Source organism: Molossus molossus, unplaced genomic scaffold, assembly GCF_014108415.1.
Source record: "Molossus molossus isolate mMolMol1 unplaced genomic scaffold, mMolMol1.p scaffold_m16_p_10, whole genome shotgun sequence".
In the NCBI taxonomy this organism is placed as follows: domain Eukaryota; kingdom Metazoa; phylum Chordata; class Mammalia; order Chiroptera; family Molossidae; genus Molossus; species Molossus molossus.
The window spans coordinates 100,445,561-100,517,343 of NW_023425345.1; the positions used below are offsets into that span (position 1 = coordinate 100,445,561).

The 71,783-nt window shown below is 42.8% G+C and overlaps 2 protein-coding genes across 3 annotated transcripts; one reads left to right on the forward strand and one right to left on the reverse strand.

Moving 5' to 3' along the window:
* The first annotated feature begins 14,206 nt into the window (after positions 1 to 14,206).
* On the forward strand, positions 14,207 to 31,112 carry SLC46A3 (solute carrier family 46 member 3). Of its 2 annotated transcripts, XM_036251967.1 has the most exons (6): positions 14,208 to 14,478; positions 14,939 to 15,154; positions 21,261 to 22,131; positions 24,107 to 24,190; positions 27,318 to 27,474; positions 30,057 to 31,110. In XM_036251967.1, exons 2-6 carry the CDS (start codon positions 14,963 to 14,965, stop codon positions 30,139 to 30,141), a joined length of 1,389 nt encoding a protein of 462 aa, XP_036107860.1. In that variant the 5' UTR covers positions 14,208 to 14,478; positions 14,939 to 14,962; the 3' UTR covers positions 30,142 to 31,110. The 2 variants fall into 2 exon arrangements, with proteins under 2 accessions (XP_036107861.1, XP_036107860.1); XM_036251968.1 differs by lacking the exon at positions 24,107 to 24,190 and having other exon boundaries at positions 14,207 to 14,478; positions 30,057 to 31,112.
* Positions 31,113 to 38,953: 7,841 nt separating this feature from the next.
* LOC118624665 (proteasome maturation protein) lies at positions 38,954 to 56,154 on the reverse strand. Its single transcript, XM_036253082.1, has 6 exons — positions 55,976 to 56,154; positions 52,969 to 53,066; positions 51,196 to 51,256; positions 46,186 to 46,287; positions 42,580 to 42,673; positions 38,954 to 39,833 (listed from the first exon to the last, which is right to left on the reverse strand). Exons 1-6 carry the CDS (start codon positions 55,976 to 55,978, stop codon positions 39,766 to 39,768), a joined length of 426 nt encoding a protein of 141 aa, XP_036108975.1. The 5' UTR covers positions 55,979 to 56,154; the 3' UTR covers positions 38,954 to 39,765.
* Positions 56,155 to 71,783: the final 15,629 nt, after the last annotated feature.

Consider the following 71,783-nt stretch of genomic DNA (forward strand, 5'->3'; position numbering starts at 1 on the left):
TTGTGGATGTATTTTTCACTCTACAGCAGTTATTTATAACTGTCAAGCAAAGTTCACTATCACCAGTGTAATGCCAACATATGTTCCCAACCTGGGGTTCGGAAAAAGGAGAGACTATTCAGAGAAACAGCTTGCAAACCAGGGAAACGCAGACTCGAGTGGAAAATGAAATGCCCTCCCCCAAGACAAAGGGGTGGTCTACTCTTATAAAGAAAAATGCCCATCCTGGCCCCTGATTGATCCATTTTATGCAAATGAGATCCAAATTTACATAGTCTGATTGGTCCAAATAGCACTGTCCTGATTGTTCAGAATTATGTATTCTAATTAGTCATTATGAAGCCTCTCTGATTGGCCAGTAAATATGCAAATGAGGATAAAGCTAGCTGTGCTGTTCCAATTGAACAGTGCAGGTTTCAATTCATTGGTTACAAAAAATGACACCAGGAGCTTCTTTGTAAAGAACACAGTGCCAGAGGCTTGGCAGCTCAGTCTGTGGCTTTTCTCTGAAATACTGTGTGCAGGAGAGGTCTATGTCAGCAATGGCTGCTAGACTTTGGTTAGGAACTTGGGCCCAATTAACCACGGGAAGTTCTTGGCAGATAGATTCCTTCTCAAGTTCCACAGAATCAATATACAGATTTTTCGGGGAAGAAGTATTTTATCATTGATGTTGTTTAGAACTGCTGGTTCTAAACAAGTTGATGATAAAAAAAACAATTATCTTTGTCATTTTTTCCATGTCTCTTTATGCTTCACAGACAATGTGCTCATGTTATCTGCACATGAGGTGTACCATGAAATAGAAGAGAAACGTATACAGAAAGATGCAGGGTGTTATGAATTGAATTCTGTCTCCCAGAAAGGTATGTTGAAGTCCTAACCTGGTGTACGAAGACATGGCCCCCACCTTTAGAGAACCCACAGCCTAGTGCAGGGCACAGTGGTCAAGAACACAGATGATTATGAGACAGAGTGGTAATTGCTCTGATAGACAGAGAAGGCATAACTGACGTGCTGGGAGAGAAGGGAAGGCTTCCTATGGCCACTGACCCCCGAATGGAGGATGAATTAGACGGCTGGGCAAGGCCAGGAAGGGAAGAGGGGGGACATTTCATTAAGAGGAGGGGACTTAAATCAGAACATTAAGTTTCCAAACCAGAGTCCAGCATGTCTGTGCATAAAAGTCCAGGTAGAGCTTCAGGTATACAAGTAGGTAGAGACCAATGCTGCATGTCTTGCTTAGGAATTGAAATTTATCCCAACGGCAACATGTACTCACTAAAGCAGAAAGAAAGCAGCCAGTTTCATTTTGAGGTTGATTTTATTTTATTTATTTTTTACAGCAATGCAAAGAATCTATTGGCATGGGGCAGGACTGAAAGGTAAGAAAACGCGATGTGAACACATAGAGTGAGCAGGAGATTTCACAAAGGGCAAGGCCAAGACTGGGATGGTGGTGGACAGGACAGAGGCCGACTTGAGATACTGATGGAGTGAGGCAGCTCTGGGAGGACACAGGCCAGCCTGTCGTGTTCACTAGTGCCCAACGCGGTGTCTGGCACACAGAGGCACTCCATATACTCAATACATTTTGGTCGCCTTTCAAGCTAACTGGTTCTTTTCTTGGCTTTGTCCAGTCTTCTGTGGAGCTGACATTCTTCATTTCTGTTGCAGTGTTTCTGTGTCTAGCATTTCCTTTTGATGCTTTCTTAGCACTTCCATCTCCTCACTTACATTACCCATCCATGCTTGTATGCTGTCTGCTTCTTCCAAAAGAGGTCTTAAAGCATTAACCATAGCCCAGGCAGTGTGGCTCAGTGGTTGAGCGTCAACCCATGTACCAAGAGGTTGCTGGTTTGATTCCTGGTCAGGACACATGCCCAGGTTGTGAGCCAGATCCCCGGTGGGAGGCATGCAGGAGACGGCCAATCAATGTTCTCTCTCATCTATGTTTCTCTCTCTCCCTCTCCCTTCCTCTCTCTCTCAAATCAATAAAAGAAAAAAAAATATTAACCAGCCCTAATATAATGAACATAACAGTCTGAGGAATGGGGTAGTCCCAGAGACGTGGAAGTGGGGTACAGATTGACAATCCCCAGAAGAGGGGGTGGTGGGGAGAGATAAAACACAGAACTTATATGCATGTGTGCATGAACAACGGACATGGACAACAAAGCTGGGGATAGGGTGGGGTGGGAGGGGGAGGGTGGTATCAGTGGGGGGAAAAGGAGAAACATCTGTAACAAAAATAAATAAATTAGTTAATTAAAAAATAAATAAATAAATAAATAAATATTAACCAGCCCTGGCCAATTTTGCTCAGCGGTTAGAGCACTGGCCCGCAGACCAGAGAGTCCAGGATTCAGTTCGGTTGCAGTTTGTCCCCGGCCCTGGATGGGGTCATGTGGGTGGCAACCAGTCAATGTGTCTCTCTCTCATTGATATTTCTCTCTTTCTCTTCCTCCCTCTCTTTCTCCCACTCTATATGAAAAAAATAAAAAATACAAAAAAAAAAAAAAAACTAACCATAGCTATTTTATTTATTTATTCATTAATCCTTACTGAGGATATTTTTCCATTGATTTTTAGATAGAGTGGAAAGGAGGAAAGGAGAGAGAGAAAGAGAAACATTGATGTGAGAGAGACACATCGATTGATTGCCTCCCAAATGACCCCCACTGGGGCCGGGGATCAAACCTGCAACTGAGGTAGGTGTCTTTGGGAATCAAACCTTCACCTCTTCGGCCCTGAGGCCGATGCTCTGATGGCTGAGCCGAACCGGCCAGGGCACCACAGCTATTTTAAATGGCCTACCTGGTAATTCCAAAACCTCTGCCACACTTGTGTATGGTCCTGATGCTCTTCGATTGTGTCACCTGCCTGCTAACACACTTGGCAGTTTTTTGTTAGAAGGCAGACAGGACGTGTGAGGTCGTAGGAGCCGCGGTCAGCGGGCCTCTAGGGTAAGCGTGCATGTCGATCCGGCGAGGGTGGCAGGCTGTGTTTATCTTGTCGGAGCTGCAGGTACCAGAGGCTCCAGGTGCACGGAGCCCGTGCCTCCCAGCCTCCCTCGTACGATCCCGTCATCTCCCTGGAGTTCTGCCGGGGTCAGGTGCGGAGCACCGGACTCATTCTTACATAATCTTTTTATTATTATTATTTTTTCTTTATTGATTTGAGAGAGAAAGAGGAAGTAAGAGAGAGAGAGAGAAACATTGATGAGAGAGAACATCGACTGGCCAGCCCCTGCACGCCCCCCACTGGGGATCGGGCCCACAACCCAGGCATGTGTCCTGACCGGGCATTGAACCGGCCACCTCTTGGTGCATGGGTTGATGCTCAACCACTGAGCCACACCGGCCGGACTTTTCTTATATAATCTTATAATTAAATACCGGTCTTTCAGTGGACCTGTGTCACTGGGCTGTGACCTTCACAAGTATTTATTAACCTTTCTTTCTCCCGCAGGTGAGACAGGAAGGCGAGGCGGGGGTTGCCTCAGAGAGCAGGCCTTTGTCACGAGCACGCTCCAGGCCAATTTCAAAACAGGGAACATTCCTCCCTGCCGGAGCCCAGAGAGGATTATTCTTGGCTCTTCTCGTGAGAACCTAGTGAGGTTTCTGCAGACAAAACCAGTGACAGTATGGGGCCCCCCGAGGCAGCGGACCCCAGGATTTCTCGTGCGCAGGCCAGTCCACACTCCAGCAATCCATCAAAAGTGCCATCTCTCTGCCCCTGCCAGCAAGTGGCTCTATTCCTCCTGTGCAAGTCAGAGACCTTGGCTGTGCCTGTCTCCGGATCACGGGGCAGAGCTGTGTCCTGTGACCTCAGTCTCTGATGGCTACCAGATAAGGCGCTGATCTCCAGCTCGGTCAGCTGTTTTTGCTCTGAGGATGGGAGTTCTGACTGCCACGCTCTTTACTCCTCGGGGCTGAAAGCAGAAGTCCCTCAGTACATTCTGCTGAGTGAGGGAATCACAAGAAACGGGTCTGGTGAACACTCGCGGGAATGCACCAGACGGAGGAGTCATGGATCAAGCCGGGTCTGGCTGGGCGAGACTTGGAACACGAGACAGGGAATACGGTGAGACAGCAGATATTTGGGGGAGGAAAAACACTTTAAATCCCATTAGTAGAGCTCTGTGTGATACCACCCCGAGTACTTGCAGACGGTGTTCCGATTACATGCAGCCTTTGTGCACGTTCCCAGAGGGGCGGGGTAGACACAAAGGAAACCTGTCCAGTGGGTCGGGACCAGTGTGGGGCCAACAACACAGGATCTCCCCCCACCCCCACATGGCTCCCCCTTGCGACAGATCCGAGGTGGCATGACTGCGCTGTTTCTGTAACCTTAGGAACTACAGTGGCCTGGAGGACACAGTAGTAAAACCTGAGTAATAGAGGGAGAATGTAGGAGTGCAGAGATAAGAGAGTACATTTTATCTTCCTGGGGCATGAGCACAGATCGAGCTTCTCCCCCTTGAAAACCCCTTCTTAAACTTCTTAACTGCCTGCTAAACTCCTCCTGCGGGAAATGAAGGGAGTCAAGCGAGGTGGCGCAGGGCCTGGATTCCAAGGAGGCTCCTTCCGTGTCTCTGGGACCACAGAACTGGAACGTGGCAAACACGTTCTGAGAAGAAAAACAGTTATTCAGTTTGGTTTCAGTTTTCTTGTGGGTCCAGTTAGGGGATTGGACTAGACAATTTCCATGGTCCATGAGCCTCCATTATTTTGTGAGTCTGGTTTTACATAGTTTGGTCCCAGCAGCCCTAAGTGCACCCTGGTTTCTTCTTTTATTTCAGAACAGCAATATCCCACTCTTCAGTACCTTTTCTAGATAAGGGGCTCTGAGCACATGTCAGTAGCTGGCCTCCATCCTGTTTATCTCGCGCCACCTGTGACCGTTCAAGAACATCGATTTGCCGTGTGGTTGCTGATTCAACATTAAGGCTTATGGAACCACTTGGAAAAAATCAACCCTTGAGGGTCCTGAGGAGTTTTTCCCCGAATGCGTGTAACAAATATGAATGATTCTGTGTATAATTGTTCGATCATTTTCCTCCCTCATTTATTTCTAAATAAACTTTTTTCTGATTAAAAATAAATACATGTTCATTTTTGAAAATGTGGAGAATACAGAAAATGATCCTGTGGTGTTTAATACACAAATAAAACTTGTTCAGAGCTTATTGCTATGAACATTTCCTATATTACTCTATGGGCTTTTTTCTATGCATTAATACGTACACTTATTTGTTTAATGAAGTTGGGATATATCATGTACTTTTCACTTTCTTTTCTCCACTGAATATCATAGTGTGGAAACTTTCTTATGTAATTAAATATTCTGTGAAAATATATAGTACAGTGGCCTTTCTAGGCACACCATTATGAATATGCATTGCCCTCTGTTGTTTATACATGCATTTATATAGTTACATAGTGTTGCATATTCAGTGTTACATATTCAAATTATAAACAACCTTATGTAAATTCAAGTAGCTAAATTTCTGTATCAATTCACTATTTCATTAGTGTGACTTGCTGGACATACAATATGTGCCCAAACTGTTAAAGACCTTAGGCGTGTTAAATTATCACTCTGAAAATGTCTTTACCAATGGACTTTTTACTAGCAGGGTACGACAGTTTGTTCATTTTGCCTCAAGTTGGCCAAATGGATTTTATCTTAATAAAAAAATCTTGGGCTCAGCCGGTGTGGTTCAGTGGATTGAGTGTCGTCTCATGGACTGAAAGGTCCCGTTTGATTCCCGGTCAGGACACATGCCCAGGTTGTGATCCCCAGTGGGGGGCGTGTGGGAAGTGGCCAATCGATATTCTCACTCATTGATGTTTCTGTCTCTCTCCCCCTCTCCTTTCCTCTCTCTCTCTAAAAATCAATAAATAAAAAATATATATATATATATATATATATATATATATATAAAACAACTTTTCAGGGGGTGGGAAGAGATAAACCAAAGAATTTGTGTGATATATGCACAACCAATGGACACAGACAATGAAGGCAGAGGGGGCGCAGAGGCAGGGAGGGGGATCAATGGGGGAGAAAAAAGGGGACATCTGTATTACTTTTAACAATAAAGATAAAAATTTAAAAACAGCTTTTCATTTCTGTCATTATAGATTATATTTAAACATTATTTGTGACCATAAGTTGCTGAATATTCTGGGACATGTTTGTTTTAAGTGATACAGCATGACAAAGCATGTAGTCATAAACTCAGTCCCTTAGAAAAACCCGTCAGCTAACTATTCTGTCACTCCCAAGGGCAGATTTAGTGCACAGGTCCATAATTTAGGGGCACTGAACAAAAACACCTCATTTTATTCCTCTGACAAAGATGAACTGTTCCACCCACTGCCAGGGATGTGGACACAGTCCCGAATGAATCAGCCACGGCCTGTGTGCATGGGGCTGACGATTCTAGCCCAGGGAATAGATGATTAAAACAAGTAAGCAGCCCTGTCTGATTTGGCTCAGCGGTTAGAGCGTCGGCCTGCGGTCCTGAGAGACCCGGGTTCGGTTCCCGCTAAGGGCACGTACCTCGGTTGCAGTTTGTCCCCGGCCCTGGTCGGTTGTGCGGGTGGCAACCACTCGATGTGTTCCTTTCACATTGATGTTTCTCTCTCTCTCTCTGTTCCTCTCTCTCCCTCCCACTCTACCTGAACAAAAAATGGAAAAATGTCCTCGGGTGAGGATAAAAAAAAAACAAAAAACAAGTAAGCAGCCCTGGCCAGTTTGGCTCAGCGGTTAGAGCATCGACCTGTAAACCAAAGAATCATGGGTTTGATTCCAGTTAATGACATGTATCTTGGTTGTGGTTTGGTCCCCAGACCTGGTCAGGCTGGTGCAGGAGGCAGCCAGTCAATGTGTCTCTCTCATATCAATGTTTCTCTCTCTCTCCCCTTCCCACTCTATCTAAAGATAAATGGAAAAATATCCTCGGGTGAGGATTAGAAAAAAACAAACCCACTGTACTCCATGAAGCACAGTAGCACCTTCCTGCTGGTGGCTGTCACCTGGCTCTGCACCTGTGGGCTGGCCACAGGGGAGGATGACAATGAGCTTTCCATGGATTTCCTACAAACACTGCTGGTGGGGTCCCCAGAGGGGCTCTGTGAGGGGCCCCTGAGCAAGTACAGCGTCAATGCAGATGCCAAGGCGGCGCTGACCGAGCCCAAGTCCTGCACAGACGGCCTGCAGCACACGCACAAGGCGGAGCTGGTCAGCTGCTGGTACGAGTTCTGGGCAGTGATGACAGGGCCTCGCGGACCCCAGGTGTAGCTACAAGTAGCCACAGGACCAGCTACACAAGCAGCCATGGCCAACCCACTCCCACTTCCCCATGCGTGAACCTATCTTCAACTGTTCAATGAATAAAGCCTCCTGCCGTTCTATTTAAGAAAAAAAAAGTAAACATATAAGTATATAAAATCATATAGAATGTGAAGTGTTAACCGAAATCAAACAAAAAGCTGTTGAGCTGGCGAGTAGCAGAAGAGAACCCACTTTCCCAGTTTGGTAAGATGCTCAGGAAACGCTTCTCTGAGGTGACAGTTAAGTTAACGCCGGAAGTGCGGTGACCCTGACAGTGAGGGAGTTCAGGGGCGCAGAGACAGGTAGTGGCCAGATCGCTGGGGCCTTTCCGGCCGTGGCAAGAAGGTTGCATTTTATTCAGAATTCAGTGGGGAAGCCATTGAAGCGATTCAGGGGGGAGAAGGATGTGACCCTATGTCTGTGTAAAGACCATCGCTTCGTTGCCCCATAAGAAGCTGCCGCAGCAGCACTGACGAGGGACAACGGTGGCTGGGGTAAGAAGCTGGATGGAAGGAGGGCCAACCCTCTACACATGGTCCATATAGTAGAGTCACATGCGCACGAATTTCACTTACTCTGCTGACTTCAAAGCCCTCCCTACTCACACACCCAACCCCGTTAAAAATGGGACTGACTCCTTTTAAGAGAGTAAAATGATAGTTGCCCTTCAGGGTCGCACAAGAAGTGCCTTTTGGAAGCAGTGGCCAGGCTCTTTGCAATTTCTCCAGCACTGTAGTGTGTGTCTGGCTGAGCAAGACTGAGATCCCAGCATGACAGGACCCCCGCCAGCATCAGAGCCTGTGCCAGGGGCTCCACTACCATCCCGCGGCTCTTGCTGTGGTAGAAAGTAAAGCCGTGTTTCAGTTATTACACAACCAAGTCAAACCCGACCTTTCCTTCTGATCCTAAGAAGTCCTTTGTCATCCTCTGACCTCTCCTTTCCTTGAAAAGTAGTCCCCTTGGGTGCTTACTTCGTCCAAATGTCAGTCCTGTTTACTTCTGCTGTGCTGAAAAGAGATGGAGAAGTCTGCTTTGAATGCCTGAGGTTCCAGCCTCTGCCCTGGTGGTGCAGAAAAGAGGAAGTTCAGCTCTCAGGCCAAAGAAGTGACGGCCTAACCACTACAGACAGCTGCACAGATTAGAGGGGGGTCAGTGAACCGGCGAGCCCCGGTTAACACTGGTCACTGCACACTGCAGGAGACTGGGTTCCCAGTTACAGCTCCCGTGACAGATCATCTCCATTTACAGTTAATCAACTTTTTCTCTGAAGGGATCTCATGGTGGTGGTCAGGACAGAGTGCAACATCACGGCTCTGTTCCCTGCTGGTCTTCCCCGAGGACAAGATCGGCCCTGGTCTGGGCCTGGCTTATCTGCCCCGCGCTTTCCCTCCCCCACCATCACCACCACCCTGCTGAATCTCTTCCTGAGGGTCATTTCTCATTCCTGACCATTAGTTAGGACCAGCCCGGCACAGCAGAAGAGTTATAATAACTTGAAACCCCAAAGGGAAGGAGTCAGGATTTCTGATTTACCAGGGAAATCCTTGGTCCCTTTGCAGAGCTGCCTACCTCCTCTCCAGCAACCTGCACCATTCCCATCTGCTGCCAGCGAGACCGAGACCGAGCCCCTGCCTTAACCGGCGGAAAAGCGTGGTTCAGCCCCGCTGCTCTGGATTCGGGGGCCCACGTGCCTTACCGCCACGCATCTAAAAGAGGTTTAGTAAGTACAATAAGTAACTCCAGTTATGTTTATGACATAACAGCTACAGCATTTGGTGATCAAAAAGCTAAGTCTGACTCCCAGATCTCTGGCTTTGCCAACTGGAAGGGTGGTGCCACTGACCGAAACAGGATTTCTGGAAAGAATCGGATTTACGAGGAAGACGGTATCTGTTTTGGACATTTAAAAGTATGTAGTGGTTTTGAAAAATAGTTATGTAGAAGTTCTTGATATCAAATTCAAGAAAAGCGTGTGAGCTGGAGCTTTGGGAGTGACTGGTCTATTTGTGGTAGCTGAGTCACAAGTGTGATGTGACTGACCGGGAGAAGGAGGGTGCTGAGACCAGCCTGAGGACCAGGACCATTTGAGAAGCAAGCCCTCCCAGGAAACGAAGAAGGAGCTCTCGGGGTAATAGACAGAGTTGTGCCACAGAACCCAAACAGTGAGGACATTTGAAGAAGGAGGAATTTGCCCTGGTCAGTTTTGCTCAATGGATAGAGCATTGTCCCGAGGACCAAGGGGTCGCAGGTTCAATTCCTGGTCAAGGGCATGTACCTGGATTGCATGTTTGATCCCCAGCCCCAGTCAGAATCGTGCAGGAGGCAATCAATTAACGTGTCTCTCTCACATCAATGCCCCCCCCCCCCCCCCCCGCCAACTGTCTCTAAAAGTCAATGAGAAAATATCCTCGGGTGAGAATTGACAAAAAAAAAAGGAGGAATTTGTTCAACAGTATTCAAGGCAACAGAGGTGAAGAAACACCAGGGTTGAAGCTAGGTTATAAATTTTTCAGCTAGATAAGATCTATTCTGGTCTGTTTGGCATATTTTTGACCAAGGTCATGTGAACAGATTATATTTCTTCCAACAATTGGTACTTGGAGCTGTATCATTACACTCGTATCAATACGGCATTGACAATGACCTACTAAGCAGTAATCGGTGTAACAGGTCTTTTCATCACATCTTATTTGTTAATTTTTATCAGAAGACAAAAAAAAGTCACTTTCTTCTTGATACAAACAAAATCTAGTAGCTACTATATTCTTTTTAAAAATGTTTCCATCACCATTTATCCCCCCATACCCTCTTCCACCTGCACCCCCCACCCCTGCCCCTGCAGTCACCACACTGTTGTCTGTGTCAACGAGTAGCTACTATACTCTGTTTTAGTTTTGCCACCTGACTGTGGCATTGCCCACTACAGCAGGGGTTCCCTCAAGTTCAGGACATCTACTCATGTGTCAGGTGACAGCTAGTTCTCCCACTCTCTTCTGTAATACTAGGAGAACTTATTTTGAAGAATGTGTTATGACAGCATTTGGTCTCACCTAGCTGGGCATATTGTTCATATATTTAGTCCACTTCTTTTCCCTTTTCTGACATTATTAAAATATTTCTACTTGGAGCCAGTGTGATCCCAGGCAGAAATGCAAATACAGGCAGTGAAATCAAGTATCAGTACCTGATTGAAAGGCAATTCAGAATGTGTGTTAACACTTCTAGGCCACTGAACTGAGAACATACGATGTCGCAGTCCTCCTGGAGAGCTTGTCCTGGAGAAGACACCTTCTTGACCCATGTATCAGAAACACTGCCAGGAAGAACTTTGCCAGTGAATGGCCATTCCTCCCGTCGTGCCTAGATTTTATTTTCCATTTCAGAGTCTTTGAGGGAAGAAGGCTTGAGCAGCGCCTTCAAGGGGCAACAGTAGTCAGTGGTAGTTACCGGTGTGATGATTTCCACAGGTTGGTTTTAGAATCATTTTTACTCCTTTCATATGGCCCCATCTCTTCTTACCATATAAATGGAAACTTCTTTGATAATTAACTATGGAGTGTTACTTTTTGCATCATCTTCAGTGCCCATTGCAGTGGCAGATTCCAACGGGTAATTGGTCAAGGCTACTTTTATTTAATACACACTCAAGCAGTTAATATGATTTGGGGGGAGGGCTTGCATAATGATAATCAACATGGAACTATGCATCGAAATAAATTACAGAGGCCTGGCTTTCTTCTTCATGAGGAAGAGTAGGGACAGCAAAGCCTGGAAGTATATCAGATACTAATTCTTACTGCCCATAAGCCCTTTTCTAAAGCCCTTTTCTTTCTATGGACTTTCATGAGAAGCCCTGGTCCAGGAACAAGGAGGTCATTAAAGCTATTTACCAGTATTTCCTTCTCCTGGACACCTGATAGGATTGAGCCTCTCCGCCTGGTCCTGTGACTTGCTGTGTGGCCAGTCATTGTGAGAAGTGGCAAATATCATTTCTAGGGAAAACCTTTTTTTTTAATTAATTAATTTATTTTTGTTACAGATGTTTTTCCTTTTTACCCCTCCCTCCTGTTCCCCCCTCTGATTCCCCTCTTCCCCTCTGTCCCCAGCTTTGTTGTTCATGTCCATTGTTCATGCATACATGCATACAACTTCTGTGGTTTCTCTCTCCCCTCCACCCCCTCTTCTGGGGACTGTCAGTCTGTACTCCACTTCCACATCTCTTGGACTACCCTGTTCCTCAGACTGTTATGTTCATTATATTCCACAAATAAGTGAGATCATATGAAACTTGTCTTTCTCTGTTTGGCTTGTTTCACTTAAGATGATACTTTCCAGGTCCCTCCATGTCGTCTCATAGGATGAGAGATCTTTCATTCTTACAGCTGCATAGTACTCCATTGTGTATATGTACCACTGCTTTTTTATCCATTCGTCTACTGATGGACACTTGGGCTGTTTCCAGATCTTAGCGATTGTAAATAGTGCTGCTACAAACATGGGGGTACATATATTCTTTCTGATTGGTGTTTTAGGCTTCCTAGGGTATATTCCTAGAAGTGGGATCACTGGGTCAAATGGAAGTTCAATTTTTAATTTTTTGAGGTAACACCATATTGTTTTCCATCTAGGGAAAACCTTTAAAAGTTGGTGTCAGATCCTCTTTCTGCTCCAATGCCAGCAATAATATTCAGATGATGGCTCCATTTTCTGTGTCCATGAGTGAAAGTAACAGGGAGTAAAGCCCCCCAGTGACCATAGATGGACAGGTAGCTCAAGAGATAAATAGACCTTTGCTGTTTTAAGGTATTGAGATTTGGGGTGTGATGTTGATCTTGATTTTACAGAGGTCAAGCACCCGAAGTGGTCATTGTACCCCTCAGAGTGAAGAGAGTTAACAAAAGGGTCTAAGCCAGTCAAAATATGTACAAAGTGGATTCAGCTAGCAAAAACCCAGGTTATTTTAGTGATAGTAATTAAGATGATACAGTGCCTTACAATTCTCAAAAGCATTTTTTTTGGGGGGGAGGGTACATGCTCTTAGCGGGAACTGAACCCAGAACTCTCTGGTCTGCAGGCCGTGGCTCCAACCTCTGAGCCAAACCTGACAGGGCTCAAAAGCATTTTTAAATAGATCATTTCATTTATTCTTCCTTGTGTTCTCAGGGGTCCTCTACCTCTTCCTTCCAGACCAACTCTTCCTGGTCAGAGTCAGATGCTCTCAATGTCCCATCCTACTTGGAATACGTAGGAAACTGTGTCTTGTTCATAAATGTATACCTTCCTCCAACATCCATGCTCCACGGTTTCAGACTCATGGTAAGTGCTTTATACATGCTCATTTGAAGAAGTTGAGAAGTGAGTTAAGTGTCAATTCCAAGGTTACAAGCTGACAAGTAGTAATTAGGATTCAAGTCAAAGACTTTTGACTCACTCTGTGACTTAACTGTCATTTACTGAGCACTGAGGAAGAGAAAGCAGCCCTGACATCCAGGTGCTGCTATGAACTAGCTCTTCTGGACTATGACCACGGTGTTCTGTGGAATAAAAAACAATTTCATCGAACACCAGCATCAAACAAGGCCATTCTGTGACCATGATCCAGGCAAAAACAAGACCACTGTATAATCCTGTCTGAATACAGACAGAACTTGAACATTATCTAGACCACAAAATGGCTACGACTGCTGCTTCTTATCAGTGATGGCTTTAGCCTCCAACTAGTCTTCACTCCTTCTAAATAACATTTATTAAGACACCCAGTCACAGAATCACCCACATCCTAATAGCATCCGATCCAATGCAGGCTTTGCTTTCTTGAACTCGCCTCAAAATCACAGAACATAAGCCCAAATCCCATAATACATTCTAAACATTTTGTGCTGCGATACTCCATAGTTCCCCATGAATGCATTCCTCCTGGCTACAAGCTACAAGACTTAATAAACCCAACTCAGTCAGTCAGGTGTGTTCCTGGTGGGTTTCAGGGCTATGCTGTATATACACATGGAGGTTTTCCTTTCAACAATCCTGTAAGGTTGTTACCCCCCATCTGACAGATAGAAAATGGAGGTTCAGCCCTGCGATGTGGCTCAGGGGTTGAGCATGGAGCCACGCACCAAGAGGTCACGGTTGGATTCCTGGTCGGGGCCCCTGCCCAGGTTGTGGGCCTGATCCCCAGTGGGGGGCATGCAGGAGGCAGCCAGTCAATGTTCTCTCTCATTGATGTTTCTATCTCTCTCTCCCTCTCTTCCTCTCTCTCTAAAATCAATTATATATATATATATATAAAAGAAAAATAGAGGGTCATACAGATGAATCATTTACCCAAGTTCACACCACCAAAAAGAGTGGGGGGGGGGGGGCACATTTCATACCAAGGCTGGCCGGGCCAGGAGCACTCACTCCCCTGCACCAGGTGCCCCCCAGCCCTCCGTCTCCTCCGCGTTTCTTCTTAGGACCCTTGCCCGGAGGCCGGAATGCTACAGGGAGGTGCAGGGCAAACAGGGTACTTTTGCAACAGTTCCCCTGTGTGCTTCTGTGAAAAACACCACCAGACCGCAGAACCCAGAGTCCGCCCTGGGCGCCCCCTAGCTCCAATCCGCGCCGGCCTGGCCTGGGGCCTCCAGGCGAGTGCGAGAGCGACGTGGAGGCGGACCAATCAAGGGGCCCAGCCGAGGGATCTGGGCGGGACCGTGGCCGCTGCGGTGGGGACCCGCACCGGCGGCCCCGCCTTCCTGGCGGGCGAGGGCTGAGTCAGCGCCGCTCAGCTGGGCCGCGGACCGTCGGCCGCCGGCTCCCGCGCAGGGTCCGCTGTGCGCGCCGCGCCTCCCGGGTTCGCCGGGCCGGGTCGCGGGGCCGCGGAGGAGCCGAGCCAGGGCCGCGCAGGGGACCGTCCCCGTGGTCACTCTGGACGCGGAAGTGCGCTTTCCTTGCTTTGCGTTCAAATAAGAGCTGCAGTCACCCTGGCAGGGGCTCTGGGTCGAATTCCGCGATTGCCCTTCGCATCCTGGGGGCGGGGACCCCGCGTCCGGGTGCACCGGCGGCTCGCGGGGCGCGGAGCGCAGAACGCCCCGGAGGGGAGGGCAGAGCGTTCGGACTCCGGGTCCTTAGCCTGGCAAGGAGACTGCCCGAGAGGTGAGTCATAAAAATAAGTCTCTTTAAGATTGGGGGCTGTTTTCTGAAAGTCTCCCGTCCCGTCCGCTGTCGGCCAGCAGCCGGATGACAAAAACAAACTGTGGCGCAACTGCTCGCGTCCCAGAACCACCTCACCGTTTCCCTTCGAAAACCCGCCGGCGGTGTACCGGACGGAACCTCCAGTGGCCACCGAGTCACCAGAATGGGTGACACCTTATTTTACAGAACTGTGTTCAAGTGGTGGGAGCCCTGCAGGGTCCCCCTCTTTAAAACGGGAAGTATGACAGCCTCCTGTTTACCCCTTTCAGAGTAAAAGCTACTCTTTGCAAGTGCTGGCTGCTTTCCGTCCCCTAGTTGGCTTGTTTACGCCACAAAACCCTCCTCACTTTCCTGTCAGTGAAAATCTAGCCTCCCGGAGAAAAATGCCTCCCATTGGCTCTGTCCTTTTTCTCCTCTGTAGAGCTCAGCAGCCTGCCCCAGCAACATGAAGAAGATTTTCCTTGTAGAACCTGCCATCTGCCTCAGTGCATTTGCCATGACTTTGATCACCCCACTGACCACACAGTACGTGTACCGGAGGATATGGCAAGAAACGGGCAACTACAGTATTGCACTGGACAGCAACATTTCTGAATGTGAAAAAAATAAAAGCAGCCCGATATTTGCATTCCAGGAGGTAAGAAATTAAAATACCCCTAAAACATGCTAAAAAGGAAAGAGTAATGGGATTGTAAATGAAAGGGTACCTGGCACTCATCCTACGTTGCTCTCTCAGGGTCACTGTGAAACTCCTAAACCCCAAACCAAGTGCCCGTCTTCAGTTCTCATCCAGTTTGAGGTTTCCTGACACCTCCACCTGCCTCTGCCACTTCTTTTGTGACACTGGCTCTTCTTCTTCCTCAGAAAACTTCAGAGCAGTCTCATCTCCTCTGTGACTCTCTCCTTCCTCCGTTCCCCTCCCCGACCCCCCAGAAGCCTGAGAGTTGCACTAAGGCCAGCAGGAACTAGAGTGCCCTGGACAGACAGGGCTGGGGTGAAATGGTGTCTCTGCCTCTCCCTTGCCCTCTTTCTCCCATGGCGCATGCATGACCCATCACTGAAAACTGTGGGGCCCGCTCTGCCATGGGGTGGGAGGTGGGACAGCACCAGTCATTCATCATCTGGTGATATCAAGTCATCTCTGACCCCCATGTGTCAGGACCCCTGGGGTGAAGAGCACTCACTTTTGCTCTAAGAACCCTGAAACTATTTAGCCAGACATTACAGAGCCTTCCTCACTCCCTGGGAAGCCTTCTTCCTCTCCCGCCCCCGCAATTGTTCATTCATTTAAAACAAGAGGTCCATCACCGGTCTCCTGTTCCTTCAGGCAGTTTTTAACAAAGTCTACGATGTCCAAATGCAAAGGAGAAAGCATCCAGATTTAGCATTTCCTACCCCCACAATGCCTCAAAAACAAACCTCATTTATAACCTTTGAACTGTTCCTCTTGGGAATATTTTGTGATGGCAAAAGTGTCGTGCTGCCTCCCAAGTCAAAAGATAGGAAGAGTTTACAGGAATTCAGGTCACCTGCCTGCAGGCTCCAAGATTGTCTTCTCAGAAAAAGAGAATTCACAGGTGTGACTGGGAACATCAGAGTGTGGGAGGAAATGGCGGAGTGCCCCAAGGAAGGCTCTGGCACTTCCTGAGGTGGTCCCCAGCTGTCAGGCATACCCTAGCTGGGGTGAGGACTGGGGGTTTGGCCCAGCCCCTACTGTTAACTCATTAACTCGTTTCCTCATTTCCATGGGCGAAATCTCCCTGGTCTAGAAGGGCCAGGCCTCACCTCATGGCTTTTTCTCTCCCTTCAAGAATGTGTCCCATGATCTATGTCATTCCCAGGGAGTAAGAAAGCTCAGTAGGTTGGGAGCAATGGAGAAAGGAGGAGAGGACTAGAGCTTTGGAAACGTCGGCTGCCCTTCCCCTGGTAGAGGGAGCGGAGACAGCCCTTGGTCCAGCCACCTCGGTGGCCTCTGACTGTGCAGGTGATGAATATTGGCTGAAAGCCCCTGCTGCCTAGAGCAGTGGTCTCATTTGGAGGATTTTTGCCAAATTTTTTAATTCATTGACTTGTTTCATTTATTGTTTTTCAATTGGATTAATATTTAAGAGCACATACTGCCCTAGGTCCCTTTCCTTAAAATTGGTGTCCTAGAGCCACAGGTGCTTGTTCTCAGATTGAGGAACTAGAAACCAGCCCCATGCCCACCCCCACTCACAACTGGGACAGGCCATGGCGGCCCTTTCACCTTTTGTTTCTTAGGACCGAGGAACAGTTTTGCTTCTTAGGAGCCACCGTCACTTTTAGCACTTCCTTCTAGACCCTTTTCTGGATACTGTTCCTGCTCAGCTTCTCAGAGAATATTTCCTATTTCTCATCCTTTCAAATCCAAATGAGTGGATTCTGTTCCCTGAGCTCTGTCTCAATTCCCAGCTCTGCTGGGTGGGCTCTGGCTACTTGCTCACTAAAAGAAGTATAGTGATTTGTTGACTGTTCCTGTAACTCTAAAAATAAGAGATGTCTTAGCACAGGGTCAGTCCATGAATGAATGAATGAATGAATGAATGAATGATTTGTCCAGCTCCTATTTTTCTTGCCACTCCCCCAAAAGGTCAATTGTGTATAAAAAGAGTTCATAATACAATAAAGTGTTGAACTTCTTACTGTTAGAGCATATTTCTTTATCCTTCCTACAAACACACATACATGTACATGTATTACAATAAAAAATACTGTGAATTTAAAGGTATAGCTTATAAGAGTAAACTGAGCTATTTCGCTTATATTAACATTTTAAAATCTGTATAGACGAGTCTTATTTTTCAACCCATTCGGAGTTGAGAGATATCTAACATATATCTATATCTATATCTCGTTTTCTGAGTCCTGTGACAGTGCGCTATACCTCCACACTTCTCTCTGGCGGTGCGGGTGATCTCTAAAGGAGCTCTGAACAAAATGAGGAGGCTGTGGGAAGGAAAGGCTTGGCTAAGGGTAGAGAGGTAGGAAATTCTAGGCATGTTTGTTGACTTTTGTGGAAGAATGAATTAATGTTTAGTCCCCTTACCACTCCCTCCTTCCATTGTTAAATGATTCATTTTGAAGTGTTCAGTCGGCCATTGGGTTCTGTTCCCTTCAGACAACTTTCAAGATAGGGACTTTGCTATTGGAGGGGACAACTTAGGGTTACCGACAGATCACAAAGTTGTTCTTGCTCAACAATTTATATATAAATCATTTTTTTAAAATATGCTTTTATTGATTTTAAAGATAGAGGAAGGGAGAGGGAGAGAGAGAGAGAAACATCTACGAGAGCAAAACATCCATCTGCTGCCTCCTGCATGCCCCCTACTGGAGGCATGTGCCCCGACTAGGAATCGAACCGGTGACCTCATGGTGCATGGGACGACATTCAACCAACTGAGCTACTTGGCCAGGGCTATACATATAAACCTTTTAATAACTAATACAGCCCCTTGTTATCAGCAGATAAGGAGTATTTTCTATTTAATTGGAATCAATACATACGTTTTGGCCTATGAAATTGTGACTGCTTTAAAATTGATATTGCTTTCCTTAATTTCTTCCTATCTCAGTACATTGTCATTCTGTCCAGTCTTGGATAGGAAACAGCACTTTTTTTTTTTTTTCTCTGATTTCCCTCATTTATCCTTTATATTATATCATTGTAATTCTCCAGAGTTTAAAAGGCACGCACACAACTTATGTCTTAACTTTGACTTATGATTGAAATATGCTTTGAGTTTGTCTTTGTTAAAATTTGTATTTTAAACATAGGCTAGACATGCGGAGTTTGGTCTTGAGTGAAAGACTGGGTTAGGAAACAGCAGCTAGAAAGGAGAAGACAGGACCCAGGGGGAGGGGGAGGGGAGGAGAAACCCCAAATCTGAACATCTTGTTTGAAAAGTTGATTAAAAGGTAACTTTCATTCATTTATTTATCCAATAAATATTTACCTGATGGCTACTATAGCTGTAGGAGATACAAGGTGTGCTCAGGAAGTCTGATCTGATAAAAATGAACTGGGTAAAACAGTAAACACTGGTCACAGACGAGGGCCTTGTGCCCAGCATGTCATATGTACTTAAAATTTAACCCTCACAGCAGCCTGCAAGGTAGGGGCTGTTGTTATCCCCTCTTGTCCGTTGAAGAAGCTATAGAAAGAAAGAATTTGATCAGGGTCCCACACAGCAAGTTCCAGAGGCATATTTTACTTGATTATTCAGTCAGTCAGTCAATGTTAAGTATCTGCCCTGTTCCGAGCACTGTTCTGGAAGCCAGCGCTGTGTGGTGAAAATAAGGCCTGGCCCTGCCGGAGTGTAGGTCAGAGTAGAGGAGACACACAGTGAGCGATCAATCACTCTGTCCTGTCAAGGAGCAGTATGTCTCCAAAGCAAGCGAGGTCAGGGTAAGGGGATAGAGCCCTTGCTGGGGTTCGTGGAACCATTTTGGATTAAGTGATCTGTCCTGGTAGGCCCTCTACGGAGCTGACATTTGAATTGAGGAAGTGAGCTGTGTGGCAGGTGGAGAGAACAGCAAGTGCAAAAGCAAATGAGCACGGAGTGTTTGAGGAATGAGGAACCGGAGGCCAAATCCAAGAAGTCGTGGTTTCTGGCCACCTACAGCACCACAGGGAGCTGGATTTATTCCAGTGTAAGGACAGCCAGTAGGGGATTTTGAACAAAGGGATGAGAGGAGCTGATGTGTGTTTGTAAAAATCATTCTAATTACTGTGACGATCATCTTAACTGGCTGGATTTGAGTCAGATTCACCCGACACCAGAACTCAATCTTTTTTTTTGAGAGAGAGAGAGTGCGAAACATCTATGTGAGAGCAAAACATCAATCGGTTGCCTCCTACACACCCCTACCAGGGATCAAGCTCACAGCCCAGGCATGTGCCCTGACTGGGAATTGAACCAGCAACCTTTCGGTGCACTGGACAGTGCCCAACCAACTGAGCCACGCCGGCCAGGGCCAGAGCGCAATCATTTTGCCAAAAAATACAACTGGGGAATGGTAACTGTTATGAGAGAAGGTTCGGAGGAAGGAGAGGTTACATCTGTTTGGGACTTGCAGGGAAATCCAAGTTGCACTGTGCCTGGGACTTAGAGAGCGTTTGGGGAGTGAGTGGGGACAGTGCTGAAGTGAAGGTGGACCACCTCTTGGCAACCTCAGTACCAGACTTTCTGCAGCAGGCAGTGGGGAGCTCCTGAAGCTTCCATGCAGGTGGAAGGCATGCTGATAGTGCCTGTGGTCTGCAGGGTGAGGAGACTGGCACTACTTACTGAACTGAATAGAGACCAGTCAGTTGCCAGCGTGGTCCACGTGAACACTAATGTGAGTTGTTGCTCCATTGACAACCGTGGGCTATAAAGAAAGAAAGGGGGCCCTGGCCGGTTTGGCTCAGCGGTTGGAGCTTCGGCCTGCGGTCCAGAGAGACCCGGGTTCCATTCTCGCTAAGGGCATGTACCTCGGATGAGGTTTGTCCCCGGCCCTGGTTGGGTCGTGTGGGTGGCAGCCACTCGATGTGTCCCTTTCACCTTGATGTTTCTCTCTCTCTCTCTCTCTCTTCCTCTCTCTCCCTCCCACTCTATCTGAACAACAACAACAACAACAACAACAAAAATGAAAAAATGTCCTCGGGTGAGGAAAAAAAAAAGAAGGCAAGAGGCCTGAGAACAGGGTGGGCAGAATAGACCGTGTCGGGGGGCACAGGTGAAGGGAAGGCCAGAGCTAAGAGGACTTAAATTTTGAGTCTGAGCGATGAGAACATTTCCTGGCCACATAAAATTGTTTGAATTACATGAGTGCGTAAAAATAGAAATAGACTCATTACTTAAAACAACACATGAATTCAGTATTTGATAGTTGTGGGGTTCATCCGTTTAGGGTGCTTCTAAATATTCCATGAATAAATCTTTTTTAATGAGTTTAGTATTTCCCATTATAAAAATGGCACATACCCTTTGTATAAAATTTGGAAAACAAGGAGAAGTGGCAGAAAATGCTTTTAAATCGCTCCAAATTCTCTCCGTCAAATAACTGGGGCAGCAGTTGTTACAGCTGCCAGTCTGTGTGTCCGCAGGCGGCTTGGTCCTGGGGCAGAGTTTATCTCGCTCCTCCGTTTACCGCCCGCTTCCCCTTGTAGTCAGGGCAAAGCTCCTCTTTGGGTTTTATCTTAATCTTTAGTAAATAAAGGAATGTTTCTCACTCATCTGTTTGTGGAGACACAGGTACAAAGGACATCCAAGCTCTTCCTAAACAAGGTCTGTCAAAGATGACACTTACAAATGACATTCATCCCCCCTGAGGAGGAGGGAGAAAGACGTGTGACGGGCAAGGACAGCGCTCTGGTTAGAACAGCGCTCTGATCTCTGTGCTAACTGTTCACACAAGAATAAGATCTCATCACACGGTCAGTCCCCGAGGCCTCAGGGTCTGTGGATCCCGTGTGAGACGGACACACATTAACACACACATTTCAATTTTCATGGGTCAAAGTCCCCACCATGGAATTCAAATATTATGACTGGGCAATGATGATGATATCACTTTTTGCCATTTGTTTTGTGGACTGGATGAAGATTTCAACTGTATAAACCCACACACCAGATTCCCCATCCCCGACCTGCTGGCAATGTGTAGTATACACCCCGCTATTTTTATGTTCATTGTACAAACCTCTGTAAACACATTGTCTTCTTTTTATTTCTTTGCAGGAAGTTCAGAAAAAAGTGTCTCTCTTTAATCTGCAGATGGACATAAGTGGGTTAATTCCCGGTCTAGTGTCCACCTTCATCCTTCTGTCCCACAGTGATCACCTTGGACGAAAATTCCCTCTGATTTTGACCTCCGCCAGTGCTCTTGTGACCAGCGCCTGGCTCTGTCTGCTTTCCTATTTTGCCTTTCCATTCCAGTTTTTGATTGTATCTACCTTCATTGGGGCCCTTTTTGGCAATTCAACCACATTTTTGGGTGCCTCTTTCGCCTACATAGTTGATCAATGTAAAGAAGAGAAACAAAGGACCATTCGAATAGCTATCACTGACTTCCTACTTGGAATTGTTACTGGGTTAACAGGGCTGTCTTCTGGCTATTTTATTAGAGAACTAGGTTTTGTGTGGTCCTTTTTCATCGTTACTATGGCTCTTACTGTTAACTTGATTTATATTTTATTTTTTCTTGGTGATTCAATGGAGGAGTCTTTGTCTCAGACTGTCTCCATATCATGCAGTGAAGGCTTTAAAAACCTATTTTACCGAACTTACATGCTTTTTAAAAATGCTGCAGGTGGGCAGCGGTCTTTGCTCTGTTTGTTACTTTTTACAATGATCACTTACTTTTTTGTGATACTTGGCATTTCCCCCATTTTTATCCTCTATGAATTGAATTCACCGCTCTGCTGGAATGAAGTTCTTATAGGTTACGGGTCAGCTTTGAGCAGTATCTCGTTTTTGAGTAGTTTCCTAGGAATATGGGGTTTTTCTTACTGTATGGAAGATATCTACATGGCCTTCATTGGGATTGTCACCACCATGGCAGGAATGGCCATGACCGCTTTTGCCAGGACAACGCTGATGATGCTTTTAGGTGAGTTACAGATGTTGCCTTAGAACTAACTTTGTATTTGGGGTGTATATCAAATGAAAGTCTGTTGGGTGAGAAACTTTCATGTAAAATTCCGTTTAATGCATTCCAATTCCATTAAAGTTAATTTGTTAGAAGCTAGTTTGCCAGAACTGAGCATCAGTTTGCTTTTAAAAAGTAATTCACAGCCCTGGGTGTTGTGGCTCAGGGGCTAGTGTGTCAGCCCTCGCACCGAAGGGTGGCAGGTTCGATTCTCAGTCAAAGACACGTACCTGGGTTGCAGGTTCGATCCCCAGCCCCAGTCAGGGCACATGTGGGAGACAACCTATTGATGTGTCTCTTTCACATTAATGTTTCTCTCTCTCTCTCTCCTCACCCTCCTTCTCTCCCTTCCACTCTCTAAAAAAAAAAATCAATGGAAAAAATATCCTGGGGTGAAGATTAACACACACACAAAAGTAATTCACATAATAACCAGTTTTCCAAATTTGCATATTTTTTTTAAAAAATTGTTCTGAGAAACATTCTTCTTATGAGTCATTTCTTCAATATAGCTTTCACCAAATTGAGTATTTCTTTTTCTTTTTATCCTCGCTGGAGGACTTTTTTCTTTTCATTTATCTTTAGGTAGAGTGGGAGGGAGAGAGGGAGGAAGAGAGAGAGAAACATCGATGTGCGAGAGACACATCAACTGGTCACCACCCACATGACCTCAACCGGGGCCGGGGACAAACTGCAACCGAGGTATGTGCCCTTAGTGGGAACCGAACCCAGGACTCTGGTCCACGGGCCGATGCTCTAACCGCTGAGCCAAACCGGCCAGGGCCAAATTGAGTATTTCTTAAAATGCTGCAAAGAAGGCTATTTTCTGTAAAAAAAAACATTTTAAGAATGATATAGTCTACAGATTTAGAAGAAAAATTCATATTCACTGAAATACATTCAAGAAAAAAATTCTTTATGCCAAGGGTTTGCATATTGATCTTTTGACAGATTGGTCATTTCATAAATTAGCTTTAGATGAATCACTTTTTGACAGATTGGACTGCTACCTTAACGACCTACTGCATAAGTGGTTTTTGTAGGGCTTGAGTAAGGTGCTGCGTCTGAACGGGCTCTGGGCCCGCGGGGAAGGCCAGTGTGGTCCCTGCAAAGGCAGCGTCAGCCTCTTGCTGGCTCCGGGGAAGCAGGGGACCAAACAGAATGGGGCTTAATTTTCATCTCCAGCGCTAGATGATCCTGAGCAGGTTAATTAAATACTCTGAGCCCTCGTTTTTTTCCATCTATAAAATGGACATAGTACTACCTAATTCAGAGGATTATAATGAATATTAGGAGAGATTAGCACAATGTCTCATATACAGTAAATGCTAGTTCTCCTTGAAGTTGCCAAGGCAAAGTAAGGTCCTCTATGTGGAAACATGTTTGAAAACTTTAAAGTGATCTGCAAATGTAATATATTACATTTTTATCATATTCCCCAAAATACTACTGACTATTAAAGGTCATAATTTATGGCCAGATGCAGTTTGTGTCCATGAAGTTTTTCAGCCACAATGATGAACAAGCAAGAAGATAAAGAACCAATTTATCAATAAAAGAAACAGTATAATAAAAGAATGCTAACACTAAAAATGCCAAGTCTCCAAAATCAAAAACAGAGAAAACTAATTAACGGTCTCAACGTGCTACACAAGAGGTTACTACAATAATTAGGGAAATGGAAGATCAGTCCCCGCTGGCGGGTCTGGCCCTCAGACTTCCGTGAACTCTTGCTCTTAGCACTGGAGTTAAGAATTTGAGGGTGAACTGGCCTTAGACTGGCCTGTCTATAGTCCGCCTTAACTCATTAAATAGAATTCTACAATTCATCCAGTCTTTAGATGCAGTGGCTTAGGATGCTTATAGAAATAAGATATTAGACAGAAGGTGTTTTGCGTGGGAACCGCGTGCTCTGACTGCCCCACTCCCCTCGCAGTCCGGCTGCTCTTCCTCTTCACCATCGTGCCGCTCTCAGTTCTACGGTCCATGATGTCAAAAGTGGTTCGTCCTACTGAACACGGTGAGTGTGATTTGCTTAAGGAATAGAAGAAATCTAACCTATACCAACTCAAATCTACGTACAATCAGTGTCTGCTTCTTCGGAGTGTTCTCCAGCCCCTTTTCTGCACGGACTCCTTTGGATCGAGTGGTGAGTTCTGTGTTAGGGAGGGGCTTCTACTCAGACGAGGGAGCCTCTGCCCGAGGTTTCATGCTTCGGAAGGCTTGCCCTGGCCAGCCCTGCCCCCGCAGGAGAGGAGACCTCAGGGCCAGGCTGATATGCCCTCTGGGAGCCCACACCACCTCTCTCCTTCTGCACTCTGGGTGCCTGGGTCCCCTTAATTCCCAGACAGACAGCTCTGGGCTCATCTCCAGCGATGCCTGCTCGAGCTTCTTCCTCAGACCCTTGCTCCCGAAGGAGGACTGTGACCCCGGCGTGCTCACCTCGCGACCAAAGGGGTAGCCAAGCAGTGACTCTTCATGGGAGACCTGGCCTGCCCTTGGAATGGCAGGGCCATGTGTAAAGGGCCCTTGCTGAGCCGGATGGGGCAGGAGATAGAACACACGGTGGGCTGAGCCCGCAGCGGGGGCCGCAGGGCCGAAGGCCCGCTCTCCCGCTGCTGTCGGCTGTCTCAGGGAATTCTGAAAAGTCTGAGGGTGGAAAGCTTATGTCTGCTCCTCCAAATCATTACACAGGCACATTTCTCAGAGTGGGAAGACAGAACATATCTCAGCTAACAGTATGTTAGCCAGAATTATAGCTTTTAAATACCTAGAATATAATATGAAGGCCTCTGATCGTATTGTTATGCTGGGCCTGAGTCAGAGCCCTGGAGCCAACAGGACCCCTCTCAGGTGGTTGCACAGAGACGCCGGAGGCACAGGAGAGAGAAGCGTGCGGTGTGGAGGCGCCCAGGCAGGCAGGGAGCAGAGAAGACACCGCAGCCTTTTTCTCCTCATTCGCCCCCCTGACCAAGTGCAGGAGGAGGTCCCGTGAAGGGAGTCCAGCTCAGGGAGTCCAGCTCACGGTTTGGGAGGTGAGCCCCCACGCACAGAGCAGGGCAAGAGGAGCAACGAGCTGAAGGGGCGACAGAATAACCAGTGCAAAAGAAAAACAAAAATTGAAGTTCTAGTTAGAACTCGTTACTGGTTGACTATCAGGCATATGGGGTTGTCCTCCTTCCCCTTTGTGTCCCCTGACTTATTTCAGGCCTTGCCCTGGTGACATGTTCATATTAACTGTTTATGAATAATTCACAGTTATGCTATTCTATTTATGGCCGTTCAGTCAAACACTGGGGAAGATGGCATAATTCAATAAATTAAAAAATATATTTCTTGATTCTTTTCCTCTCATAAGATGTAGTGGTATATTCACACCGCTGTTTATAGATTATGTGATGATAAGTGGAAAACCACTGAAGAATATACAAATTTGTACGTATAGTAAGTAAAAATCTACTTGCTTCCTTGAATTATGCAGCGGCTATGACACCAAAAGCACAACAGCAAAAGAAAAAAATGATAAATTAGACTTTATTCCAATTAAAACCTTTTGTCCACCATCAAGAAAGTGAAAAGATGACCCACAGAATGGGAGAATATATTTTCAAATCATATGTCTGACAAGGAACTTACATGCAGAATATATAAGACTTCATAAAACTCAATAGCAAAAGGACAACCCAATTGAAAAATGGACACATATTTGAATAGGACATGTCTCCAGAGAAGATATACAAATGGCCAATAAACACATGAAAAGATGGTTAGCATTATTGGGCATCGGGGACAAGCAGATCAAAACCACTAAATGGCTAAAATGAAAAAGACGGTGTTGGTGAGGATGTGGAGACACGGACCCTCATACACAGCTGGTGGGAGTGTGCAGTGATACAGCCATTTTGCAAACACAGTGTGGTAGCTCCTCAGAAAGTTAAATAGAGTTAGTGACCTGTGACTCTGCAATTCCATTCCTAGGTATGTACCCAAGAGAAATGAAAACACATGTTCACCCGAAATTGTGTACACAGATGTTCACAGCATCATTACTTATAATAGCCAAAAAAGTAAAGCAATGCAAATGTCCGTGAACTGATGAATGAATAAGCAAAATGTAGTATATCGGTCCAATGGAATATTATTTGGCAATAAAAAGAAATAAAGTACTGATCCATGCTACAACATGGATGAACCTTGAAATCATTATGCTAAGATTAATGATTCCTTTCTTGAAAGAAGCTAATCACAAAGGCCACATGTTATATAAATATGATTGCATTTATATGACATAGTCAGGAAAAGCAAATCCACAGAGACAGAAATTATATGAGTGCATTCCAGGGGCTGGGGAGAGGAGGAGTGATTGCTGATGGGTACAGGGCTTTTTGGGGGCGAGGAAAACATTCTAAAATTAGATGGTAGTGATGGTTGCAGGTGCCCAACTCTGTGAACACACTTAGAGCCACTGAACTGGGCAGTTAAAGGGGCGTTTACGGCATGTGAATTACATCTCAGGCTGTTCAGGGAAAAAACAAAAGTCCTACCTGCTTGACTTAGAGCCAACATAGACTGGTCAAGATGCATAGTCTATTTTTGTTTATATTTTGTTTCATTTACTTATAAAGGCTTTAAAAAAGTCATCTCATATTGTTAAATGTACTGACATTTTTAAATGTTTAGTTTACACTGAGGACTTTCCTATTCTGAATTGTGGTAACTTTTAGCTTTATCCTATTGTCTTTGGAGCTACTATGTATTGTATATAAGGGACTTGAGCATCCACGGATTTGGGTATCTGCGGGGGTCCTGGACCCAATGGTCCACAGACAGGGGACAACTGTAGTTAAGTTTTCGACCGTAGGGGGTGGGGGAGCAGCACCCTTAATCCCTGTCTTGTTCAAGATCAATGTATTGTGTTTTCAGCATCTCACACATGAAGTCGAAGGAGAACTCTTGACCTCAGTTTCTTCACCCACAAAATGGGTTACTGACTTCTCAGGGATTTTGAGGGACTAGTTTTCATTCACCAAGTAGTGCCCCCATGTTTGTTCTTTTCAATGAATACATTTGGTTTTTTTTCCATTCGTTTTTGTTTGTTGTGTAACTCAGCCTTTTTTTTCCTCCCCCTGAACCCCCACCCCAAACAGGGACCCTGTTTGCTTGCATTGCTTTCTTAGAGACACTTGGTGGAGTCACTGCAGTTTCGACATTTAATGGGATTTACTCAGCAACTGTTGCGTGGTACCCAGGCTTCACCTTTCTGCTGTCTGCTGGTCTGTTACTAATTCCAGTGATCAGTCTATGGTATGTACCTGTTTTTAATCATTTTATCAAAGGATGGCTGAATTAAATGAATCCCCTAACCTCACCAGTAAAAGTGCATAGATCTGTTGAAGTTTGGCCTCAGAATGTGCTTTTCTCAAAAAATTTACCCATGAAGCCCTGGCCATTTTGGCTAAGTGGTTAGAGCGTTGGCCTGCGGTCCAGAGAGACCCAGGTTCGGTTCCCGCTAAGGGTGCATACCTCGGTTGCAGTTTGTCCCCGACTCTGGCTGGTCGTGCGGGTGGCAGCCACTCGATGTGTCCCTTTCACGTCGATGTTTCTTTCTCTCTCTCTCTTCCTCTCTCTCCCTCCCACTCTATCTGAACAAAAAGTGGGAAAATGTCCTCAGGTGAGGATTAAAAAAAAAAAATTTACCCATGAAGACATCTGTCAATAATTTTGAAGACAGGAAAAAAGAGACAGCGACATGGCTGACCAGAACTAGGAAAAAGATAATTGGTCAGTTAGAGACTCTGAGAAGTTGACCCTGTCTCTTTAAATATGAGCAATTGATTAAATTAGCATCTAAGAGAAGATACATCTCTGTATATAGACAGAGAGAGATTTAAACTATGATTTCCTAGAGTGTAATGTCCCCTGATGGTCAAGGATTTGGATTCTTGGATACTGATAAGAGCAGAGAGCAGCACTCAATACTGGACATTCTTTTTCCAGACAGTTGGCTTATCTAGTGACTCCGTTTTTAATTGTCCTTATCCAATAAATACCAAGTACAAAATGCTGTTGATGAATAGTACATAGAATGAAGAGATTAGGCCAGAGGCATAAACATACGAGAGATAATTTATTTCTCGCTTCGCCTTTTAATTAGCAGAAAAGCTAATTAGGTAAGTGGTTGCTCAAGTGCCCAAAAACTTTTTATTTGACCCATTCTTGGGGCTAAACCTTGAGCTGAGAGCTCACTCACCTGCCTCCACTGGACTTGGCCGACTCCCCGTGGTGACAGCGTGGTCGTGATGCCGCAGGGGAGAAGGTGGGGCCCAGCCTTCGGGCACTGCTGTCCTCTCCAGCACTGTGGGAGGTGGCTGTGGGCACAGGAGGGCAGGACCTGTGTGCCCGGCCGCAGGCATTCCCCCAGGACTGTGACCTCCTTAGAGGGCTGGCCCTTGTCTCGTTCATGGTAGGACCTCAGTACATACTGTCTCAGGCGAGTTCTGGTACCGCGGTCTGTGTGAGACAGAGTGCAGTAGTGTTTACAGTTCCTCTGTAATTTTGATGAAAAGTGATTTTTACTAGGCATCTTTTTAAAAAAGAGATGATCAAATTGGCAAAATTGAAAGTACCTGGTCTGCTAGTGAGCACATGATGAGGCAGTCAACCTTCTACACTGCTGGGAGCAATGTTATTCAGCACTCATTTTCGGAAAACAGTTCAGAAACACATCATCAAAAGCCTTCTCAGAAGTCCATAGTGTTTGACCCAGTGATTCCTTTTAGAAAGCTATCCTAAGGAAATGATCAGTAAGGTCAAGATTTATATATAAAGAAGTTCATTATGGCAATAAAAGTCTTAAGTGACCAAAGTGTCCCACATGGTTAAATATAGTGCATCCATAGCATGAAAAGCGCTACAAGAAGTGCCTGCGTGGGGAGTAGAATCGTGGGTGCTCTTCATTTCCGTCTTCATACACTTACAGGTGTTCGGTTACAGACACGCCACTTCTGTAACTGGAGCAGGCGGCGCCGCTGGGTAAAAGGCAGTTATCCCTTTCATAATGCTTCCAAGAGCGTCAGTGCAGGTGGTCTTCTGAGAGGTTTTTACCCTGTACTGTTCAATATTTTTTAAATTAAAATTACACGCTGTTTTTATTTCCAGGTGGCCCGTTGCCCTAGGTTCGGTTACAGCTTTGGACATGGACTTCAGTCCCAGCTTTAGTCATAACTGTTTTTTGTGGACTACTCAGAGTAGACAGGGGGCCAAGTGCACATTTTAGGGCTCTGGAAGAAAAAGAACATGTAGTTTTATTTATTTATTTTTTTTGTGGTACGTGCCCCTTGCACCGAACCCGGGACTCTGTGGTCCGCAGGCTGACGCTCAATCGCTGAGCCAAACTGGCCAGGGCAAGTACATGTAGTTTTAGATTCTTTTCAGAATGCTATGGACAATGAGCCTGTTAGACTCAAAATACCAGTACAGTGATACCTCGGTTCTCGAACATAATTCGTTCCAGGAGGACGGTCGAGAACCGAATTGTTCGAGAACCGAAGCAATGAAACCCAATAGGAAAGCGGACTCCACAAAGCGTGACTCTCTCTCTGCACTCACACTGATGACGCCAGCAAGGCGCGCTGGGCCGAATGAACGCCATTCGGCTCAACTCGGAAGTTCGAGTTCCAAATATTTGTTCGGATTCCGAGACAAAAGTTTCTCGAATCCTGATTTGGTCGAAAACCGAGGCGTTCGAGAACCGAGGTATCACTGTATGTTCTTTCTATGTATAATCTGCATAATTTATCAGAAGCCATGTAACAGGGGAAAGTGGAGTACAGACTGTTTAGGTGTTGCCTTAGTCACAATTTAAAATGTCCTGTTTGCTTGTACAGTGTCGTCAAGTGCCGCAGCTGGAACAAGAGAAGCAACGCACTTCTTATCCAAGAAGAATCCAATGAAGACGCTTCGGACCAATGATGCATTGTGATTTCAAAACCATGCACATGCCATGTACTCTGGCTTCTGAGACACACAGCCCGGCTGCGTCATCAGTACTTCAGGAACAGTCAGTGTTACGTGTCCTTTCTTCTGAGAGGAGTACAGGCTCCAGCTCCCGCAGGTCCGAGCACTTAGAGCACTTTATGAACATGTGTGACGTATCTCCAGCACGGAGAACGCATCTCAAAGCGCTTCCCCTTTTTGGATTTACAAAAGGAACTGAAACTTAACAGTATCAGGAGGGATTAGGACCTTTGATATGATCAAATGCAATAATCAATACAAATACTCCAACTCTCATACTGAGACCAAGGAGAACGCATTACCTCAGTTTCTTCATCTGTAAAATGGGTTTCTGACCTGTCTCCAGGATTTTGAAGGACAACTGTCGAAAATTATGATGAGTCATTCATCGATAAGAAAATAATAATGGAAGTTTCAAATATTCATAATTTTACCTCTACATAGGTAATGTTTTGTTTTATAGAGCCCATCAAGGTGCTGTTGATAGTGAAGGCTTTTAATGGATGCAAAATCCTTGAAGAATACATATTTTCACTTCTCTTAATATGTTTCATCAGTGACAGGCATGATAATATTTCTGTATGTAACAAAGGAGTAATTGGAAAAAAAAATCAGGTTATAAATAAAATGGTTTCTAAAGAAATGTAAAATGGAGAAAACAGTCATTTGGGAAGTAAAGTAATATTATAGCACCAGTCTTTGTTCCTTATTTCTGTCAAAGGGTAGCCATTTCTTACTGCCTTACACCCATCCTGGGGTCTACCCTGGTCCCTGAAAACTCCGCATTGTTTCATCTTTTACACACTTGCCCTTCCTCCCTGGCGACAATGAAACTTCTATGTCTCAGCCAAACTGTTGCTTCCTCTGTGAAGCCTTGACATCTGTGCCCGCGCCTACCCCCTGCCCCGCCCAGCGTCCTGCAGAGCCCCGCAGCTCTGTCTCCTTCTGTCCTGGCATGTGTCGTGGCTCTGTGATGTGTGTTTCCCCCATGGGACAGGAGCACCTTGAGGAGAGGGACAATCTGATTCCTCATTGTATCCTCAATAAATGTTTGTTAAACCAAATGCAAAATTTTGTTTTCACTGGTAAAAATCATTTAAAGCTACAGATTTAATGCATCAGGAGAGTAACCGCTGATACTTATTAAGCCAGCCTTGCAAGTAAATGGGAAAATATGGTAGCCCGTGCGCTTTTTAAATTGGTTGATGGTACTTTTCACAGGTCCTTCGGTATCTCCCATCTTCTAAGTTACCACATGTAATAACACCAGTGCCTTGAAGCAGAACCAGCTGATTAACTGCTTTGTACTCTTGAAAGCAGATAGCCTTCTGTTTGATAGCATTGCTTGTGGCTTTTTCCTACAGGGAAATCAGCGATTGCCTAACCAGCAAATAGCACTCATCATTTAAAATACTAGACATTCTTGCCCGGGCTGGTGTGGCTCAGTGGGTTGGAGCGTCATTTCACGTGGGTTCCATTTCCAGTCTAGGTTTCGGGTTCGATCCCCAGTCAGGGCACGTGTGGGATGTGTCTCCTACTTCGATGTTTCTCTCTCTCTCTCCCCCACTTTCCTCTCTCTCTAAAATAATAATGATGATGATAATAATAATGATAATAAAACACCAGGAGTTCTTATTTCCAAGACCATTCCTCTCAGGTATTGGAGCCCATGTAAGAATTGAGTAATGCTCAGGTTTATTTTTGTTTTCCTTCCTGTGCAATGCTCATTCCAAACCCAAAGAACAAGTACTTTCCTGTTTACAAAGTGTGTTCTCATCACCTAAGTTCATCCTCTCAATAACCCTGTCTCACAGAGCTTCATTTCCGCACTTTGCAGACAAGCAGGATGAGTCCCACAGGGACGTGACTTGACCAGTAGGCAGCAGCCCTGCACAGGGACGGACTTGGTCCTGCTGAGGTTCTTCCCAATTAGGTGGACGCCTGGCAGGTTATAAATCCAATATCAAGAATTGTGTCAGCTAGAGTATGAGATGACCCCCCCCCAAAAAAAAACCCCACACTAGCACTATCTATACCCAACCACAGTGCCGGCAATATTGCCTCTTGAAGTTAGGCGAGATGGTCTGTGATAGCCTCCCCTCCTGCCCGGCCTGCCACGGTTTCGCACACTCCAGCCGAACTGAAGAGAGCACAGGTGATGCTGTTTAATACGCTGGAGGGTGGACAGATGACTCAGTTGAGCAAAAAGTACTTGAGATGTAGTGAAGTATATCAGGGGACTGGATTGAGGTGGCCCAGGGTAAAAATACGGCCTGAGTGAGCTTAGTGATCTCCAAAGTGACTATCCTAAGAGGTTAGTGAATGGGATGCTGAAGAGAGGGACGTGCCTGCTGAAGGAAGGGGGTACACAGCTAAGGCAGAACTGGGCAAAAAGCCACCATCTAATCTCCTGTAACGTAACCTGTTTGCCTGATTATCAGAAGAAAGTATACTAACGGAGTGACTTTTTCTTATGAAGTTCATACAAAGAGAAACAGAAAGGAAAAACGTGTTCCTTTTATGGAGCACTGTTACTAGGGGGGTTAGATATACCATATCTAATAGAAATGAATATTGTCATCACTAGAGAGGGTATGTTTCTTTAAGGCTGGACTCTTCAATAGGATTACTGCAGCCTGCATTGCACTGCCGCAAATATCCCTTTTCTCCACCCCTGTGGTCACTAAATAATCCTTTGGTTACTCAATCAATATCCAACACTCTTGCTAATAAGAATAGGTCCCCTAGGTTTAGTTCTCTTTTAAAGAAATGCCTGTATCTCAGAACCACCTGAGGAAATTACAGACGTGCCTGGAGATTCTAATCAGTCCGTCTGGAGGGGGGTCGTGGAAGCTACTTTGAAAACCTCCCCAGGTGACAGATGCACATCCAGATGTGGAAACCACTGCCCCAGATGAGTACTTGTCATCCCTAAATGCACAAGAGCATAACTAGAGTGGGGTGGAAAGTAAAACACACAAATACCAAGCCAGTGGTTCTTAGTCTCTGCTGCCAGGTGGAGTCGCCAGGGGGCCCTTTACCACCCCCACGCCCAGGTGCTAGTCCACGCTGAGGTCAGAATTTCTGGGAGGGGGAGGCAGACGTTCATTTTTCAAATGTTCTCCAGGTGATTCCAGTGTGCAGGCAGGGCTGAGAATCACTACTATAGATGAGAGGCCAGAGAGTAAATGTTTTAGGCTTTGTGGGTCAGGTCATCACAGCACAAAGCAACCTCAGACCATACAAAAAAAGACCGTGCTTGGCTGTGCTCCAACAGAGCAGCCAGCTGAATTGGGCCATGGGCAGTAGTTTGCCCAATACCTGCTCTACATGGAAGACACGTATTCTGGTTACTGGAGAGGTGTGTCCTTCTATGTAATTATTGACATTTTAGAGTATAGAATGCATAAAATAGTGTAAACATGAAACTCTTGGTACATACAGTACCCGGCTGAGTGGGGGCTTGAAAAATAAGTCTTATTTGATTAGCTTGAGGCTGAACCAGGTTGATTCTGGCTGCAGTGACAGAAGTTTCTGGACCTACATGGCTTCTGATCATTACTTAGGGATTGCTTTCTTAGGGATGATATGTTCTTAGGATATGATCAAGATGGGACCTAGCCCAAACAGTTTCATTGCCAAACAGTTAAGGAATAAACAAATCAATTCTACACAAGTGTTCCCAGAAAATAGAAGTGAGGAACACTTCTCAGCTCATCCTTTGAGGTCAGCGTTATCCTGACGCAAAACAAGACAAAGAAATTACAAGGAAAACAACTAAGTTTAGGGAACCAAAAAGAGTAATAACAATTCTCCAGCTTGGAGACCGTCCGTGAAGTGTTCAAATCTGTTTGCATCACCTACCTTGTCTTACAAGGAAGTAGGTAGAGTCCACAGCTTGCTTGGCACTTGGCGAGTGGCTGACTGCATAACTGTGTTTTTGGTCAAGAGGAGCATTTACAGGGACATGAAAGTTAGCTAAGTTTCCATATGATGTGGCAACTGGGCAGGGGAAACTCCATCTTGGGCCTAGAAAGTTATTTCAACACTACAGAGTAATAGTCCTCTTGAGGCTTCTGTAGGTTGGTTTGAGGATTTGAACTTGTTATTTACTTGCCTTCAGGCAGAAGCAGCCACCCCACCATTCAGGCGTCTCCACGTTCCGGTTGCTCAGACCTCGCTATGCATTGGCCGCGTGACTTTCGGTGCCTTGGGAGAGCTGCTTACAGCTGCCTGCCAACGAAGCCCCGCCCCCGCCCAGGTGCACTGCCTGCTGCCTCAGTCTGACAGCTGATCCCGGGTTCTCACAGCTCCGCGATGAAAGGTTTAAACAGAACACCGTGCCCCTCTTTGAGCCTTTTATGTTCCTTTTGTCTTCTGTTAGATTTTCGGAATACAGTGCCTGCTTGTAAGCCAGGTGAGGATGGAGCAAGGCTATGGCTGCCCTCGCTTGTCCTGATCTCTGACTTTCTCATGCCGTCGGGCAAAACATCAGTGGTGTTAAGGTCAGCAGTGTTTCTCCTGCGGCTAACACAGGATTTATTTGGTATGAACTTCCTTGGTAATCTATGAGTCCATAGGATACCTCAGGGAAAGAGAAATGGGGAAAACCTGGCTTCATAAACTTGTCAGCCAAAACATGTTCTTTGCTCATGGCCAATCTATTTCAGTTCTCTGGGGACGTGTTCCCTCCAACGCCAACTGTCAGATGCGTTACCCTATCACTCAGATAGCCTGACCACAAGAGCCGATTCGAGCAAAACAGCTAAAAGCAAGCCCTGGGCGGTTGCTCAGTGGTTAGAGCACCGGTCTGCGGAGAGTCCTGGGTTTGCTTCCCGCTAGGGGCATGTACCAAAAAAATAAATTAAAAAATAAAAGCAATGCCTTACTGGAAAGTGGCATCAGAAATCTGAATACTGATTGGACATCTAATTATAAGGAATTACTGTTAAGTTAGGTATGATAATAGTACTGTGGTAATGTTAGTTTTATACACTGAAATATTTACACATAGAAATGATGTCTGGAATTCCTTTCAAAATAATATTGTAGGGAAAGTAGGAGGAAATTCAAGGAGCTAGATGGTGGAAACATGAGATCATACTGTTTTTTTCTATCTACTTTTGGATGTTTGAAATTATGATAACTATAACTACAGTATCACGAGTATATTCAATATTCTGTGAAATACCATTAATCTTTAGAATTAATACCATTAATGCCAAAAGTTAAATTTAGCACTTTAACCCCAATGTAATTTTATTTTCAAATTGAAGGTCTAAGTATTCAATAAATGTAGAAATAATGGAATATCACATTTTTTCAGCCCTCTCCTATCCCCAACGACCATGTTATAAATGACTGAAGGGAAGATTTTTCATAGATGCTAAAACCTCTGGGTGAAAGGTTCTTGGAAACAAGACATACTCGGGTCTTCAATTTTTTACTCCACAGATTTACACATTACAGAAGAAACTGCGTTCACAGAGGAGCACTCTGGTGGCCACACCTGCTGACCAAGTGACCACACTTAGCGACTCCACTGAAGACACACCTGTGGCTCCTGTTGTGCCGCGGCAAGAAGTCCATGTCACCACCTTTGTAGATTCTTGCCAAAAATATGTATCTTGAGTCTACTCAGGAGGAAATTAGAAAAGATGTTGATAATTGGTGAGTCTATGTGAAGGTTATCTGGGGTGTTCATTGTATTGTTCTTTCAGTTTTTCTCTAAGTTAGAAATTGTTCACAATAAAAAGTTGCTGAAAATATAATGTAGCATATTGTTTTGCAAGATTTCTATGTAATACAGGAGAGAGAGAGGAAAAAAGGTGGCTTAAGTATTGCGTTAGAATCAAGCGATCTCTCCTAAGTTAAAGCAGAATTCCACCTGTCCTCCGGTGTCCCAACTCCGCCCCTCCGCTTTGCGGCTGTTCCCTCAGAGAGGAACACAGCTTCCTGTCTCCACAAGGCCAGACACCGAGCTGACAGAGGACAACTGACGAAGCACGTCTGCTGACTCCAGAAACAAATGGAAGATCTGGAAGCAAACTCCAAATTTTCAAAACTTGGTGTTTTTTTTTTTTAAGGAAAAAAGATGTTAAAGACTCTTCCATTTTTTTTCAATTAGAAAAAAAAAAAACCTGCTGAAATTCTATTAAACTAACAGTACATTCTCATTCTTTAATATGATTTAAGGGTCTATAATAAGTCAAACTAAAAGTACAGGTTCTTAATGAAGCATTGTTTTACGTGAAGGCACCGATTTCAATTTTGAAATCATGAGCTAAACACGTCCAATGAAGTCATGGCGTTTTTGGTTTTGCTTTATTGAAGGAGTCAAAATGTATGCTTAGATTTCAAGTGTTTGAAAAGAAAGTAACCAATTGTAGATTCCAGTGGAAGATTATATACAAGGTGTTTCCATTTTTCAAAGTCATCTACTTGTTCAGATCATCATTCACTTTCTTGCATCTGCATCAGAGAAATAAAATGCAGGAACACTGGATCGAACTGATGTGTACTCTTGGAACAGGGTAGCACCCCGCCAAGGGACAACTGCTGAGAAATGATACGGCTATCATTTATATTTTGCACAGAGGGTAAGAAGAGATGAGTTTAGTGGAAGAGCTCCATGGTGTGCTAAACAGTGCCAATTCTTTCTGCCACACCCAAACACTTCCAAACAATAAAACCCACACGTTCTTTTATTCTCATATAGACTGAAAGGCTTCATATAGAATTAGGTTGCACCCTCATTAGGTATGTTTCTCTCTTTTATTGTGAATTTTATCACTAGTGTTAAGAAAATAAATTTTAATCAGCCACCAACCTACAAAATTCCTCTTGAACTCAAAGATTAGTATTTTACAAGCAAAACAGAGACAATGAAAATACTAAACTAATTCTTCAATAAAACCAGAATCTAAAGGGAAAAAAAATGCCTAATTGAAGAATTGGCACGTAGGCAAGTAACTCGAGACTTACAACTGACTCTTTCCAAGGAACGTGAATAATTACCTGTAGATTAGAACATTTTCAAAATAAAAAGTCGGTGAAAATATGTGGTTTATGCTTTGCAAGGGTTCTATGTAACACAAAAAACAAATTATAAGGATAATTTAAGTCTTGAGTTAAAATCAATCCATCTCTCCAAAAGTAAGCCTTGCCAAAGTCAAAGCAGAAATCCACCTGGTTCCCCAATGACCCAAAACAAACACTACAGACTACAGACATTAAGAAACATTAGCTCTGGCCGGTTTGGTTCAGCGGTTAGAGCATAAGCCTGCGGACCTGAGAGACCCAGATTCAGTTCCCACTAAGGCACGTGCCTTGGTTGAACTTTGTCTCCCGCCTCAGTCGGGGTCGTGTGGGTGGCAACCACTCGATGTGTCTCTCTCATGTAGATGTTTCTCTCTCTCTTCTCCCCCTCTCCCTCTGGCTCTATCTGAAGATAAATGCAAAAATGTCCTTGGGTGAGGTTTAAAAAATAAAAAAAGTAAACTTTTCAACACTGAGTAATTAACTGATGCTCAAGAATGTCACTTCTTGAAAGCAAGCATATAATCAAAGCTTCTCAACCCTGGAGAGCTTTTCAAAAGTACACTTCCTGGGACCTACTTCAGAGTAGTCCTATTGGGATTTCTGAGATCTCAGATCATGACACCAAAATTTCTTCCCAAGACTCCCAGGTGATTTTACGTGCATCCAGGGATAAGGATTTCTGGTAAAAGTAGAAAGAAGATGAAAGACGAAAAGGAGAGAGAAGCAAAAAGACCTTCAGAAAGTAAACACTAATCATGATTCCTAATTTCTGTGTTTAAAAGTATCCGCTTTTCCTTTTAAACTGTCATAAATTTCATAGTGCCCTCTACTGGTCAGGAAGGGTACCTACTATTGCTAGAACTAGGACAAGACATCTGCAACTTTGCTTTTTGAAAGTGAATATATCTAGAAACAATCAGTAAACCTTCATTTTTTCCCTATATTTTCTCATAATTGTCAAATTGGTTGACAAATATTGTGGTGGCAAAGATGGTTTTAAACTTAGTAACAGGAACAATTAAAATGTGTCATTTCGTTTACATCAAGGTTTGTCAACTTTGACACTACTGACATTTGAACCAAATGCTTCTTGGCTGCAGGGGGCAAACCCTGGATGTAGACTGTTATGTAAAACTCAGTAGTAACTTTTTTTAAGACACAGAGGGCTATTGTTTCAATATAAACTTGGAGTATTTATTTTACATAGTCTTCCTTTAGTACTTTCAGTTCTTTACATGACCAGAAGTCTATATCCTACATGTTGAAGCATGTTTGGCAGCATCCCTGGCCCCTACCCACGAGCAGTCCCGTCTAAAACTGTGACAACCAAAATTCCCTTCTGAACATTTTCAAATGTCCCCAGCCCCTCGAGGGGAGGGGCAATGTTGCTTTCAGTTGCAAATCAACGACTTATTCAATAAAGATGTTTCTGGGGACGTGAGAATGCATAACGATGTGTGGTAGGTAGTACCTCATGGTGGTTTTGACTTACATTTCTCTAATAATTAGTTGATGTTGAACATCTTTTCATGTGCCTGTTGGCCATCTGTGTATCTTCCTTGGGAAAATGTCTATTCAGATCCTCTGCCCATTTTCCAATTGGGCTGTTTTTTATTGAGTTGTAAGAGTTATTTATATACTTTGAATATTAACCCCTCATCAAAAAAATATAAAAACTGATCATTAAAATGTATTTTTAATTAGTAAAAGATGGTCCATTCACTAATTAAATCTCAAAATCTTTAATTTCTGTATATCAGGTTCATAAAGAATAGCGTATAAGAACCACTGTAGTGAAGATTTATCTTTAAATAAATTTTAATGTAACTTGTTTATGGAAACATAGTATGTGTGCATACATGAATGTTCTGACCTGTTTTTAAGCATCTTGTGACATATAAATCTATGCAGTGCACTTTGACACCTGCTGGTTGCTTTAATTTCTCACTTTAAAAACAAGACTGAAATCAAAACCACTGAACTTACACTTTTCAACCTGAAAGAATCAAATAATAGCTATAATTCTAAAGTAGCTTCAACAAAGCCAACAGTATTCTTATAAGTACTAATGGACTATATTGAAACAAGGTAAATAAAAATATCTGATTTTGTACTTAATCTGAAGTGTTACCACTGAACTCCATTACAGATGTTTACTCTGACAGAGGCTACCATGAAGACTACAGTCAAATACTGATGATGGTTATTCAAATTTCAATTTATGGAATACCTTGAATAGGTATTCTAATAGGCTGAACTGGAACCTGCTGTCAGTTTTACAATATTCATTAGCAGCAATTTTTTAAAAGACATAAAAGGCTATTGTTTTAATATAAACCAGGACTTTTAAAATCATCTCTAGCACTTTCAGTTGTCACATGGTCATAAACCAAAGACCCAAATAATTTCAAATGCTGATAATACTTAGGCAACAATGCGCACGTGTCAGTACGTTTAATGTTGTATACATAAAACGATAATAAAAAGATGACTATAAACAAGATGCCGCCCCTCCATTTCCGTGGTCAGCACACTGCGTTACAGTAAACCAAGTTTATGTTCCACCATCAAGTGTGGTTCTCCCATTAGTTCACTTTGTGATGGGTCTGAAAATAAACAGAAACACATATTAAAGATCCCCAGAACAAGATAAATTCAATGATTCCACCACAAGAAAATCTAGAACAAGCAAAACTAATCTCAAGTGACAGAAAACAGACCAGTGGTTGCCTGGGGAAAGGGGGGGGGGGGGGGGGACTGACTGCAAAGAGACCAAGGAATATTCTCGGCTTCCCAGATGCCTCTAGGAACAAGCTCTAATTAAGCGATGAGGCAATCTCTTCATCTAAATTGCAAAACCATTTTCTCTCTATTGTTTTGTGCTCTGTTGCACACACAAACACACACACAAGCATAAATCAGAATTCTAGAGCCAGAAAGTATGAACAACCTTCACTCCTTTTATGGATGAGTCAGTCAAAGATTTTAACTGTAATAATATACCTAAAAGAGCTTTTAAAATTAGTACCAAGAGTAAGCTTCCTTGAGACAAATAAAGCCTATTTTCTTTTTTGCCTCATATTCAACAGAATGAAAACCCCAAAACTGTAAAATCAGTTTGTAAAAATAAATATCCACTCACATTAAAATAAAGATTACCAAGAGTTACTTACTGATCAACTTGGATGTCCCTCACTGGATCTCCCAAGAGACTGGAGGTTATGCTGACTGTATCAGTTCAGCATCTAATCTACCCTCCCCACACTTGCTACTCCACAAAGTAGTCTTAGCAACAACCGATACTGCTACAATTGCTAATAAACTGCCATGTATAATAACAGACATTCAAAATCTAACTTAAATGTCAGCACACAAGTAGAAAGAATAAGCAAAGATGCTTGCTGCAGCCCTGCTTTGTGCTAACGAGTGACAGAAATGCAGGCACCCACCAATAAATGTACCGATGTATCACACATCCTCCAAGATACACAGTACTATACCAGTGTGTTAAAAACTAAACACTAAACAATGCCAAATATCTTCAGACTGTAAGTTTGCTTGAGGACACACAGGAGGACACACGCTAACAGCAGCAGGCAACCAGAGAATGAGGGAGAGAAATGGGTCTGGGGGTAATCATGAACGACCTGAGTTTGGGCTATATTGTTTTAAATTTTTAAATGAACAACAAATTCACTTAGATAACAATTTCTTTTAAACCTGCTGTTTTAAGCTTTTGGCTTTAATAAAATATGTACCTGTTAACAAGTCCCTTGCCCCAGAAAACAGCACACACGTAAGAAAGGCCTGCCTGCGGCTCCAGCGCTGCTGTGCCATGAGCTCACACTGAGACTCGGGCAGGGCGGCGCCTCTGGCTCAGCCTGTTACTCATCTTCAAGTGAGGGACCGCAGTGAACGAAGGCCCTTTTCGGCATTAAGGGCGAATCTATTCCCGACTTTACTACTGCCCTCCTCACATGCCCTTCCCTTCCTTGTAACATGTAGAGATTGTCCTTGGCCAAGCTCTTTATAGATGAGGGAGCAACACCCTTACTGCTTCCGACACGGTACAAAATGTAAACTGGAGAAATATACAGATTTCCGTTGGGTTTAACAATCCTAAAATAAAGTTCAGATGAACAAACCACTCCCTCATTACATACATAAAAATTCCTTCTGGGTCAAAGATGATGTGATGAGCAAAAGCTTTTAAACTTACTAGGGATCAAGTACTTGATGAGGCACAGAGCTAAGAAGACAAATGCCCCAGCTCTCACAGGTTTGCACTTAAGTTAAAAAAAGAAAGAGCCCAGCCGGTGTGGCTCAGAGGCTGAGTGCCAACCCATGCACCAGAGGTTGTTCATTCAATTCCCAGTCAGGGCACATGGCCAGTTGGCAGGCTCGACCCCCAGTAGGGGGAATGCTGGAAGCAGCTGACAGATGCTGATGCTTCTCTCGCTCATCAATGTTTCTCTCTCTCCCTCTCCTTTCCTCTCTAAAAATCAATAAAGAAAAAAAAGTATAGACTTGAACTATCACCTTACTAATTTTAAATGAGGTCTAAGTTCAATAAGTTTAGGAATTCCAGATTTCCCAGCATTCAAAAAGCTCCTTCAGGGAAGATGCTCAAAGAGGAGGCTCACTAGATTTCTGCTCTGTCCACCGCATTCCCTTACTGGACATCAGCAGCCAAACAAAACTAATATAATTTAATCCGGTTGGGTTTTGTGTTTCTCCTGAATTGCTGAAGCATAATTAGCAGAGGCACTACTGGACAGAATTATATTTGTTTATTTTCCTCAGAACCAGAAAAAATAGATGCTATTATTATTAACAGAGAATGCATGTATTGTTCTTACTGAAAAGTTATGTAACTCATACATCATGCAATTATTCAGAAAACTTTGTTAGAGATGACAGATTCTTCTTTCCTATTCACCATCTACAGGAGCGTAAAAATTATCTGGGGGGGGGCAGACATTCTTAAAAGAAAATTTTAATTCTTTTAGTTGTTTTAAAAATTACTCATATCCCACAAACATTGTGAACACTGAAACCACAATCATTGTTTATATTACCTTAAGCATATTGTGTTAGACTCATATATAAGACTTTATCCTCAGGAGAGGAAATGAATGGTGTGACTATAACCTCAGAACTCCACAAAACATTTTTACTTTTAAAACCAGTTAAAACACAATTGCCATTAAATGTGACCTTGTTTCAGTGACTAACACAAGTGAATCCAATCAGTCGTCAGCTTCAATGGGACAAGGGTGCTGTGGGTTTCGTTTGGGGCTGTTGCCTTATACATTATCAGGGTTCCAGAAAAAGTTGTTGAATGACACTTACCATTAAGAATATCTTCAAATCCAATAGTCTCATCACTACCCCTCAAAATATCCAGCGAAAGGTTTGAGCTTGGAAGAAATGGAAGACGCTGAACCTTTGGGAAAATTATGCAAGGGCAAGATTAAAAAAAAAAAATAAGGGGAAAAAACTGTATAATCTAACTTCATGCTCTTCACACTCTTTATTTGTAAAATCCACAAAATTAAATGTCAATTTAACCAGTGGGGAGGGAAAAAAAACCCATTCATTTAGACCCAAACCAAGTTTTTAAAAATTCCTCAAAACTTTACTCAAAAGGGCCCTGGCCAGTTTGGCTCAGCCTACAGACCAGAGAGTCCCGGGTTCATTTCCCGCTAAGGGCACATACCTTGGTTGTGGTTTGTCCCCGGGGTTGTGTGGGTGGCAACCAGTCAATGTGTCTCTCTCACGTCGATGTTTCTCTCTCTTTCTTTCCCCTCTCTCCCTCCTGCTCTGTCTGAAGATAAATGCAAAAAAGTGTCCTCAAGTGAGGATACAAAAAATCAACTTCACTCAAAATGTATAGACACTGAAACTGTACTTTTATTAACATTTAATAATCCTATCAGGTTTTCACATATTTAGGGGCTTTGCTTATGTCCAGGAAACCACAGTATATGCTATCTGATGAAATGCAAAATCCCAGAGCCAAACACTATGTCTAATTTCTAATAAATGTGGAATGATCAAATTCCTAAAGAAATTCCAACTCAGTGACAGCATTATTCTACTTAGTAAAGTGATCACTTCATTTTGTATGTTGTTTTATATTGTTCATTGTACAAAGGTAAGTTATGACCCTTTCAAACTGTAGTGATACTCTGAAATGAGGATCAAACTCAATTGTGGGACTTTAAAAACCACAATACCATTTTGAATGAGTGTTACCATTCTTTTCAAGTATGAAATAAGTAAACCACAGACTGCTACCCAAGTATAGTAGAGAAAGCATGGGCATGGAGAGAGATCTAGATTCCAAAGCCAGGGCTTTGCATGAGTTACCTTATCTGTCTCCCCTGATTCCTCCTCTGTGAAACAGGACCATACCACCTCTGTTGAGGTGGAAAGTACGTATATAGTATAGTCATTGGCACATAGCTGGTACTCAGCAAACTCTAATGTAGCCAAACTAAATTTTCAATTTTAAAGTAATCATAACTTTAGAATCTAAGGAGGCAGTTAAAAGATTTTTTTTCTGCCAAAGAAATGTGTGCAGACTAAAAATATTTTTAATTACTAATGGCCTAGAGTTATTTAAATTTTTGTGGCATGAAAAAATTTCTCCCGGTTGTTAAAATTGAAAAAAAAAAGTGGGGGAGTGATATAGAAAGAAGAGGAAGAAACAGATGGAGCCTGTAAATTAAACCAGATGAAAAGGGGGATGGTAGGTACAGTCTGACCAGAGATACAGACCTGAGAAAGCATCGAAAAGCAGGGATGAGCAGGCAGTGTTTCTATATCCTGACTAGCAAGAACTGCATTAATATAAGGATCAGAAAAAGGGGGCCAGAATTCTGGACAAAGATTTTTGGATTAAAAGCTTAGGCCCAAAACATGACCAAAATGTAACTTGGAATCTGAGAAGTAGGAGCATTAAAAGAAAAGCTAACAATTTTGTATATTATATATTTCATTTTATCTGTTGAATAATCCTAATAACCCACATTGTTCTCACTGCTAACTCAATTTCACATTCAAATCAAACACGTGATCTAAGGCTCAGAAAAGTCTCTAATGTATTCAGTTCTTAAGACTAGCGGTTGGTGGAGCCAAGATTCAATCCAGGTTACTCTGACATAAAGCCTTGCATGCTCTTTTAGAGCTTTATCCCTGGAAAAAGTTCTAAAAGCTTCCAGAACGACAGTGATGACATTTATAGAATTTATTTTAAAAGACACAATTTTGGCCAGGTGAGAAAAAGGAATTCACAGTAGTAGAAAGAACATGTGCAAAAGCCAAAAGGAGAGAGAACCCAGTCAGCCAGGACACTGCAAGCAGCTGAGGAGGCAATGGAGCAGGGTGCAAGGCAAGGCGAAGGCAATCGGGACCAGAGCCACATTAAGGAGGTGGGTTTTACTCTGAGGGCAGAATGAGGGGAATTACTTGATCAAATTTGTGTTTTACAAAGATTACTCTGGCTAGAGAGTGTACGGGCAGCAGGGGTGGGTGTTGCAGTAATCTAGATGAAGCACGGTGGGGGTCAGAACCCATGTTGCTACAATGGTAAACAGAGGTAATTAACTGGATGCTGGGGGCTGGGGATGGGGGGTAAGGTGCTAGGTGAGATAACCAAGACTAATGTTCCAATTTCTACCTTAGGAAAAACTGTTTACATGTGATAAGGAGCATGTGAAAAAACAATGAGTTATTCTGTGCTTAAGTGAAATATGAAGTGTCTGGGGACTCCCATTTGGAGAAGCCTATTTTACAGGAGGTTTATAGCTTAATGATAACTAAAGTCACAGGAACAGATAGGAAATAAGAGGATGGGGAGAGGACCGAAAATGAGTACTAGCCCTAGCCAGTTTGGCTCAGAGGTTAGAGCGTTGGTCCACAGACCAGAGTCTCAGGTTCGATTCCTGGTCAAAGGCACCTGCCTCGAATGCGGGTTTGACCCCTGGCCCTGGTCTGGGTTATAGGGGAGGCAATCAATCAATGTGTCTCTCTCACATCAACGTCTCTCCTTCCCCTCCTACTCCATTTGAAAAATCCAAGGAAAAATATCCTGGGGTGAGGATTTAAAAAAAAGAAAAGAAAAGCAGCTCACCTTGCAGAAGCACACTTAGGGAGAGAGAAGTTGCTATAAAGAAGTTTGAGACTGATATAATTTTTACTTTGTTTAAATGACAGAGGTTCAAACATAAGTACATGCTGCTGAGTTCCAGCAAGCAGAGAGAGGTTGAAGATAATCAGCTATAGAGAAGATCCTTGAAAAAGGAAGTCCCTAGCCCTGGCCAGTTTGGCTCAGCGGTTAGAGCGTCCACCTGCGGTCCGGAGAGACCTGGGTTCGATTCCCGCTAAGGGCATGTACCTCGGTTGCAGTTTGTCCCCGGCCCTGGTTGGTCGTGCGGGTGGCAGCCACTCGATGTGTCCCTTTCACATCGATGTTTCCCTCTCTCTCCCTCCCACTCTGTCTGTACAAAAAATGGAAAAAAGTCCTCCGGTAAGGATTAAAAAAAAAAAAAGATAAAGAAAAAGGAAGTCCCTAAAGTAGTGGGATGTGAAAAATCCAGAACACAGGTTGGGGCACAGTTCTCATGTTCCTGGAAGGCCACTTCTGAAGATCTTATACCTGAGCAACAGGTACACTCAGGAATCTACAAACTGCCTACTTGAGAGCTCCACCTGGAGGGTCCCACAGGCATCTCAAATTCAATGAAACCCTCCAAAAGAAGGTTTTCCATTTAATGGCTTCTTTTTTCTCTATAAAATAGGAATCAAGATCATAGTCTAAAAGGGGAAAAGTAGAATAATAAATTGTAGTAGAGAAGGTCAGGTTTGTACACCTGGTATTAAAATAGAAAAGCCATTCCAACTGGTATCAACACACATGTCGGATGCATACATAATTTACATACATACACTCACCTGTTGCACTGCCTTGAATTCCATTTGCAATTTTAGTGGAGCAAACAGACCCTGGATGTTTCTCAGTGTAGAAAAATTCATTTTATCTTGGTTGAGCTGGAACTATAAAAGACAGCAATGCATTTTATTTTTATTTATTTATTGTTAATCCTCATCCATATTCTTTTTATTGATTTTGAGAAAGAGAGAGAAACATCAATGTGAGAAACAGCAATTGGTTGCCTCCCATACATGCCCTGACTGGGGGGATTGAACCCTCAACTTAGGTATGTGCCCTGACCAGGAATCCAACCCACAACCTTTTGGTGTACAGGACAATGCTCCAATCAACCAAGCCACCTGGCCAGGGCAGCAATGTAATTTTAAGTGCTACACTCAACATTCTGCATCCAAAACAATTAGCAATGATACACATGTAAGATGAAGAATTTTAATACACACAACTGAAATAAAAACAAAGTACTTTCACTCGCTTCAACAATTTTTTGGATATAGATGTCTGTATTTTTTCTAGCATGCAGGTACACTTCACCAGTGTGAAATTATCACCTAAAGTTTGGATTTACAAAACTAATAAATTAAGGAATATTGCAAAATTATATTCACAAAGCATAGTCACATTTCAGTACTCTGGGTTATAATTACCACAAAACTGGTAGAGCAAAGAAAAGGTATAAATAATCTGAGATCCAAAAACAGTTACTTACATACAATGACAAAAATTAATAGTGAATTTCTAAGTATGAAAGTGTTCATCTCAAAAGATTTCATAAAGAAATAATCAGATCCCATATACCTCCCTATTAATTAAACTACAATGTTTAAACTCCACTTTTGGAAATAACCGATTCTGAAGGGGGAAAAAAAACAAAACTCTGAATAATTTGTATTGAGTACAACTAAGCAACTTTTTTCTGGAATCATATTTTTATTACTTCTAAGAAACTTTTATCACAATTTATGTATTTCAGGCAAAATGAATTAACCTAACTCATGGATTCTAAAACATACAGTTTCCCAAAAAGGCTCTTAAGAATTATGTTTATGATATTCAAATAGACTGCCACACCGATCTGTCTGAGCTAATGAGGTAAAGTAACCTCTGTGATTTTTTTTTTCTTTATTGATTTTAGAGAGGAAGGGAGAGGGAGAGAGAAACATCAATGAGAGAGAACATAGACTGGTCGCCTTCTGCATGCCTCCTGGGCATGTGCCCTGACCAGGAATTGAACCAGTGACCTGTTGGTGCATGGGTCGACGCTGAAACACTGAGCTTACCAGCTGGGCTGACCTCTGTAATTTTTTACTACACTACACTTTTCTTAAGATTTTTTTAAGTCATCAGTAAAAAATGTAACTGATCAAAAACCTACTGAAAGATTAGTACTCACTTGAGACATGATCTGGGGGCACACATAAGAGGCCTGAAGGTAATATATCTAGCAATATGGTTTTTAATTACTTTAGCTTAACAGCAAAATTCTGACAGATGGTCTAAATTTTGGTCCATATGTAAGGGAAATATGCAATATTTGATTATGAATATATGACCTGATATTCCTTTTTTTTTTTTAAATCCTCACCCGAGGACATTTTTGCATCTATTTTCAGATAGAGAGGGAGGAAGAGTGAGAGAGAAACATCAACATGAGAGAGACACATCAACTGGTTGCCACCCACATGACCCCAACCACGGCCAGGGACAAACTGCAACCGAGGTAAGTGCCCTCAGCAGAACCGAACCTGGGACTCTCTAGTCCACAGGCCGACACTCTAACTGCTGAGCCTAACCGGCCAGGGCTGACCTGATATTCTAATTGAAGGGTTTCCTTTAAATACTGTTTATCTTCATAATTAAATAAAATTTATGTAGAAACATTCAATTTATAAACTTTGATAAATATACCCACCCTGTAATGTGATATCCAACTGTAATTACCAATCAACATATACTTAATTATTAGCAACCACATGCAAAATTAGAATTAGGCTCTATGGCAATAAGCATCAAAACAGAAGAAAAAGCTACCCCGGAGATAGACTACATATATGTTATATACTCTGGCTGGGAAGATATCACACATAGATCAGGGCTTCTCAACCCCTAGCACTACTGACATCTTGGGCAAGATAATTCTTTGTTGTAGTGGGTGTAGACCGTCCTATGCATTGTAGGATGTTTAACAGCATCCCTGGCCTCTACCAAATGCCAGTACCAAAGAACCTGACTCCAGGCACCCTTGTGACAACCAGACATTACCAAATGTCCCCTGGGGGTGTGTGGCAAAATCACTCGTAGTTGAGAACCACTGGCATAGATGATGGTCACCTTCATCACTGCAGTTCCTAGCATGGAGAGCTACTATAAGCCAGCATATGCTGAGGGATATGCTATTACAGTAAACTCTTGATTTTAGACTTCAATTTAATGAACTTCTGATTTAACAGACAATATTTCCAGTCCATATGTAATATGTGCAAATTAACACCCTGTCAATTTTAAAATGCTTTAAATCAAGATTTGATTATAATTAAATTAACAGGTTATTTTCTGTTATTATTTCACTGCTATTTTAAAAAATTTTAGTGAATAGGGAATATATTGGAAAAAACACTATAGTAATTTTGCCGACATAAATAAATATTACATATCTACAACTATAGTCTACATATTTAAATCCAAGAATCACCACTTTGTTGCATGGTGTGACTTTCTGCAGTGGTTTAAATGAGTGTGGGGGCCAATGTTCCAACGGTAGGCTAAGCTATGCCCTACCCATGTGCATCACGGTGACTGGTGAATGCACACATTTACTAGATCTATTCAGTATAAATTTAAAATTACAGTAATATATATAAAAAACTTCTCTGTGAAATTAAACTTTTAACATATATTTAGTTTTAATTACACAAAAGTAAAAAAATTTTACTTATTAAAAAAAGTAAAAACAGGTAAACAAATTAACTTGTCAATGTTCTACCATATGCATTCGGAAAACCTAGTTTATTATATAAAAAGGTTTTATTATATAATAATAAATAATTATTTATTATTATTTAATGGACACCCCTTGACATAATTAGTCTGTTATATCAAGGTTTTACAGTACTAACTCCACTTCACTGATGAAGAAACCAAGACTTAAAGAGAGATGAAGCCACTTGCCCAAGCTTACTTAGCTAGTAAGTAGTATAATACCAAGAATTTAAATCTCTATATAGTTCAATTACACAACCCATGCTAAAGGACTTACTATAGATAATGAGTGCCACAGAATTTCAAGGGAGAGAATGTCATTAGCTGGTTAAGTTAATTAAGACAACAAAGAGACAGTAGATGTAAGCTGAGTCTTAGGAGATCCATAAAATTTGCCTGGCCAGTGACGCTCAGGGAATTGAGCATTATTCCACGGACTGAGAGGTCCCGGTTCGACTGCCAGTCAGGGCACATGCCTGGATTGCGGGCTCAATCCCCAGTAGGAAGCATGCAGGAGGCAGATGACCAATATTTCTCTCTCACATTAATGTTTCCCTCTTTCTCTCTCTAAAAAAAAAATCAATAAAAATATATTTTTAAAAAAAGATCTACAAAATTTTTAGACTCTTCACCATTTTGGTCAGTCTTATTCAGATTGGTCAGTTTCTAACATGTATTGCTCAAAACTGAACCAATATTCCATATCTAATAACCAAATTAATACTTAGGAAAATGAAGGGTATTATCTCTCTTGATTTGAGCTCCACCTTATTATTAGTAAAGTTCAAGATTGCATTAATTGTTCTTTTCAGTGGCTAACATAATCTGCTAGCTTATAATGACCATACAGTTGATTAAAGTCAAGTTTTATGTAACAAGTCAGGTTTACACCATCTAAATGTGTGTAATTTATTTTTTTGAATCCACATGCAAAACTTCACATTCTCCTGTGTGTTGTTTTTTTTCATTTTTGGCTTAGTTCCTTTGATCTATTTTGTTGTCTGTGATATAGTTTGGTTAGTCACTAAAATGAGCTATCCTTATCAGCTTTTTCTCCCATAAACCTAATTTACATGCTTTCTATGGTTAGCTTCATCTTTGAAAAACCCTTGGCCTTCCTACGACTTCTGAGCATGAAACCAAAATGCACTTAAACAACTAAGAGCCCTTTTATTTTCTCATCTAATTTGAACTTCAATGTCACCATTGCATTATTTGTTCTACTCTTTCTTAAACAAAGATCTTTTCTCTTGCTAAAAGAAAAAAATGCAACAGGAATAGGTCAGCTTTCTGGGTAACAGTACACATCTTCCCCCAAGTAGTAACTCTCTTCTTGCTCTGAAAGTCTATTTAAAAACCCTCTCTGCTATCTAAAGAACATTTGTACAGGCTATACACTCTCTGATAATGACCTTTCTTCATCTATTTACCTAGAGAACATTGGTCTAAAACTATAAAAATGTCCCCTCCTTTATGAAGCCTTCCACAATCCCAAAGCACAGGTGGTGTCTCCATCCTTGGTTCTCTAAGCATCTTATGAAGTCTCTATCCACTGCTTGTCCTCCCATTAAACTTTTAGCCCCTTAAGTTTGGGGATTATATCAAATTCATCTGCATACATACTATGCCCAGTAAGTGGATATGTCCCTCTTAACTTGGGAAAACAAGGCTTGAGAAAGAGGTGAAGGCTAGAGATAGGGATTTGGAGATCTACATCAAAAAATGACAAGAAAAAAATATAAAAGAAAATGGGATCATAAAATGAAAAAAATCAGTGAGAGGAATGGAGAGGTGGATTAACCTTTAGAAACATTCATAAAAAAGACAGACTGGAATGTGGAGAAAGGAACTTAGTGCAACACCATAAGGATAATTCAAAGCCTACTCTACAAAAATATTGAAAATAAGGCCTCATACTCTTCATGGTCAAATACTCCACACCAGAATTATCTTAATAAATGAAACCAAAAATGTATTACTGAAAGTATTTTTCTACTACAGGACAAAAATAAATATACTGTTAACATACTTACATTTTTTTCTGATAATTCAAGAGGATGACTGGGCAAAAGTTCATTTTTCACACAAGAAAAACTGAAAATAAACATTTAAAAGAGAGATTATATATCACTCAATACTTAAAGCTCAAAATCATATCTATCAAAGATACAACTACAATGGAATAGCACAAGGGAGTATTTTGGGGAGGATGAAATTTCTGTATCTTGACAGGAAATGATGCATGTATTAAAATTCATATAACTACCTACCCAAAAGAAAAATGAACTCAAATTTCAAAAAGTCAAATTTACTGTATGCTGTTTTAAAATGCATCTATTATACTTATAGTCAAGACTTCAAGAGAGATCCCTCTAAAAAATGGTGTTAAATGATGCCCTGAAATCTAGAAGAAACTTCATAAGGTGTGTTTTTTACTATTACTCTTATGACATGCTTTTGTATTATATAAAATATCTAAGTCTGTTCTGATCAGATCCAATGTGTATTCAATATTTACTGTACCTTTAATAATACATGTCAAACAATATGTTTGACATTTAATGAACACCTCCTATGTACAAAATACTATGTTAGATTGATACATAGCTTGAACCGGGCCACTGGTCTTTATTACACTATATATATAAAGATGAATATCTTATTATCCAAAACAGGATTTGAGAACTGAAAGAAACCTTAAAAATCACACAATAATAATTTACTGAATGTTTTCTTTGAACAAACTATTATCCTAAAAGTGGAATTTGAAAATGGTTCTGCTTATGGCAATCTTACAGTCTAACTAGAAAAAAAAAAAAAAAAAGGAGCATTCATGTGAAAAAAATAAATACATAACAAATCATCAGGACTTGGTTACTGGCTACTTTATAAATTTGATTGTACTTTAAATCAAACTGTATCTCTAGTTCCAAAGGCTATATGCTGCATCTTTCACTACAAAATGGAAAGACAAAAATGAGACATTATGTCTTTCCGTAGATACCATTAGAATGCCATTCTATTACATACAACCTAAATACCTTAAAATTAGATATAACATTCAGAAATTCAAAACACAGAATGCTCACGGTGGGGAAGACATTATTCTTATTTGTTAAGCAGAAAAGCAACCTGCCAAGAGCTGGTACCAGAAATTGAGACCTAAACATATGGAAACATAAAGGAAACTGAGGAAAGGACTGTAACTGTGTGCCAAAGCTAGAAAAGAAAGATAATAGCAGCTAACACTGACTGCTTACTAATGTCAGGTACTGTTCCAAGTATTTTTCATGCACTACTAAATCATTCCTCAAAAAACATATATACTATTAATAGCCCTATTTCAGATGAAGACAATGAGACATACAGCAATTAAATAACTTGCCCAAAGGCATGCATTTAGCAAATAGCAAAGCCAGGGTCAAATCCAGGCAGCCTGAGTGGAGTCTAAGCTTTTAACTGCTATGTTCTAGTGTCTTCTCCCATAAAGTGTATCACTCCAATAGTTAATAAGTTAATAAATGGCTCTCCAAGTTATCAACAGCAAAGTGAAGAATCCTACCAAATCATGCTACTGAGTACTGTCTCCTGGGAGGATACCCTAACCTGGGAATCTACTACTCTGATAAAGCACTTCTTCGGCTACAGAAAACATCTAAGCCTCTGCTCCCTTCCTCCTCCAGTCTAAGCTATATTACTTGCTAACTTCTAAATTAAATATATATTGAGGGCCTAGCAAAATATTTAAAGAATATCGTGAAAAATAACTCCCCAAAACAAAGCCCAAATCACAACTCTCCATATACCCTTTTCGAAGAAGATCATGATTTTCAAAAGGTCCACTTGCGGATAGCTCAGTAACTGGAATACTGTCCTTTAGCTGAGATCCAAGTCCTCTGGTATTCTATAACACAAATGAATAACATTATTAAATGAAAAAAATTCAAAATGCCCATACTGAACATCTAAGTAAAAATCATGGTTTAAGTACTAGAAAGAAAAAAATAAGGTCTCTTTCCTCAAAGAGCCTAGTTTAGACAATCACAATGAGCCTTACTTAGCATTATGCTAGAGCAACACACATGGTACAGCGAATAATATCAAATTTGGAGGTAGAAAGGATTCCTGAGTCATTTCTGAATGCTGTCAGATCAAAGGGCATTTCAGAAAAAAAAAGAACAAGGGTAAAGGTATAAAATTATAAATGATCAAGTGAGTAAGACAGAAGCAAAGGCTGGCAAAATAAAAAGGCTTTGGTTTTATTCTGAAATGGATACAGAGCCTCTGAAGGGGTATGGCATGATCCGATTTACTGCCATGGGAAAGATCCCTCAGGTTGGAATGATAAGTACGGAATGAAAAAAGGACAGAATCTTGGGGAATACCATTCCTTCAGGACAAGGAAAATGCACAAGATGATGGAATTAATAATGAGCAGAATAGCTAGAAGAGAGTGGTCACAGAAGTTAAAAAAAAAAAAAAGGCAGGTGGGTGGACAGGATTTCAGAAAGTGGTTTTTATAAGAAAAATAAATGTATCTAATCAGGAGAGTGTCAAACAAAAACAAAGACTCTGTATTTGGTTCAGGTAAACTGCTACCCTATGCCCTGGACAGTTTGGCTCAGCGGTTAGAGCGTCGGCCCGCAGACCAGAGAGTCCTGAGTTCAGGTCCCACTAAGGGCACAAACCTCAGTTGCAGTTTGTCCCCAGCCCTGGCTGGGGTTGTGTGGGTGGCAACCACACAATGTGTCTCTCACGTCGATGTCGCTCTCTCTTTTCCCTCCCTCCTCCTCCTGTTCTATCTGAAGATGAATGCAAAAATGTCCTCAGGTGAGGATTAAAAAAAAAAAAGTCACTCTATGCATTTATACAATAAATCTTTTATTAATATGTTTTTATTGACTTTTTTTGAGGAAGAGAGGAAGGTAAAAATAGAAAACATTGGTGTGAGAGAGAAACACTGATAGAGTGCCTCCTGCATGTCCCCTACTGGGGATCCAGCCTGCCACCCAGGCACGTGCCCTGACCGGGAATGGAACTGGGACCTCTCAGTCTATGAGACAATGCTCAATCCACTAAGCCACACCGGCTGGGCAATTTATACAATAAATGATTTAATCATCAAATATTTATTAAGGATCTACTATATGGTAGGTACTCGGCTAGATGCCAACAATACATGTCTACCTTCCAGGGCTTAGCCTGATGAAGACACATTAGACAAGCAAATGAAATGTGATAAAGGTTACAACAGGTAAAACACAAGATGCTGACTTTAAATCACTAGCTGCTCAAGTTCAATAATATCCTTAGAATTCTGAAAAAAAAGATGTAAAACAGCTACAGATAGTTTGGTATTGGTGTTATACTGTTTTAGGAGAAACTACTGAGAAACCAGCTTTTTTATTAATTTCTAAAATAATTTGTATATTTTATTTGGTCAGGTATTCTATCCTGTCCAGCGTTTCTTCAACCTATCACCCTAGTCCAGGCTCTCCCACCTGAATAACTTCCACAGCACCCGACTGGGTCTTACTGCCTACACACACTTCTTTCTTCCAATTGTGCATATCAAGGTTTTCCTAAAATATACAATCTCCCTCACAAACACTGTTAAGAAAAAACCTTTCACTGGTTCATCAATGTCTTGTCTGAAGAAGAAAGTCCAAGGTCTTTAGCCTGAAACCCAAGAAGCTGCACAACAGGTTTCAACTCCCTCACACAGAAATCATGGGGTCAATCAGGAAACGGATCTGGAACCTAGTGTGGACTGTCACTAACTATGTGCCTGTGACCAACTCACGCAACCTCTCGGCCCTGTTTACTCATCCTTCCAGGTACCTTCCCCAACGTACATCCTGTTACTTTTCTGCAGGACATTCTCCTCCCAGACTGCTCCACTGTAAAGTGACAGAAGGAAAGTTTCTTCTACGCGAAAGAAACGGAATTCTCATCTCTGTGTTCTACTGTAATCACCTTTCCAATTACCTTCTTTAAATGTCAGGATGGGTACTTGATATTTCGAATAAAGTAGCGGAGGAAAACACATCTATGAAACACTGTCTCTGGTTACACTTCAGAGTGTTTATAAGACCTCTTTACAATGAGCAGCGGTTTTCCAGATCTGGAGGGCCTAGCAACAGTACCGGTATCAGAGGTGGTGATTCAGGGGTCTCCCAAACATCACAACTTTTAAGTTAAAAAGAGAAAAAGAAACGGGGCAAGGGATGGAGGAGATGCACTAACAATGCTGCCAAACGGGAAGTAGCAACCGCCTGGTCTTTTCTCCCCTCCAACATCTGGCAGAACACAAGCTCCCCAAACGCTTGTAGAGTGAAGCTAAGCGGTCAAAATGCGACCTTTAGTTGTGGGTTTGTGATGAAGTCGGCTCTAAGGGTCGGGGTAGGCGAGGAGTTTGGGGGCTCTGGGCTCCCAGAGGGTCTCCCCTCGGGGGCAGGGCAGCCGGCAACGCCACACCACAGAGGGCTGCACTTTCGTACGTCCTTTCCGGCTCGCGCCCCCTACGAGGAAGGGGTCGGGGTCCGCTGGGGGACCTGGGGACAGGGGGACACAACCCGAAAGAGAAGGAGATGGGAAAGCTTGAAGCCGAAGCACTGCCCGCGGGACCTGCACGGGAGCCCGGCCCGCGCGACAGCCGCGAACGCCCAACCCCATGACTCGACACATCCTGGCGCCTGAGGCCGGTCTCTTCCTCCCGCCACCGGGGACCAGCCAGGGGCGGCGGCAGCCGGGTCCTGCCGGGCCGCGGTCCCAAGTGCGCCGGGAACTCGGGTCGCCCGGGGGCTCACTCACCATCTTCAGGTCGCTCGGCGGAGAGCTTCTCAGCACGGTTACCGTCAGCCAGCCCCGCCGCTCACTTCCGTTTCCGGGGTTGCTCCCCCCACATCCGCCGGAAGTGCGTCCGTCCGGGCGAGGAAGGAAGGAGGGCGCGGGACGCCTGGAGGGAGCCGCGCGGGGCCGGGGCTCCCACGCCTGCAGTCTCCGGGGACCGGGGGCCGAGGGCGCAGCGTGGGTGTGGCTGGGGGAGGCGGGTCGGGACGAGCTGTGCCCCGGAGCGGGAAGACGCCGACGTGCTTCTGCGGCTGCATCGCCCTCGTCAGTACAACACCTCTTGGATAGATTCCACGCTTTTCAGAAGGGTCAGCGAGGTCCACGTGGGACGAGTGATTGGCCTGCGATCGTTCAGCCAGTGGGGCAACACTGGAACACGAGGCTTTTTAAGTGTTCTTTTAAAAAATCATATACTGAAGGCCTGCCACGTTCAGGACCTTGTGCGGAGGCCAAGAAAACCAGGGAACCAGGCTGATGTGGTTCCTGAGCGAGCGGAGCAGAGGAACTGTTGGGGATGGGAAGGGTGAAAACGAACTATGATAATCACTGCCATATATTGGACTTTCACTATACAGTAACACAGTTGTAAGTGCTTTACATGAACGATTTTCTTTAATCCTTCCAATAATCTTTTGAAGGAGGTACTACTATTACTTCAATGTTACAGGTGAGGAAAGCAAGACAGAAAAGAGGTTAAACAAATATGCCCAAGGAGCCCTAGCCAGTGTGGCTCAGTTGGTAGGAGCTTAGTTCTGTATGTCAGGGGTTCATTTCTGGTCAGGGCACATACCCTGTTGTGAGTTCCGTCCCTGGTCCCGGGTGGAGCACATGCAGGAGGTGACCAATCCATGTTTCTCACATCCATGTTTCTCTCCCCCTACCCCCAAATCAAAGATGTCTTCAGGTGGGAATCAAAAATATTTACAGGGGTGAGCAAGAGTAGGTTTACAGTTGTAAGTATGCAAAACACAATTTATTCTTGAATTATTATATATTATTGTATTATTTGTTAGTATTACAACTGTAAACCTACTTTTGCCCCACCCCTGTATATTTGCCCAAGGATTATGATCCATTGTCATAATACCGTACTGTATTGCCCAAGAAATATACTGTGATCTCGTGCTCTGTCACCATATGATGGAGCTAAGCTAAGGCAGGAATCCTCAGGCTGATAGCCAAAGAATAAGAATGAACTAGTTTGAAGTAGCAGAGTATATGAAAGAATAGTACTGGCAGATTTGCTTGTGCAGAAGCTGAAGTGGGAAAGGTTTGTGTGGCTGAAGTAGGGAGACAGTTGTGTGAGATGAGGCTATAAGGGGATGGAGGCAAGTTTATTAATGGAGGCCCTTGTGCACCAGATTAAAGCCGAGACTTTATCTTTAAAAAACCATTGCAGGATTTTAAGGAAGGAGCTGATCGAGTTTCATGTGTATATCCACTGCCATGGTCTTAAAATCTTAAAGTTCTTCAGTAACCCTGATTTTTTTTTTTACATGCCCCTATGCCCCTAGTGGGAACTGAACGCGGGACTCTCTGGTCCACAGGTTCAGTTCCCAGATTTTAAATACTCTGTACTGCTGTCCTTGTGTGTCTTCTGGCTGTTCAGAATATCCATGTTTACCTTGAGATGAGTTTGAGTGTTTCATTTGCATCTTTTTCCTTTCGCTCAATTTCATCTAAGGAGAAATTTAAATATTACAACTCTTTTTTAAAAATCATTTTAATGTTTGTTGATTGCTTACAATTCAGTCATTAAATGTTTGTTTGTTAGCATTTGCTAGGTACTAGAATCTGGAGCTACAGACAAAAAGGCATTTCCCTATCCTTGAGACACTTTTATTTTCCCAAGGGAATAGACATAGAAACAAACATTTAAAATGCAGTGTAATAAATGCTTAGTAGAGAAAGGAGCTGGGCCAGGAAGTGGTTGGGAATGGGAAACATGGCATTTGAGGAAGAGGAAATGTGGAAAGGCAGAGATTTGCAAAAGGGCATGTTGTAATCTGAACAATGAAGGGCCCTTGTGTGGTGTGCTGAGATTTGGGGCTTTTTCTTGGAGGAAACAGGAGATAATGGAGGTATTTTCACAAACACTTGACCTTAAAAAAATTATTCTGGTGGCAACATGAGGGATACACTGGAATTGGGAGAAACTAGGAGCCTGGATACCATTAGAGTGTTATAGTAGTCCAAGACAGAGATGATAAAGGTGTGACTTGAGGTAGCACAGCATATTGGAAAGACTAAGAAACAGTGAAAAAGTAGGGGTCAACCTGAGAAATACTAGAATTCTAGAGACAGCCAGAAGAAGGGCAGCCTGCTTTGGAGACAGAAAAGAAATGGTCAGAGAGGCAGAATGAAAACCAAATCCAGGTACTCTGTTAGAATCCAAAGGGGAATAAAGTGTGGAGAGGTTGACAAGTAGTTCAAAAGAGAGGTTAGAAAGCAGTTTTAGAGTAGCTTCAAAAAGATCATGAGGTCTTGAAAATTGGCCTTTGGTGACCACTGTGAAGGCAGTTTCAGTGGTGCAGCAAGGAGGAAAATCCCCTTATTCTGAGGAGTACACACACCCATATTCATATTCATTTAAAAGGGGTTGTTACAGTATTAACTGATACAAGGTAGTGTTCAGTGTTCTAAAATAGTTTAAAAATTAGATCAGATACTAGATAGATAGAGAGAGAGAGAGAGAGAGAGAGAGAATGTGTTCAGCTTTCCCTTCTCCCTGGCAGGTACAAATTCTGGTCAGGCCTGCTTGGTCGTTTTTCCACCCATTGTGAGGACAGTTCTCAGTCAGATGGATTCTTTTGAGCTTTGAAAGCAGAATTGGAGGATTTAGAGACTGTTGGCAAGAGTTGATGACGATGGTGTTCCTTCAGAATTTAGAACAGGAGTAGCATGCGAGCCCTGTTGTATGAGAGCCATGGGAGGTAAAAATAATGTAGTTAGTGTAAAAAGTTTATAAAACATATTCTCCCCAAGGTACCTAATAATTAGAATGTTGTATGGCAATCTAAGTTTCAGAAATTGTGCTCACCTGCAAGGTTGGGAAACAGCGTTCATGTGAGGGGGTAGTATAAGTCTCAACCAGTAAGAAAGTATGTTTCGGAGGACCTGAAAAGAATCTGTAAATTATAAATAATGCATCCAACTCGTCTTTAAACTCTCTAAATTCTTGTAATGCTGGGAAAGGTTCAATGTGCTTAATTTAAAATAAATTATATTTACGCATCTTTCTTTGCAAGACCGATCATAAGTGTAAGGGATGAAGAAGTACTTTACATCATGTTTGTTTGACAGACCCCTTTCTTCAACCCTAAGAGATGAGTGTTTCATATTTTTTTTGAAATTTTTTGCTGACTATGATTTCAGATGGAGCTGCTTTTAAAAGAGTGTCCTCTGATTATGAAAAGCTGGATTTTCAGGATAAGTGCTGGAGTGGACTCTTGGTCCAGGTGTTTTGTTTTACTATCACGTCTGCTTTGCAGCAGACACAGCAGAGGTTAGCATTCAGTTTCTATGCTTTCATTGCCCTACTTCAGGTCTGCCTGTTTTTAAAAAGTGGTTTATGGTTTTAGCATAGAGAGTATCCATTTGCCTGTGGAAGATACAGTTTGTAGATTATTTGCAATGAATTTTAAATTATAGTTTTGTTTCTCTTACCATAACCTTCACTTGCCAGCCCACATGTAGGAGCATAGAGTCATTTTAATGTTAGATAAAGAAAAATTTAATTCAGAAGGCATTTCTGCCAAAAACATTGTGCAGAGCCTGGTGTGATATACATCCTAATGTTTTCAGTTCCCGCTGCTTTCATTTTTTATTTATTTATTTTTTTGGCTACGTGCCTCTAGCGGGAACTGAACCTGGAACTCTCTGGTCCGCAGGCTGACACTCCAACCACTGAGCCAAACCGACCAGGGTTCGCTGCTTTCAGATACTGGTGTCAGTGTTCCCCTCCACCAGCCTGAATAAATGAGAGGGGATGTTTTTGTATTTTTAAGAATTCTAAAATTTATTCCCAGAAGACAAAGGCTTGAGGAGAGAATATTGTACCTGTATTCCAAGCACACCCCAAAACAATTTACATTAATTTTATTCAGAATCAGAAAGTTGGTTTCGAATCTAGAGCTGAAAGAGATGGCCTCAGTCATCTGACTGCATTTTGCTCTATTGACTTTTGTTTTCTTTCCAGAAGCAATACATGCTCTTGTAGAAAATTAAAAAACACCAGAGATCAGCACTGCGAATGTGTCAGCTCACAGACATTCTTCTCTATGACAAAAATATATCTATTTTTAAAAATAGATTGACTCCATTTTCTCAGTGAGCTAGGAAGTTTGGATTTTTTCATGAACATGATATTATTTAATAAAAGATGTCATTCTGAAGCCTTAGAAAACATCCTTTAATTCAAGAATGGTGAATTACACGTAGGCTATTTACTCAACATTTTTCATCCTGTAAACATGGTTGGATGCCAAATGGCTGTTTTGAATAATTTTCAGAGGTTCATTTTTTTTTTTATATTTTGCCAGGGAAGTCATAACTCTTAAAATGCTCCATAATGCTAACCATACAGTTAGATTTATGGACACATATTATGTTCCATTTTTTGTTGTTTTCTCACTATTTCAGTACCTGGTGTTGATGCCAAAGGCTGTACAGCCTCGGTCTATTTATTAAATTAGAGTATAAGACTGAATTTACACAACAGAGTTTAGAAGGGGAAATGCCTTCGTTGCTTATCATTCTAGTTAGGTGTTTTTTACATGACTGGGAAAGAAAACTGTTACCTCCAAAATAATCACTCACTGAGAAATGGGTGTCATGATTAATGTCATTAATCAGCTGACACCCGAGCCACAAGAACAGCTCCTTGCCTTGTTCCAAGCCATCTTCTTTACTACTGCCAAATGTTTGTCCCTTCAAATTCAAACCCACTACTTCCCTCCTTAGAGCCCTTTACTATCTCCTGTTGCCTGCCCTATGGGATTATTTCCAGACTCTTTAGAATGGCAAACAGGCCTTCTGTGATCTGACTACCAACTTCATTCCTAATTCCTTTTTTTCTAGTCATATTATATTACTTGGCATTCTTTGATGTCATTGGTTTCATGCCCCTGTACTTTTTTTTCTGTTTTCCCCTCTTTCTGGAAAGTTCTATTGTACCATCTGTGATCAAGCACCACTTCCTCTATGAAGCCTTTCCTGGCATCACTTCCTCTATGAAGCCCTGCTTGCCCCCCTTCCAGGGAGAAGAGGCCTTGGGGCCCCATTGCATATGCATGTATTACTGTATCAGCCTCTGTAACACATTGCTGCAGGTCTTGTTTTAACCACTCATCATCTTTTGGAGATAATTGTATCCTTTTCTAGCTCTTATCTTTCTTTTTCCTTTCTTTCATTGATGGTAGTACAGATATCCCCATTTTCCCGTACCTTGCCTCCCTCCACCCAGCACCTGTCCCAGGCCTTCACCAACTATTGTCTGTGTCCATGGGCTATGCCTGTATGTGTATATATGTTATTTGGTTAATTTCTTCCTATCCCCTCCACTCCCCCTTCCCCCTAAGATCTGTCTTTCTGTTTCATGCACCCATACCTCTGGACCTATTTTGTTCATTATATTCCACATGTAAGTGAGACCATGTGATATTTGTCTTTCTCTATCTGGCTTATTTCACTTAGCAGAATAATCTCCAGATCCATCCATGCTGTTGCAACAAGTAAGGGCTCCTTTTTTTTTTTTTTTTTTTACAGCTGCACAGTATTCCATTGTGTAAATGTACCTCAGTTTTTTTTATCCGTTCATATTCTGATGGGCACTTGGGCTGTTTCCAGATCTTAGCTGTTGTAAATAACACTGCTATGAACATCAGGGTGCATATATCGTTTCTGATTGGTGTTTCAGGATTCTTAGGATATAGTCCCAGAAATAAGATTGATGGGTCAGATGGCAGTTCCATTTTTAATTTTTTGAGGAGACTCCATACGGTTTGCCATAGCGGCTGCCCTAGTCTGCACTCCCACCAGCAGTGTGTCAGGGTCCTCTTTTCTCCACACCCTCGCCAGCACTTGCCGTTCGTTGATTTGTTGAGGGCGGCCATTCTGGCAGGTGGGAGGTGGTACTTCATAGTCATTTTAATTTGGAACTCTCTAATATTAGTGACATTGAGCATTTTTTCATGTCTCTTGGCCAACCTGTATGTCCTTTTTGGGAGAACTGTCTATTTGGGTCCTTTGCCCATTTTTAATTGGATTTTTTGTCTTTCTGATGTTGAGTTGTGTGAGTTTTTTGTATAACTTGGAAAATTAACCCCTTATCAGATGTATCATGGGCAAATATGTTCTCCCATACAGTGGGTTCCATTTTCTTTTTGTTGGTGGTTTCTTTTGCTGTGAAGAAGCTTTTTAGTTTGATATAGTCCCATTGTTCATTTTTTCCTTTGTTTCTCTTTCCCTAGGCAATGTATCAGTGAAAGTACTGCTACATGAGATGTCTGAGATTTATTGCCTACATTTTCTTCTAGGATTTTTATGGTTTCATGACTTACATTTAAGTCTTTTATCCATTTTGAGTTTATTCTTGTGTATGGTATAAATTGATGGTCTAGTTTCATTTTTTTTGCATGTACCTGTCCAATTTTCCCTACACTATTTTTTTCTTTATCAATTTTTTTGGGGGGAGGGGGAAGAGGAAGGGAGAAGGAGAGAGGTAGAAACATCCATAAGAAAGAACATCAATTGGCCATCTCCTGATCGATTGGACATCTCCTGCATGCCCCCCATTGGGGATTTGGACCACAACCTGGGCATGTGCCATGACCAGGAAATGAACCAGCAACCTCTTAGTGCATGGGTCAACACTCAACCACTGAACTACACTGGCTGAGCCCCACATTATTTTTTGAAGTGACTATCTATACTCCATTTTATGTTCTCTCCTCCTTTGTGAAATATTAATTGACCATATTGGTGTATGTCAATTTCTGGAGTCTTTATTCTGTTCCATTGGTCTATATGCCTATTCTTGTGTCAGTACCAGGCCGGGATTTTTTTTTTTTTTTTTTATCCTCACCACAGGACATTTTTTTCATTTTTTGTTCAGATAGAGCGGGAGGGAGAGAGAGAAGCATCGATGTGAAAGGGACACATCAAGTGCCTGCCACCCACATGACCCCAACCAGGGCCGGGGACAAACTGCATCCAAGGTACATGCCCCCAGTGGGAACCGAACCCAGGTCTCTCTGGACTGCAGGCCGACGCTCTAACCGCTGAGCCAAACCAGCCAGGGCAGTAGCAGGCTGTTTTTATTACAGTGGCTTTGTAGTATAGTTTGATATCCAGTATTGTGATACCTCCAACTTTGTTCTTCTTTCTCAAAATTGCTGAGGCTATTTGAGTCTTTTTTTGCCTGCATATAAGTTTTTAGAATATTTGTTTCAGATCTGTGAAATATACCGTCAGTATTTAATGGGAATTGTGTTGAATCTGTAGATTGCTTTGAGTAGTATGGACATTTTAATGATGTTAATACTTCCAATCCATGAAGATGGTATATGTTTCCACTTGTTTGTATCTTTTTCTATTTCCTTTTTAAATCTCCTTTATTTTTCTGAATACAGGTCTTTTACTTCCTCGCTTAAGTTTATTTCCAGTTTGTTCTCTTTCTAATTCTGTTAGATTTAGGGTTAGTATGTTTATTTGAGATTTTTCTTGTTTCTTTTTTTTTTTTAATTTTTCTTTCTTTCTTGATTTTAGAGAGAGAGGGAGAGAGAGATAGAAACATTGATGAGAAAATATCGATTGGCCGCCTCCTGCATGCCCCCCCAGAGGGGATTGGGCCCACAATCTGGGCACGTGCCCTGACTGGGAATCCAACCAGCGACCTCTTGGTATAAGGGTCAATGCTCAACCACTGAACCACACCGGCCGGGCAAGATTTTTCTTGTTTATTAAGGTAGGCTTATAATGCTATGAGCTTCTCTCTCAGAAGTGTTTTCACTGTGTCCCATAGATTTTGGGTTGTTGTGTGTTCATTTTCATTTGTTTCCAGGAAGTTTTTTTTATATCTAACTTGATTTCATTGGTAACCCATTCACTGTTTAATAACATGCTGTGTAGTCTCCATGCTTTTGAATATTTTTTAGTTTTTTGTTGTAGTTGATTTCTAATTTCATGTCATTGTGATCCAAGAAGACATGATTTCAATCTTCATGAATTTGTTAAGATTTTTTTTGTGTGTCCTAACATCTGGTCTGTCTTTGAAAATGTTCCGTGTATACTTGAGAAAAATGTATTTTCTGCAGCTTTTGGGTGAAATGTTCTGTAAATATCAATTAAATCCAGCTGAAGTAGTGTGTTGTTTAAGGTCACTGTTTCCTTGTTGATTTTTTTGTCTGGAAGATATATCTAGTGAAGTCATTGGGATATTAAAGTCCCCTACTATCACTATATTGGTGTCTATGTCTCCCTTAAAGTTCACTAAGAGTTTTTAAAATATATTTAGGTGGCCCTGGCCTGTTTGGCTCAGCGGTTAGAGCGTCAGTCTGCGAACTGGAGAGTCCTGGGTTTGGTTCCCGCTAAGGGCACGTACCTCGGTTGCGTTTTGTTCCTGCCCCGGTTGGGGTCGTGTGGATGTTTCGCTCTCTCTCTCTTCCCCACTCTCTCCCTCCAGCTTTATCTGAAGATAAATGCAAAAAAAAAAAAAAAAGTCCTCAGGTGAGGATAAATCTATTTAGGTGCTCCTATATTGAATACAGATATTTTTACAAGGGTTATATTTTCTTGTTGGATCAATTCCTATAGTATTATGTAATGACCTTCTTTTTCTCTTGTTATGGCCTTTGTTTTGAAGTCTATTTTGTCAGATATGACTATTGCTATCCAGCTTTTTTTTTTCATTTCCTTGTTGATGGAATTTTTTCCCCATCCTTTCATTTTTAGTCTGTGTGAATCTTTTGTTCTGAGATGGATCTCTTGTAGACAGCATATATATATGGCTCATGTTTTCTTATCCATTCAGCTACTCTCTATCTTCTTTTTTTTTTTTTAATTCTCACCCGAGGATATTTTCTCAAATATCTTCAGATAGAGTGGGAGGGGGGAGAAAGAGAGAGAGAGAGAAACATCAATGTAAGAGGGACACATCAATTGGTTGCCTCCCATACAACCCCAACCAGGGCCGGGGACAAACCACAACCAAGGTATGTGCCCTTGGCCGGAATCGAACCTGCAACTCTTTGGTCCGCAGGCCGACGCTGTAACTGCTGAGCCAAACCAGCCAGGGCATACTCTCTATCTTTTATTGGAACATTTCATTCATTTACAATTAAGGTTATTATTGATAAATACTTTTTTATTGCCATATTTTTCTTTATACCTATGTGTTCCTCTCTCTCTCTCAATTTCTTCTTCTTACAGCAGTCCCATTTACATTTCTTGCAATGCTGGTTTGGTGGTAATGTACTTCTTTAGCCTTTTTTTTTTTTTTCTGCCTGGGAAAATCTTTATTTTGCCTTTAATTTTAAATGATAGCTTTGCTGTATAGAGTAGTCTTGAATTCAATCCCTTACTTTTCTTTTTTTTTTTTTTATCCTCACCTGAGGACATTTTTCCTTTTTTTTTCAGATAGAGTGGGAGGGAGAGAGAGGAAGAGCGAGAAAGAGAAACATCTACGTGAAAGAGACACATCGAGTGGCTGCCACCCACACGACCCAACCAGGGCTGGGGACAAACTGCAACCGAGGTACATGCCCTTAGCGGGAACCAAACCCGGGTCTCTCAGGAACGCAGGCTAACGCTGTAACTGCTGAGCCAAATCGGCCAGGGCCAATCCCTTACTTTTCATTACTTTGTAAACTTCATGCCATTCCCTTCTGGCCTGAAGTGTTTCTATGGAAAAATCAGCTGACAGTCTAACGGGAACTCTCTTGTAGGTAACTTTCTCTCTCTCTCTTGCTGCCTTTATCATTCTTTCTTTGTCTTTAACATTTGTCATTTTAATTATGTGTCCTGGAGTGGGTCTTTTTAGGTTCATCTTGATTGGAACTCTGTGTGCTTCCTGAACTTGTATGACTTTTTCCTTCACCAAGTTAGAGAAGTTTTCTCTCATTATTTCTTTAAACAGGTTCTCTATTCCTTGCTCTCTTTCTTATCCTTCTTGTACCCCTACCATGTGAATGTTGTTATGTTTTGTATTGTCTCAAAGCTCCTTTAAACTTCTCTCCTCCTTTTTAATTATGTTTTCTTTCTGCTGCTCTGTGTGTTTTCTTTCTACCTTGTCTTCCAAATAACTGATTCAATCCTCTGCTTCATTCAGTCTACTTTTAATTTTTTCCAGTGTGTTCTTGAGTCAGATATGGTATTCTTTATTTCCAACTAGTTCTTGTTCGTGGGTTCTATTTCCTTTTTCATGCTGTTGTAGTCCCCACTGCACTCCTTATAATTCTCACTAGGTTCCTTGAGCATCCTTATAACTATTACTTTGAATTCTATATCTGATAAAATTGCTTGCCTCCATTTTATTTAGCTCTTTTTCTGGAGATTCCTCCTTTTATTTGAGGGTTGTTCTTTGTATCTCCATTTTACCTATTTCATTATGTTTGTTTCTATGTATTAGATAGAACTGCTACGCCTCCCAGTCTTGTTGGGTGGCCGTAAGTTTCCTGTGGGACCCAGTGGTGCAGTCTCGTGGATCTCCTAAGCTGGGTTGCTCTGGGAATGTTCCTTGTGTGGGTTATTTGGGCTCTCCGGTTGTAACTGGGTCTTGATTGTTGTTGTCCCATTTGTGGGTGGGATCTCCCCCTTCAGGCTGGCTGGCTGTGAGACTCAACCTCGATCTCGTTGTGGGAGCTGTTGTGTAGGTGCTTACAGAACAAAACACAACAAAACAAGAAACTATATAAAAACACACAAAAGCCCTGGCCGGTTCGATTCTGGCCAAGGGCACATGCCTGGGTTGTGGTTTGGCCCTGGCGCCCCTTGGGATTGTGCGGGTGGCAACCAGTCGATGTGTCTTTCTCACATCAATGTTTCTCTCTCTCTTTCTCCCCCTCCCACTCTGTCTGAGGATAAATGTAAAAATATCCTCAGGTGAGGATTAAAAAAAAAAAAAGAAAGAAGCAAAAAGAAATTAAGAGGTAAAGGAGAGAAGAAGAAGAGAGAAAAACAGAGTAAGAAAAGGAAATAAAAATAAGAAATATGAAAGAAAAAAGAGAGCCAAAAATGATTACAATACAACAAAAACAAAAGACTGAAGGACCTAATGCGAAGACAAAGAAAGCAAAGTGGAGTTCATTTCAGCAGTTAGTGCCTCCTGGCAGCTCACTTTGGATCCTGCTCTTATGTTGACTGCAGCTGACTTTTGACTGCCATTTCAGGGCCTACTTTGGTGCTAGCCACTTCAGAAGTCCATGCTGGACGCCCAGTAACCTGTTTGGAGCTCAAGCAATCCACAGTTTGCGGCTGCCTCCACAGGGCTTGGCTGCACTGAGGAGGGGCCGAGCTGTGCTCCAGGGCCAGCTTGTTAGCAGTACGCAGGTCTGGGGTGGGCAGCAATATCCCAAGGCATGTTGCGCTCCACCCTCCTCTGGCTGCCGGACAGCTGTCCAACTTAGCCACTGAAAAGGCTGTTTTTGAAAGGGTTTTTAAAGGAATATGGAAGATCAGCCCTTTGGGTCCCCCAGGAAGGAGAAGTGCCACTCAGGTTTCAGGGAAGATGGTGGGTGTGTTTCCCTGCCCCAGAGCCAGCCTGAGTCTGTCTCAGAATGTTTCTCTCCAGTCGGCAGGGCAGAGCCCCTCCTGTGCAGTCCAGTGGAGTCTGCTGGAAGCCGGGAGTTTCCTCTCAGCTCTCCCGGGAGGGCGAAGCACCAGGCAGGTTCCCAGGAGAGTAGGGGGAATAGCCCACCCCAAACCCAGTCACTGAGCCCCGCTGAGACTGCCAGGCCATAGGCTTGGCCTCTGCTGTGGCCGCTCAGCAGGGGTCAGGATGCAGGGTGGGCATGCGGGATTCTGGGGGTGGGGAGCTGTGTCCCCGAGGGCAGGGTCTTTCCTTTCCCTAGGCTGTCGCAGCCGAGAGGGCTTGCACCTCAGGGAAAAGGGCCGCTGTGGTCTGGGGGTGGGATATGACTGAGCTCAGGTCTCCCGACCCTTGTTCCTCCATGTTTCCCACCAGTGCCTCCCACCCCAGATTATCCTCAGGTGACTCCAGTCTACACTGCCTTCCCTCCACTGAAGCTTCAGGTGAGTGGCTCCAAACGACAATCCTGTGCTCTGTGTTTGTTTGTTTTCTTTTCTTTTTTGATATGTGCCCCTAGTGGGAACTAGTGGGAACCGAACCTGGGACTCTCTGGTCCGCAGGCCGACGCTCCAACCGCTGAGCCAAACCGGCCAGGGCTCTTGTTTTTAAGTGGCTTTATATCCAGGAGGCTGGCTCTCCCCTGGCAGATGGAAGCCCTGCTGCCTTTCATGGCTGGATGTTACGTGGCTGCTGCGCATGGCTCAGGTGCTCCAGGCTGCAGACTGGGCTCCTGCCTCTCTCCTCTTAGGGAATCCCCCGCAGCCCAGACCCCCCCCCCCCTCACCCTCGGCTTGCCACCCGTGGGAGCCCGGCCAGCCCCTCTGGCGACCCTGCCCTTCCTACCAGTCTCAGGTAGTTTCTGCCCTTCCTTGTTAAAAGTCTCCTCGTTAGCTAGTCTTCAGCTGGTAATTCAGGTTGAATGTTCCCAATGTACTTTTATTTCCAGTTTGGTTCTGGGAGGAGATTCAAGAAGGATCCACCTACTCCGCAGCCATCTTCATTAGGAACATTGTCAGAGCCTCTCAGCTAGCCTGCCTGCCTCCACTCTCCCTCACCTGCTCCCTGATTCCTTTGGCACATCATTTCAAGCGTCGGCTCAGTAGTCAGTGGCAGTGTGTTTCAAAGGGCTGGTGGTAGTGACAGGATGAAACTGACTCCAGGGCACAGTTAGCTCTGGATCTAATTTATTTCCTACAGTAAATATCAACAGAGCCTTAATCCTAGTTCCCACTGAGAGATTCCTGAAAAGGGTGGGGAGTAGAGAAGGAGTGAGGAGTAAGTAGAAAAAGTGGGGGCTGTGAGAAACTAGGTTGAAGTCAGTTAGGGACAGCATACTAGTCACAGACTTAGCCAGAGTTCAGCCAGGGCTGCCACAGCCTGCGTGGCTGGGTGCTCAGGGATGTGTTGCCAGGGCTTTTCTGGCCTGGGTCAGAGTGGTAATGAATTAAAAAAAAACACACTGTTCAGTGACCATAAGTAGTTGCAAAATCCTCTGTTTAGAGCTGAGAGGGACATACAGTGTAGAAGATGAAAAGAGCAAAGTCAGTTTTGTCAAAATATATTCCACGAGAATCGGAAATTTCGAAATAGTGTAGTTTGTGTATGATTAATTGCAGTACAAAATAAGTTCTTCCAGTTCTTCCTTTCCCAATATATTTATGAAAGAATTGTTTTGAGACATCCCTTTTTAAAAACAATTGTAAAAAGTGATTTGGATTACATAATTGTTGACATTCCTGTCAACAATCAACATTTTTGTTAATCTGATGAGTGAGAGGTGATCACTTGTTGTTACTTTGGTTTGCCTCTTCCTGATTGCTGGTAATATTAAGCTTTTTAAAAATTGATTTACCATTTAGATTTGCTTTTCTGGAAATGCCTGTTAGCACATTCTTTGCTTGTTTTCTTTTTTTTTTTTATCCTCACCCGAGGATATTTTTCCATTTTTTGTACAGATAGAGTGGGAGGGAGAGAGAGGAAGGGAGAGAGAGAGAGAGAGAAACATCGACGTGAAGGGACACATCGAGTGGCTGCCACCCGCACGACCAACCAGGGCCGGGGACAAACTGCAACCCAAGTACGTGCCCTTAGCGGGAACTGAACCCGGGCCTCTCCGGACCGCAAGCGGACGCTCTAACCGCTGAGCCAAACTGGCCAGGGCTTTGCTTGTTTTCTATGCAGTTTTTTATCTACCTATAAACTTGATGGCAAACATCATATACTATAAATGTTAATCTTGTTTATGCATTACAAGTATTTCCCACAGTCTGTTGTAATATTTTTGTTTATGATATCTTTCTTTGACATGCATATTTTTAATAAATTTCTGTATTCTTTTACAACTCCCTAGTTTACTGTTTTTGTTGAAAATCATTTTCTAGTGTTTAACCATTTTCTAGCCCCCTAGTGTATAAATGTATCCTCTTAAATTTTGTTTTAAAATATTTTTGTTGTTGTCCACACATTTATCTTAATTCATATGGAATTTATTTTTAATATGTATTAAGATAATCTAATTTTATATTTCTCTAGATGGCTATAGTAAGATTCCATTTGTACTAAGATATATTTTTGAGACTCTCTATTACAATTATCTAATTATTTTTCCAAATAACAAAACTACTTAATGTTTTACAGATATGTGCCTAATTCTGTCCTAAGCACTTTACATAGTTTTGCTCATTTAATTTATCTTGGCAGCAACATTGTAGGTCAATTCTCTTGTTCCACATGAACATAAAAATGCTTGTATTAAATTAAAAAGAAACCATTGGGATTATGATTGGAATTACATTAAATTTATACATTGATTTTGGGAGAATAGACATGGTTTATATCCTTCAATACCATTTTAAAATTTTCTTCATATATCTTAAACCTGTCTCATCAAAGTTAACCTTAAGTATTCCACATACTATACTTTTAGTATACTTTTATCACTAATCTAAGTGGAATATAATCAGCCTAGAGTAAGTTATGCTGCAGTGGCAATCTGAAGTTCTCAGTGACTTATAATTTCCTGTTCATACTACATGTCCATCACAAGCTGGCCCTCTGCCTCACATCTTCTTCACCCTGGGACCCAGGCTAGCAGAGTCCCTGCTATCAGGCACATTGCAGTGCAGCCTTGTCTTAGAGGAAAAGGAAACAAGGTACAGTGTCTTGTGGCCTGGGAGATGCTTTTGGTCACGCTGATACATCAGCGTGAAAAGGTGGTCAGGTCGAGAACTGAAGTTTTGTTCAATAACTGAGACATTTTTTCCTGTGAACAACTTGGTCAAGAACCTTATTGTTCAAGATGGGAGACGTTTGAGAACCAAGGTTTGACTTATGCAAGAGATTATATTTTCTGTGTCTTAAAATTAGACATCATCATGTGTCTAGTCCTGGCCAATGAAAATGTGAGTGGAAGTGATGTATTTCATTCTTGCATGGAAGCATTGAGGAGCTGGAACATGATTTTCCATGATATCTTCGCTGCAGTAGTGATTATGGAAGTATGTGTGGATGTGGAAGTACCCATAGTCCAAAGTAGCTAGAATGCGGAGCCATCGTGTAGAAGACAGTTGTTCTGGGGTCGCCCAGGTGAAGAGTCTTTGTGCTTTTAAGTCACTGAGATTTAGGGTTGTTGTTTTGTTTGTTTACTGTAGTATAACCTAACCTGTCCTGATGAATACGGCTCATATATTTTAAAATGTGTGTGTGGCCCTGGCCGGTTTGGCTCAGAAGTTAGAGCGTCGGCCTGTGGTCTGGAAAGACCCGGGTTCAGTTTCCTCTAAGGGCACGTACCTCGGTTGCAGTTTGTCCCTGGCCCTGGTTGGCTGTGTGGGTGGCAGCCACTCAATGTGTCCCTTTCATGTCGATGTTTCTCTCTCTCTCTCCCTCCCCCTCTATCTGAATAAAAAAATGGAAAAATGTCCTCGGGTGAAGATAAAAAATAAAATAAAATGTGTGTGTGTATCC

Bases quoted from the DNA above. Each gene is read 5' to 3' on its own strand.
- LOC118624665 (XM_036253082.1), bottom strand. The intron at 46,288-51,195 runs GTAAGTATGTTA...TGTCTTTTATAG, and splicing joins TTGAATTATCAGAAAAAAAT to TTCCAGCTCAACCAAGATAA. The intron at 42,674-46,185 runs GTGAGTGTATGT...ATTTTCCCAAAG, and splicing joins AATTCAAGGCAGTGCAACAG to GTTCAGCGTCTTCCATTTCT.
- SLC46A3 (XM_036251967.1), top strand. From the start codon at position 14,963: ATGAAGAAGATTTTCCTTGTAGAACCTGCCATCTGCCTCAGTGCATTT. The intron at 15,155-21,260 runs GTAAGAAATTAA...ATTTCTTTGCAG, and splicing joins CGATATTTGCATTCCAGGAG to GAAGTTCAGAAAAAAGTGTC. The intron at 22,132-24,106 runs GTGAGTTACAGA...CTCCCCTCGCAG, and splicing joins AACGCTGATGATGCTTTTAG to TCCGGCTGCTCTTCCTCTTC.